The 72089-nt window shown below is 40.5% G+C and overlaps 3 protein-coding genes and 1 pseudogene across 4 annotated transcripts; all 4 read right to left on the bottom strand.

The window, feature by feature from the left end:
* Nucleotides 30148-34217, bottom strand: LOC109224443 (premnaspirodiene oxygenase-like). Its single transcript, XM_019389023.1, has 4 exons — nucleotides 33722-34217; nucleotides 33003-33050; nucleotides 30914-32869; nucleotides 30148-30762 (listed from the first exon to the last, which is right to left on the bottom strand). The coding sequence occupies exons 3-4, from the start codon at nucleotides 31868-31870 to the stop codon at nucleotides 30148-30150; spliced, it is 1572 nt and encodes a 523-aa protein (XP_019244568.1). The 5' UTR covers nucleotides 31871-32869; nucleotides 33003-33050; nucleotides 33722-34217.
* On the bottom strand, nucleotides 32748-34103 carry LOC109224442 (non-specific lipid-transfer protein-like protein At2g13820). Its single transcript, XM_019389022.1, has 3 exons — nucleotides 33722-34103; nucleotides 33003-33050; nucleotides 32748-32869 (listed from the first exon to the last, which is right to left on the bottom strand). Exons 1-3 carry the CDS (start codon nucleotides 34101-34103, stop codon nucleotides 32748-32750), a joined length of 552 nt encoding a protein of 183 aa, XP_019244567.1.
* Nucleotides 35776-41247, bottom strand: LOC109223949 (annotated as a pseudogene). Its single transcript, XR_002067674.1, has 10 exons — nucleotides 41007-41247; nucleotides 40217-40271; nucleotides 39171-39321; nucleotides 38854-38970; nucleotides 38527-38593; nucleotides 38192-38340; nucleotides 37301-37434; nucleotides 37122-37220; nucleotides 36928-37003; nucleotides 35776-36276 (listed from the first exon to the last, which is right to left on the bottom strand). The product of XR_002067674.1 is annotated as a geranylgeranyl transferase type-2 subunit beta 1-like (transcript).
* On the bottom strand, nucleotides 47422-52579 carry LOC109223948 (TPR repeat-containing thioredoxin TDX). The gene is made up of 11 exons (XM_019388455.1): nucleotides 52371-52579; nucleotides 52234-52267; nucleotides 50867-50977; nucleotides 50688-50775; nucleotides 50510-50590; nucleotides 50361-50425; nucleotides 50101-50241; nucleotides 49894-50010; nucleotides 49762-49815; nucleotides 48967-48997; nucleotides 47422-47934 (listed from the first exon to the last, which is right to left on the bottom strand). Exons 1-11 carry the CDS (start codon nucleotides 52478-52480, stop codon nucleotides 47606-47608), a joined length of 1161 nt encoding a protein of 386 aa, XP_019244000.1. The 5' UTR covers nucleotides 52481-52579; the 3' UTR covers nucleotides 47422-47605.

Here is a 72089-nt window from a genome sequence, read left to right as displayed (position 1 = left end):
AAGAGTAAATTGCTACAAGTTGTATCAAATAGTATAAGAGGCACTAGGGTAGTGACCTTCACCTAGGTGGTTAATTGACGGGTAATTGTATCTAAGGCACGATTGACATGATTGGGGAAATATGTTATAACCGTTGCTCAATACTACCCACTCTACACCTCTCGGTAGAAAGAATGGTTTTGCCCAATTGACTCTCTCGAGACCAATTGGGTATGCATAATTGCCCAAGCAACTAGGGTTCAAGTCGGGTAATTACTCTCTCGAGGTTTAACCCTTTAATTGGGACTATCAAATCTCTTGAGTCCATCCCAATTCCTTGTTGAGTCAATTTTGGAGACTTAGGCTCTCTTTCTCAAGAAGAGCCAAGTCAACTTAGCACAAACTAGTGTTTGCAACCACTAATTTATAAATTAAACCATAAAATTGACCCAAATAACAAACACCCATAATCAATCTAACCTTAAATTACAACACCCATCAATTACCCACACTAGGGTTGAGCCACAACCCTAGCTAATGGGTTTAGCTACTCATGCTTGAAGATAAAATCAAAGAAATAGATGAAGAGAAAGACATAATATTAAATTACTGAAGTAAATATAATGATTCAATTGTTAAAACTACGTTAAAGTGCCCAAAATGGTTAAAAAATAGCTTCTCACGAGCGCAGCTAATGTCTGATAATAGTTGTTTACCTAAAAATGGAAAAATGTTCTATTTATACTAAGCTGGAAAAACTGGACAAAAATCCCTGCGGGGTCAGTGCAGGCCGCACAAAATGGACTTCGGCCGCACTAGGCTCTTGGACTTGAAATCTTGGCTCTCTGAACTCAGGCTCTGCGGACCGCGCAGAATGGATCGCGGCCGCGGAGGTTTCTAATGCGGTCCGCACAAACATAACCGCGGACCGCGCTGGCTTGAACCTTGGCAAATTACATCTCTCTGATCTTCTCTTCCGCGGATCGCATAAAATGGTGATGCGGCCGCGGTGTCTCCAGTGTGGGCCGCACAATATCTACTGCGGCCGCACTGCTTTGATGCCTTAAAAGTCCAGTCTCTGAATCTCCCTAGTGCGGACTGCACAGAATGGACTGCGGCCGCACTAGGCTAGTTTGTCCTGAGTTCTCTTTGTCTTTGATACTTGTGCAGGTTTCACTCCTTTTGAGCCGATATTTGACATCTCGTCGCTTTGTTGATCAAACCTGCAATCAAGCACAACTTATGAGCCTTTTGGGTCTATTTTGTAAGAATTTACACTTAAAGCGTAAGCAAGAAGGAGCATGAAGCACGCCAAAATCCTTAGTTATCATGCGCTCGGACTGTCCGTCCGTCTGAGGGTGAAATGTTGTACTCAATTCAACCTGAGTGCCCAACTCTCGCTGCACGGCTCTCCAAAACTACGATGTGAACTACGTGCCCCTATCATAAATGATGGAAACTGGCACACCATGAAGGCGAACAATCTCTCGGATGTAAATCTCAGCCAGCCGCACTGAAGAATAAGTAGTACCAGCTAGAATGAAGTAGGCAGACTTGGTTAGCCGATCCACAATCACCCAAATAGCATCGAACTTCCTCGAAGTCCGTGGGAGCCCAACTACGAAATCCATGGTGATTCGCTCCCACTTCCACTCTGGGATCTCTAACCTCTGAAGCAAGCCACCTGGTCTCTGATGTTCATACTTAACTTGCTGACAGTTGAGACACCAAGCTACAAACCCAACTATATCTTTCTTCATCATCCTCCACCAATAGTGTTGTCTCAAATCGTGATACATCATCGCGGCACCCGGATAAATGGAATACCGCGAGCTGTGGGCCTCCTCAAGAATCAATTCCCGTAACCCATCTACATTGGGCACACACATCCGGCCCTGCATCCTAAACACCCCATCATCACCAATAGTCACATCTCTTGTATCACCTCACTGAACCCTGTCCTTGAGGACAAGCAAATGAGGATCATCATACTGGCACTCTCTAATGCAATCAAATAAGGAATACCGAGAAACCACACAAGCTAACCCGACAAGGTTCCGAAATATCCAATCTCACGAACCAGTTGGCCAAGGCCTGAACATCAACTGCAAGGTGGGTCTCTCACCAAAGGAAGGAATTCAAGACTACCCATACTCACTGCCTTCCTATTCAAGGCATCGGCCACTATATTGGCCTTTCCCAGATGGTACAAAATAGTAATATCATAGTCCTTTAGCAGCTCCAACCATCTCCGCTACCTCAAATTTAGATCCTTCTATTTGAACAAGTGTTGGAGGCTATGATGATCGGTAAATACCTCACAAGACACACCATAGAGATAGTGCCTCTAAATCTTCAACGCGTGGACAATGGCAGCCAACTCCAAATCATAAACATGGTAGTTCTTCTCATGGGGCTTCAACTACCGCGAAGCATAAGCAATAACTCTACCCTCCTGCATCAAAACACACCCAATATTGATCAGAGAAGCATCGCAATATACTGTATAAGAACAAAAAGCTGATGGTAGAACTAGAACTGGAGCTGTGGTCAAGGCAGTCTTTAGCTTCTGAAAGCTCTCCTCACACTCGTCCGACCACCTGAAAGGAATACCCTTTTGGGTCAATTTGGTCAAGGGCGATGCAATTGACGAGAAACCCTGCACTAACCGACGGTAATAATCAACCAAACCAAGAAAGCTCCGAATCTTTGTAGTTGAGGACGGTCTGGGCCAACTAACCGCTTCTATCTTCTTCGGATCTACCTGAATACCCTTACTGGAATCCACGTGCCCCAAGAACGCCACTGAACTAAGCCAAAACTCACACTTGGTAAGCTTGGCATAAAGCTTCTCCTCCCTAAACCGCTATAATACAACCCTCAAATGTTGGGCGTGCTCCTCTTGGCTACGAGAGTACACCAGGATATCATCAATGAACACAATAACAAAAGAGTTGAGATAAGGCCGAAACATGTTGTTCATCAAATGCATGAACGTTGCTGGGGCGTTGGTCAGCCCAAAAGACATCACGAGGAACTCATAATGACCATAACGGATCCTGAAAGCTGTCTTAAGAATGTCCGAGTCCCGAATCTTCAGCTGGTGATACCCAGACCCCAGATCGATCTTGGAGAACACCTTCGCTCTCAGAAGCTAGTCAAATAGATCATCAATACGCAACAAAGGATACTTGTTCTTGATTGTGACTTTGTTCAACCACCTATAATCAATGCACACTCTCATAGTACCATCCTTCTTCTTCACAAATAGAACTGGTGCACCCCAAGGCGTCACACTAGGCCTAATAAACCCCTTATCAAGGAGTTCCTGAAGCTACTCCTTCAATTCCTTCAACTCAGCCAGCGCATACGGTACGGAGGAATAGAAATGGGTTGAGTGCCCAGCACCAATTCAATACCAAAGTCAATGTCTCTGTCGGGCGGCATGCCTAGAAGGTCTGCAGGAAACACATCCGTAAAATCTCGCTCCACCGGAACAGAATCAATAGTAGGGGTCTCTACATTGACATCCCTCACAAAGGCCAAATAAGAAAGACAACCCTTCTCAACCATCCGATGGGCCTTCAAGTATGAAATCACTCTACTGGGAACATAGTCTAAAGAACCTCGCCACTCAATCCGTGGCAACCCCGGCATCGCCAGCATCACAGTCTTAGCGTGACAGTCCAGAATAGCATGATTATGGTAGGCTATAATTACGTATTTTAGTCGCTTATTACACTCTAATTTACTACACTTTAATTGAGTTTGAGCTTTAATCGCTAGTGTTTTGCACTAATTGCGTGTTTTATGCCTTGTAGGAGTGATTCCGAGCTATGTAAATGTTATGAAGCTAATTCGAGCTATTTGGAGCTTTGAAGTCTGGGTAAAAGCCCAAAGGATTAAACCGGGATCGAATTCGGGGATCGAGGACCGAGTAACATAGGAAAAATGAGATAAATTGTCAAGGAAATATAACAAGGATGCCACATCACAATTGGCATGAAAATGTTTGGCAGCAAAGAATTCACATTCTATATTCATAATTGATGTTTGCCTATATGGGGGACAAAGTATTGCATATGTTGTTCATCCGAGATCAAAAAGTGAACACTTCTAAATTCCTTCATTAACGCGGCGCACTGTGCGACGCCCTCCGCGGCGCGCTAGTGCAATTTTTACAGAGTATTTGTCCTATTTCGCACGAGAGAAGGTGTTTTCGTCTGGGCCTGACCTTACTTGGTATAAATACATGTAAAAATATTATTTTTGTGACTTTTGACAAACTTTTGAACTAGGGAGAGCACAGAGCCGCCGTGGAGGCCGGGTGTCATCTTTTCTTCCACCAAACTTAGCAATTTTTATGTTTCTTTGTATGATTTATTGTTTTGCCACCATGTCTATGTGGAGTTAAACTTCAGGTTCTAGGATTGTGGTTCTTTCAAGACTATTGTTATTCGGATATTGATTTTGATTTCTTAGTTTATTATATTAGTTTATTTATTCAATCATGCACTTAATTATTTGATTTCTTGATCACAAATTGAATACTATCTACGAATCTTGAATTGAACTCGAAAGTGGGAATTCTAGATTGCATATAGGATTGAGTAGAGCAAGTTCCTGAACCTGGGCATCGGGGAATGGATTCGCGGTTAGGATAGACATATACCTAATTGCCTTGCTTGGTTGATTTACAGGAATTATAAATGCGTTTTTGTTAGTTCTAACTCCATAGACATATAGGCGTTAGGTTAGCTTGAATAGGCGAGTAAGAACTCGACAGATTCTTATGAGAAATATTAACCCTGTTAATCAATAAACTAGATAAATTAGTTAGTCAATTCAATTGAAGAATACAATAGGAATGTTCGATAGCCCATAACCCTAGATCGGTTCCATCACATTGATAATATAAAAATCTGCTCTTCCTCTATTTATAGTTCATTAGTTATTTTCTTTTTAGTTTAATTACTTTAGCATCATTACTTTTGGGTTTAAACCTTGTTTAGATAATTATGATAGTCTAATTTAGTTAATAGTTAATCACAAGTCCTCGCGGGTTCGACATCGGACTTTTAGTCACTTTATTACTTGACGACCGCGTATACTTGCGTGTGCGTTTGGCCGCAACACATGACATGGAGACAAGCAATCCATATGCAATATCACATCAAAATCAACCATACTAAGCAATAACAGATCAACTCTAGTCTCTAATCCCCCAATAGTCACTACACACGATCGATATACGCGGTCCACCATAATAGTATCGCCCACCGGCGTAGATACACGATCAGATGAAGTTAGAGACTCACGGGGCATGTCCAGATAATGAGCAAAATATGATGATACATATGAATAGGTGAAACCAGGGTCAAATAATACAGAAGCATCTCGATGTTATACTGAGATAATACCTATGATCACTGTGTCTGAAGCAATAACATCCGATTTGGCAGGGAGTGCATAGAAATGGGCATGACCGCCACCTGAACGGCCTCTCCCTCTAGGGCGACCCCTAGCTGACTGAGCTCCACCCCGAGCTGGTTGGTCGGGTGGTGAAGTAACTGGTGCTGAAGTCGCAGGCTGACTCCTCTGTTGAGCTGGACCTCCCACTAGGCGGGGACACTGCCTCCTGATATGACCAAACTCTCCACACTCGTAGCAACTCCCTGGTGCTAGTGGTGGGGACTGAAGGGCGCCCCGAGCACTAAGATAACTGGTAGAAGGACCTGGCATAGATGAGCCCTAACCCGATGGAGCACGGGACGAACTCTAAGCTGGAAGGGCACTGAGAGATGAGTGACCCTGATGAGAACTGTGTGAATCATGGCCAGATGATGCTCCACGGTGAACTGGACGAGCCGTCTGAGCATGCCTGTAGGGACGACCTCTGCCGTGGTGGAACTGGCCTCCAGAAGGAACACCACCAAAACTACTCGATCCACGAGACCTCTTTGCCTCCCTATCAACCCGCTCCTGACTACGGGCCAACTCTATTTGTCTAGCAATATCAACAACCTCCTCGAACGTAGCACCAGATACCCTCTCTCTGGTCATAAGCACCCGCAACTGAAATGTGAGGCCATCAATGAACCTCCTGATCCTCTCCCTGTCTGTGGGAACTAACCAGACTACATGACGGGCTAACTCAAAAAATCTTAACTCGTACAACTGTAGCACAAATCTGCCACAAATAAATTGCAGCTGACTTGTTCTTAGTTAACATTTTGTCTACAACTTTACTATAAACCAGCTACAACTAAACACTTTAACTACAATACTTCTACTGAAAAGGGCAACTACTTCTTCTTTTTCCAGACTTGTGTTCTCTCGTTCACAGCTGGTGCACCTTTTCTTCTTGTTAATCTTCTAGTCACCTCACTTTCACTAATTGCACCAAGCTCTTACTTTTTCCTAGCATAATCCCAAAGTAGCACTCCATAGCGTCTATGGTGTTGATCAATATCGGAAAGGTTTTCCTTTGAAATCGCTAGCTCTCCAATGCTGACTTATTCTGCAAATGCCGCCACATATACACCGCAGTCACAGCAAAAAGTAATAGGGGAAAATATTTAGCATTCACTGTAAAATTCAATCTGTTAAATAGATAGAAGGAATAATAGGGAAGCTTTTTCATATAGTGATCCCTCTTTTTGCTAGGGTATCTCACCGACCAACCATTGAATATCAAGAGGGCCAGTAACACCTTTTTAATATATGCCTTTGTGTTCTCATAGTTGATGTTTGGACGCTTGCCGTAGAAGCCAGTGCATGACAAATAGAGTGGGATCCTAACAACAAACTTGGTGACAACAGATTCAACAAGGTTGTGATTTAGTGAAGAGACCATAGAATCATAAACATATAGAACCCTATCGGTAATGTCAAACATAGCCAACAACCAATGAAATTTCTCCATAATGTTTATGGGCATAATCACAAAATCAACTTGATCTCATGCAACATTTGCAAGTAACTTGTACCACAATATGTATTCTGTTACGACGACCTGGGGTTTGACAATAGTAAGCTTCTTATCAGCTGGAGCGTTAATGTACCTTTGAAAAATTTATTCAATTCTAGTCTTGAAAATACAATCAGTTGTTGTAAATCGTGTTTTGTTTTGAGGACCATACTTTCCTCTCTTCCTCAAATAGTATAAAAATAACATCAATGTGATGCAAAAAAAACAAATTTCATTATTTCTCAATGCTTCATACAATTTAACTACAATTTTAAAACAAAGAAAAAACTACTGAATTTTAAAATAACAGAATACTACAGCTAATCATTAAATTTTGTCAGGGTATGTGTGTACCGTGTCGTTGAGGACTTGACCGGGATGTGCCAAAGTATAAAACTACTCCTTTTTATCAACTTTCTCCACTCCAAGATCATACCACGGCTTGAGCTAGTTATCTTTTAAAGAATAAGGCGTCTTCATCCTATTTTAAACACATAGCAAGTACAATTATTCTGTAGTTTCAACTGGAAATCCAAAAATTGTATGCACTCGATAATACAAAAAATTGTGTAATTTAAACTCTTTGAAACTGTGTCGGTACCAGAGTATAACCACTTATTGAATTCTTCCAACAAGTCAGGATCAACATCGTCGCCGATCACCCCAGTAAATGGATGCTTGATGAGGAAAATTGGTGGTCCAACAGAAGTGTTTCCCCCAAAACTGTAATAAGGAAGAAAGGGGGATTTGGCATGCCTTCCAGACTGCCTTGTTCTTCCTTGATGCACGGGTGTTGTTTCATCTTCAATAAGCTCGCCGAACTTAACAATCTGGGAGAAGTTCTCTGGCAGCTCAAATCATCAAGTGTTACTTCCCTTTTTCCAGACCTGGAGTCATTGTCTGAATCACCTACATTGATGTAGCCGGCTGGTTCACCTTCAAATTTTCAAACAAAAGAACGGCATTGTATGTTGGTTGCATTAGTTCTTTTAGGAAAATTGAAACTTATATAAAACATGTTATTCTTTTCCTACAATTATATTGTAACATATCACTTAAATCTTGACAGCGATCGTCTCCTTGTTGTATAACGTTTGCTTGTTGAATTGGAGATTGCAAATACGTAGTCTCCTTCTCCTTATTTAAATGTTCTCCTTGTATGCCAACTTTAGCATCCTGTTTTGGAGAGTCCACATGCATAGTTTTCTTCTCTGTTACAATAAATGTGTATAGCTTAATAAAATTGTAGATAATTTGTAGCAAACAAAAACAACTCTGTAGAAAAATTATAGTAAATTTGTTGAAATATTGTCCTGTAGCTGAGATGCAATATGTATTATGAAATGTGTTGATAAAATGTACTAAATCATATCTGCAGTTTCTTCATCCAATGCCCCTTGAAATTGGGAAGATAAGTCAACACCTACAGGAACATTCTCCTTATTTTGAATGTCATTCATGTGTCCTGTAGCTAACAAAATAATTGGAAATAAAATGTAGATTATGTGTTGATAATTTAGGCTATATATAGATATTATGTTAATATAAGGTAGAATATAATTTTAACAATTGTGTTAAAATTGATAAGATAGTTGTTTTACTACTGCTGCAACACTGGTTTAGCACTATTGCTCAGATTGTGTTGATTGTTCTTTTCTTTGTAATGCTCATCATTTTTCGTAGAACTACCAGTAAACTGCAAGCATAATTTGTTAGGCTATATACTTTATGAATGATAATAGAAACATAGACTTGGTAAAAATTATTGTCCAAAATGAATATATTTAGAATGAAACCTTAGCATCAATGTTAGTATCCTTTGGACCGTTTATTGCCTGTAAAACAAACTTGATGGAATCATTGAGTAGTTGTCGAATGCTACCTAGTTCTTCAAAAACCTAAAGAACAAAAAAAATGTTATAATGTATCTTAAAATTAGAGGCTTACATATATATAAAAAGAAGACTAAAAATCAAGAATTAGGTATACCTCTTTCTTGAAGGTTCCAAGGTCTGAACTCACCTACGTATTAAAAAAGAAAGAGTTAACAAAATAATTTGCATAACATAAATTAAATAAACCAGCTAGGATTATGTATAGATGTTACCTTATCAACATCTTTTCTTAATTTTTTTTTTGTTTCACAATTTCTTTCTTGTCATCTATTCCCATTGCCTACTTATGTCCAAATGGAGATGGATCATCTGTCGGATGCTCGGTCTCTGTTTCATCTTCTTGAAGTATGTATTCAACTTTGTTTAGCAAAGTCATCCTTGAAAGTTCTTCTGGGGCTTCAAGTATGTTGGTGAACTGAGTGAAAAAATGTGAGGGACCTAGTCACAATATGTATATAATGTGTAGATAATTTGTATTAAATTATCTGTCCAGAAGTTAAAAACATTTACCTTGATCCATGATAGATTGATCATTCTATCTTCCAATGCAGAAACCATATCTTGTCCTTACTAGCTGTCCAGTTAAGTATGTGGGGGATCGAATTACCAACTCTTGTAACTATATGATATTTGCATAGCGAGTGCAAAACCTCGAATGAGATAAAAATGTACAGAAGGGTTGAGCTTGTGCCTAACAGACAGAAGCAATTGAGTATAAGCATCGATACCCCATGTGTAATTCGCATACTGCCTTGAGTCACCAAGTAGAACCTAAAATGGTCTATCAAACCTAAATTATCTTTGTTTGAAGGACAGATGAAGAATTCTATCAGATAGAGAATTGTCACGACCCAATTCCTAACCTGTCGTGATGGCGCCTATCAATGGTACTAGGCAAGCCGACCTTTTCAGAACATTCCCAATATTGTGCAAAAGATAATCAAAAGTTCATAAATAAATGCCAACTTTCGAAAATAGGGTTTAACCTAAAATACAAGTGTAGAAAGATAGCCCCAAACATCAGGGTGTCACCAAGTCATAAGCGTTTAAACAACAGTCTAGAAACAGTGTCTACAAGAGTCTGTGTCAAACTACTAATACAGAAAAGAGAAGATAACAAGGAAGGAAAGACAAGACTGCGAACGCCGGCAACTACCTCGTACATCTCCTATACTCAACCACGCACGACATCAACATCCTCCATGATCAGAAACACCTGGATCTGCACATGAAATGCAGGATATAGTGTGAGTACAACCAACTCAGTAAGTAACAATAATAAATACGGAACTGAAGATAGTGACGAGCTTCACATCCAGTAATTTCAGCAAGGAGTAGACATGCTTTCAAATCCGAAAATTTAAGTCAAATCAGTTTTATACAGTTTCACGTTCAAGTAGAGAAAACCGGATACAGAATATTCCAGAAAGATTACAGAAACAAATGATAGATAGCAACTAAGTGCAACAATAGATGAAAGCAGGTACAGCCTCTTAGGGCAACAGTCACTCAACTTCCCTCAACAGCTCAATCACTCGGCTCTCAGCTCTCAGTACTCACACTTAATAGGTACTTGTGCTCACTAGGAGTGTATAGACTCCGGAGGGGCTCCTTCAGCCCAAACGCTATATCGTTGCGGCGTGCAGCCCGATCCAATGTATAAATAGCCATGTTGCAACGTGCAACCCGATCCATAATATACAAATAGCCATAAGGCTCGTTGCGGCGTGCAACGCGATCCATATACACTCACATAGCTCACAGCTTGACACTCAGGCCCTAACTCAGTCACCAACCTCTCCAGTCCCTCGGGCTCTCAGAAATCATATAAATCAACCCAAACAAAGATAATAACATGTATCAACAAGAAACAAGAAGGGACTGAGGTATGATACGCAAGAAAAATCATGACTAAGTACAAGACAGCAAATAGCAGCTAATTCAACAAGCACACGACCTTAGCGGGTCCCAACAGTGCCAACACATAGCCTAATTATGGTTTCTAACATGATTTGTAGTCAAAATTCTATAACGCATAAAGAGCATATAGCTAACAACAAGTTATTCAACTTTATAGCTTCTCGGGATGGACCAAGTCACCATCCTTTTGGTGCACGCCCACACGCCCGTCACCTAGCATGCGCGTCGCCTCTAAAATAATCACATGACACAACATTCAGTGTTTCATACCCTCAGGACCAGATTCATAACTGTTACTTACCTCAATCCGAGCAAAACGCTACTCCAAAATGCCCTTGCCTCGCGAGTCGGCCTCTGAATGTCCCTAATCTAGCCACAAGTAGTACAATACAATTAATATAGTCTAAAGAGTCAATTCCACAAGAAAACTACTAAATTAGAGCCAAAATACGAAATCGGCTTAAACCCGGCCCCCGGGACCACGTCTCGGAATCCGACAAAAGTCACAAAACCCGAAAGCCCATTCACCTCATGAGTCTAACCATATAAAATTTATCAAAATCCGACACCATTTGTTCATCCAAATCCCCAAAATTCACTCTCCAATTCTCTAGCCCTAAACCCCCAAATTTCACCTCAAAAACTCATCAATTAGGTCTAAAATCATTGGAGAAATATCATTATTGAAGAAAGATGAGCACAAGAAGCTTACCTCGGTAATCCCTTCGAAAACCCTCTAAAAAATCTCCAAAGTCCGAGCTCAAAGTGGTGAAAATCTCGAAGTCCCGTATTTATATGTTCTGCCCAAGATTTCCGCATCTGCGGACCCCCTTTCGCATCTGCGATGCCGCACCTGCGGAACATCCATCGCAGGTGCGGATTCCACTTAAAATCACGATTCCTGCTTCTGCGAGCAGGAGGTCGCACCTACGAACCGTTGTCAGCTTTTGCGATCCCTTACGCTTCTGCGCTCCAGCTTCCGCATTTGCGGATGCGCAGATGCGGCTCCTCTTCTCGCACTTGTGCTCGCAGACCAAGTTGACCAAACCACACCTGTGCCTCCCCTTCCGCACGTGCGAGTCCGCACCTGCGGTCTCCCCACCGCAGGTGCAAAACACTAGAACACCAGAAAACTCAGCAATTGCCTAAGTCCCAATTTCAATCCGTTAAGCATCCGAAACTCACCCGAGGCCCCCAGGACCTCAACCAAACATACCAACAAGTCTTATAACCCAATACGAACTTAGTCGAACCCTAAAATCGCCCAAAAAACATCCAAACACGGATTACACCCGGGTTCAAGCCTAATGAACTTCTAAACTTTCAAATTCAACAAATGACGCCGAAATCTATCAAACCACGTACGATTGACCTCAAATTTTGCACACAAGTCATAAATGAGACCACGAACCTACTCCAATTTCCGGAAATCCAATCTGACCCCGATATCAAAGAGTCCACTCCCGGTCAAACTTTCCAAAATTTCAATTTTCACCAATTCAAGCCTAATTCTACCACGGACCACCAAATCACAATCTAGACGCGCTCCTAAGTCCAAAATCACCTAACGGAGCTAACGGGACTATCAAATTCAAATCCAAGGTCGTTTACACATATCGATATCCGGTCAGGTTTTCCAACTTAAGCTTTCAATTAAGAGACTAAGTGTCTCAATTCACTCCGAAATCACTCCGGACCCGAACCAACTAACCCGGTAAGTCATAATACAGCTGTAGATCACAAAAGAAGCAGAAAATGGGGGAACAGGGCTACAACTCTCGAAACTACCGACCGGGTCGTTACAAGAATACACAGCTTGACTGCATCCTCATCATTCACCCAACTACGGCTGGTTACAACTTCTTTCAATGATGACTTCTCAACTTTTTCCTTGTTCGAAAAATAACTCCTCATTATTTTACTGTCATACTTAGTTGTGTAACCAAAGTCCGTCACTTCTGTAAAACATCTAAGGCCAGTGATAAGGGCAAACTCCCTCAACCAAAAGTTTAGCCTCTCCCCCTTTATCTCCGCTGAAAAAAAGTCAGAACCAGATGCGTTCAATTCATACTTCATGAGCAGGTGAATTAACCCATTTTCAGACAATAACACCTTGATTTGGCTAGGAACAACATGGTCGGATAATGTCTGGAACCTAGTGATGCCATAATCAACATGATGTGGTGCAAAAAATCTTCGATTCTGCACCAAAAGAAACAGTAAGTTAATAAAACTTGTTTCAATAACAGAAAACAAAATAAAGACATTTCTACTACAATTTAGCTACAATCAGAGAGACATTAGTACATTGCATACAAGTAAGTTACAAAATTAGTAAACACATATAACAACTTACTACATTGAAGCTACAAATGCACTGATAAAATTATGTTTAGAGCAAGAAATTATAAAGTAACAACTACACATAATATATACAATTTCTTTACAGAAAATGAAACTAACATCTACAAAATAAAGCAAATAATAACCAATAAAATCAACTAAATCATGCAGTACATTCCCTAACAAAATGATTTAAAATAATATACAAGAAATCTACAATTTATAGGAAAATTTAGAAAAGTTGATAACCTACAACAAATATACACAATGTAGACAAAATTTCTATAAATACAAAAATCAAAAAATATGTATATTCATGGGAATGAGAACAGGTTTTTTAACTTTAAAAAAAAATTGTAATTACTAAAATTTTACCTTTTCCATTGACTGATTGGGTATAGTTTTTGGAGATTTTTGAACCTTCTTCTTTTTTGAAGGTTTGATAGTAGGAGAAACTCTGATTTTTTTTGCAGCTTTCAGGATAACTTCTTCTTCGACGAAATCATCATCGCGAGCAATTTCTTTGCCCTTCCACTTTACTGATTTAACAGATGTCGAAGCTTCACCAGCATCCTTATCATGCTTAAGTTTTGTTCGAGTTTCTGCCCTAGCTTCACGAGGGGAAAGCTTGGCCTTTGTCCCTGCTTTTGCATGTGCAGATTTTACTGCTTTTTTGGGTGAATCCTGTGAGAAAACACCCAAATCAAAAGTTGGAATATCACCAACATTAGATTTTTAGGGCTAATCTTCGGAACTGCTTTCTTCTTTATTGAAAGGGAAGGAAAATTAGTAGCAGCTACTATTTTGATAGGATTTAGAGCTAGAATTACGAAAAATTGAGAGAGAATTTTGAAAAAAAAGAAGGGAAAGACGGCCATTAATGGAGTGAGAAAATGCAGAAACGCGGTGGTATGGAGAGAGAAACGTGGGGAGAGTGGATATGTACGTTAGAGAGATAATAGGAGTTCATTGATTCTCATTAAGTTCCTAAAATATACATAATTGGTAAATTGAGTAGGGAGGGTAATAAAGTTTCAAATAGTGTAGAAATTTAAAAATAAACCTTTATTTATCCACCACATGGGTCACGTCAGTATCCTTTCAGGCTATAAACAATTAACGTTAGTCCAAATTCCAACAAAAATTTGATGTAAGCGAGTGATATTACGACAGGAGGCAAGAGAGGGACAATTTTGAATTATGGAGTAGATATTATCAAAATTTGTGTGCCATGAGTTTTCTGCTAAAATAGTTGTCTTTGTTATCTAGTACACGTACGTAGTACTATATTTTAACTGATTCATACATAGTTTCAAGATTGGTATGCAGCGAGTTGACCTTCATCATTGACTTTTATTTGGTGTGCTTTATTTTTCAGTTGGTATTGTTTGCGTTTTAGCTTGTGAGAATGAGAATCATACATTCATATTATCCCAATATCACTGGATATGCTTTAATATTGTCAATTGCGCGAATTGATCAGTTAAACTCAGACGGGTTAAAAAGAAGTTTATTTAGCAAACATGTCTCATCTAACTCGTTCATAATTTGTTTATCAGAATTGGGTCAAATAAAAACAAAACAAAATACAGTCAAACATCATATACACGACATTAGAAATTGGAATTCTTTTAGGTGATGTAAATTAGAACAGCGAAATGATCCACGACCCACATCCTCGAGGCATTGTCCTTTGGGGTATTATCACTTTTAACCCACACCAGAAATTATTTACATTCGGTAGTCAAAAAAATGTATAAAATTTGTATATAAAATACAGAATAAATATATATATATATATATATATATATATATATATATATATATATATATTTGAAAGCGGCTATACAATGTCATTTTTCATGTCTTTCACTACAATCTATTTGCGGAGGTTTAATTGCGGGGTTACCGTTAAGTGTTAACATCCCCTAATTGTAGGCTGAATACATACAAGATACCTAAAGTTATCGCGATTTCTCATTTAGACATTTTAAGTATGTCTTATTTCAACTGAACACTTATAGTAAATCCAAAGTGTACCGATCAGACACATTTTATTGATATGGCTGATAGGCTAAATTGTACCATATTTGAGCGCGTGAAAATACAAATGAAGAAGTTGATGTGGCTTAATCGAAGAGATTCTCATTTTCTCGTTTCTTTGTTTAATTGGTTTTTTTTTTTGGAAATATGGATAATTAAATGAGATGGCATGATGTAATTGGCTAGTTCCACGTAAGGGCCGCTCACAAGCACGCGTTCGAGTTATTTTTAAGCCAGTGAAAAATGTATCTAATTACTCCCTCTGGTTCACAATAAGTGACCAATTTGCTTTGGGCACACCCATTAAGAAAATACTAAATTCTAGACAAAAATAGTAAGTGTGACTAAACTACCCTTAATTAAATGTTGCAGCATAGTTAATGTGGAGAGTAAAAGACTTTTTAGGGATACATACGTAAGGGTAATTTTGAAAAACCAAATTGAATATTTTCTTGATTATATAAATGGACACTTATTTTGGACCAAAACAAAAAAGCAAATTGATCACTTATTGTGGACCGGATGAAGTAATATACTTTGTGTTTGATGTGTCTAAATGAAAAAAATAGTACTAGCATTTTTAGGTGTTTCCTCATGTATTCAGTATCAAATTGAACATGCAATTTTTAGCTGGGCTTGAAACCTCAGCTGCCTTTAAAAAAATAGAAAAGGGCCAAAATTGTCCTTGAACTATTTGAAATATCTCAAAAATACCCTCCGTTTATTTTTGGTACCAAAAATATCCCTGCCGTCTATGTTTTGGACCACAAATGCCCCTTAAACCGTTAGTCTTGCCATTGAAGCTGACATGGAAGTCCTACTGGGTTAGATTTGCATATATGGCCATCCACCTAAGCAATCCAACATGACGAAAAGTTTATTCTTTGTTCTTGAATCCTAATCAGAAAAAAAAGAAATCAGAAAATTAAAGAATACCAAAATAGTTCTTGATTGGGGTTTATGATTTGATTAAAAAATTCCATTGTGTGAAATTTATTTGAAGTTTTACATGTGTGTCGAAGGATCGAGCTCATTGATTGGGTTGTAGGGTCAACAGATCTGAGGCTCAAATTTAATTCAAATGGTTGATTGTTGTTGGAAAACTTGTGTAGCCATTCTTTGTTTGTCAAACTTTGAAAATAGCTGCTGATTTGAAACCTTCTTGGTGAAATATTTTGTTGTTGTTGTTGGGTTATTGAAAATAATTAGTGTCAAATTTTAACAGTTTTAATTGGATGTTACTGTAAATTGCTTCGATATTGCGATTGAAGATAAAAATTAAATTTCAACAACTGATTTCTTGGTTTAAACATCTGAGCTAAACCCCCCCTCCCCCAAAAAAAAACCTTTCATGGAAGAGTTCTTAAGAGCATGATAATATGAAAAAGCATTTTATAAATTTATGATTAGTTTGATCTGAATCTTATTACGGATTGTTGGGTTGATGTTGTGAATCTATAACAGATAAGCATCTAAAAATTTAGATCTAACTAATCATAAATTCACAAAAGAGAACAATGGAGTTTTCTAATCAAATCATAAACCCTAATCAAGAACTATTTTGGCATTTTTTTAATTTTCTGATTTCTTTTTTGTGTGATTAGGATTCAAGAACAAAGAATAAACTTTTCGCCATGCTGGATTGCTTAGGTGGATGGCCATTGTAACGATCTGACTGGTCGTTTTGAGCTCCAACACGTCGTTCGGCAGTTTAAGGCCATGAACAGCTTCAAATCACGTAATATGACTTGTACGCATGGTCGGAATTGAATTCCGGGAAGTTCGGAATTGATCTAGAAAAAAAATTTCTCATTTCGGAAGCTTTAAGTTGGAGGAATTGACAAGGATTGGTTTTTAAGTAAACGACCTCGAAATCCGGATTTGAAGGCTCCAGCAGGTTCGTATGATGATTTTGGACTTTGGCGTATGTCCGGATCGGGTTTTGGATGACCCGAGAGCGTTTCGGCGCCTATTGTAGAAGTTAACATTTTGGAAGAATTTCATAAGTTTGGGTTGAAGTGCATTTCAATGTTATCGATGTTCGCTTGGGATTCCGAGTCTAGGAATAGCTCTGTATGGTGATTCTGGTGTTGGGAGCACGATCGGAAGTAAATTCAGAGATTCGTGGGTCATTTTGGAGTCATTTAGTTAAAATTGTAAATTTGAAGGTTTTTGAGAAGTTTGACCGGAAGTGGACTTTTTGATATCGGGGTCGGATTCAAATTCCGGAAGTTGGAGTAGGTCCATAATGTCGAATATGACTTATGTGCAAAATTTGAGGTCAATCAGACGTGATTTGATAGGTTTAAGCATCGAAAGTAGAAGTTTGAAATTTTTAAGTTCATCAAGTTTGATTTGGGGTGTGATTCGTGATTCTAGCGTTGTTTGATGCGATTTGAAGCCTTGAGCAAGTCCGTATTATGTTTTTAGACTTGTACGGGTGTTTAGTTTGGAGCCTCGGGGGCTCGGGTGAGTTTCGGAGTAGCTTCGGAGAATTTTGTTGAGAAGTGGGATTGTTGGTGTTGGTGTGACCGCATTTGCGGTGTTTTGGTCGCAAATGCGACCATTGCATTTGCGAAGGTAGGCTCGCATTTGTGAACCTAGGGCTGCTAAGGGAAGATCGCATTTGCGAGGGAGTTATTGCATTTGCGATGCTGTCCTCTTCGCATTTGCGAGGCTTTTTGTCGCAAATGTGACCATGGCAGGGGGGAGCTGGCTTCGCATTTGCGATGCCTTTCTCGCAAATGTGACCATCGCAATTGCAATCCAGAGGTCGCAAATGCAACTTCTGCGTTTGGTGCAATGGCTTTTTATTTCAAGACTTAGCTCATTTCCCTCATTCCCACTTGGTCTTAGGCGATTTTTGATAGCATTTGAGAAGGGGTTCCACCATCATTAAGAGGTAAGTGATTTCTTCTAGTTATGGGCTAAATACAAGGATTATATATGGATTTAAACATGTAAAATTGTAGAAAATTAGGCAATTTGAAGAAAAACCTAGAAATTGGTATTTTTGGATATTGACCACGATCTTGGGCATGGAGTTGAGAATAAATTATATATTTGACTTCGTGAGGTCATGGGTAAAGTTTATCATCAAAAATTTTGGAATCCGAGCACGTGGGCCCGAGGGCAATTTAGTCAACTTTTCGATCGAGGTTAGGAATTGTTATAAATTATGAGTAATTGAATATGTATTAATGGGTTTACATAATTATTGGCTAGTTTTGGAACGTCGTGCATCAATTTGAGTCTTCCGAAGGGCGCGGAATGCCGGTTATTGAACTTCGGAGCGAGGTGAGTCTCTTTTCTAACCTTGTAAGAGGGAATTGTCCCCATAGGTGAAATAATTAATATGTGCCTCTATTTGTGGGGGCTACGTACGCACGAGGTGACGAGAGTCCGTACGTAGCTACTAGCTATGCCTATGTCCGGGTAGTTTTAGGTTTACACTATGCTTGTTGATATTTTTGTTGACTCTTGTTTATTGTTTGCCTTGAGAAGAAGCGATATTGAGTTTGCCTAGTGAATCTCTTGAAAAGAGTTGAAATTGAGGAATTTGAGATCTTTATTTGAATTTCGTATTTTTGAAAAAAATTGAAGGAATATTATAATAGCTTAAGAAATCTATGTGTAACCGCATCGCATGTATGTTTCGCGAGCGGGGTAATTTCCTTAAAAAGCTACAAGCTGAATTTCCTTTATTTTGAAAAGAATCAAGAAAGAGATATGATTTTAATGTTAAACTTATATTTTACTGCGTCGTAAGTCTGATCCACGAGCGGGGTGATTCCTTAAATTTATATTTTACCACGTTGCATGTATGATTCGTGAGCGGGGTATTTCCTTCTACTACTCTTATGGGATCGGGCCGTTCGCCTCGACATGATTTATGTATCACACTCTCATGGGAGTGAGCCTTTCGCCTCGGCAGGTTAATAGATGCGTCTATGGTTCGCGCCGCTCGACCCTCGGTAGTGCACAATAGTATATATATATATATACTATTCTCATGGAATCGTACGTGATATTTGGCTAGAAGCCAGTGAACCTGGAGGATTCTTTTTCCTGTTTTGAATTATGACAACTTCTTTAAGGAAATCCACCATATCTATATATGTGCTCCAGTTACGGAGGGAAATTGCTAGATGAAAACTTGAGTAAAATAAAGAAGAAGGGGATGTTACTATGTGTTTTATACATGCTTATTTCATATAATTGCCCTGTTTCATACTTATTCACTTCTTTATTGTAATGATATTACTGGACCATTAGTAAGTGTCGAAGTCGACCCCTCGTCACTACTTCTTTGAGGTTAGGCGGGATACTTACTGAGTACATGTTGTTTTTTGTACTCATGCTACACATGTTGTGCATTTTTGTTGCATAGGAACATGTACTTCTAGTGGCCTAATGGACGTAGTAGCATGGATGATACGGAGACTTAGGTGAGCTGCACCTCTCGAGACGACCCGCAACCAGTAGATCCTCTTTCAGTGTATTGTATTTACTTTATGTCCAAGTTTGTATTCCGGACAGCTATTGTGCTTTATTAGATTTCCTAGTAATTGCTCATGCACTTATGATACTGGGTTCTGGGATGATTTCGGGATTAGTCAGTAATTTTGTAAAGACATCATTATTTATTCAGTGAAGTTTATTATTCATTGTTTAAGTTTAGCGGAAATGATTTTGAAAATATTAAAACAAGAATTTACTAGTTAAGTGGTGTTGGCTTTTCTGACAGTGGTGTCCGGCGCCATCACGACCCTTAGTGGATTTTGGGTCGTGACAACATGGTATCAGAGCACTAGGTTCCCTTAGGTCTCACGAGTCATGAGCGAGTCTAGTAGAGTTTTGCGGATCGGTACAGAGACGTCTGTACTTATCTTTGAGAGGCTACAGGGCTGTTAGGAGCACTTCCCTTCTTGATTCCTCATCGTGTGGTTTGATTCCTTTGAGGCTTATGCCTTTACTTCGTTCCTACTCAATCTATGCGACGCGAAGCGCTTATTATAAATCGAGAAGTGGGGAATTTTAATGGTACTACAGATGTGGTGCGGGATGTTCCCTCCTGCATAGTTGATTGGACTATTGTCGTCGCCTTGCGGAAGGATATTCTGTCGTTTCAGCTTAGTAGTCTACTTCTGAGGTCTTTGAGGCTATGCACATGTTACTATGATGCTCATGGGTTGTTACCGCACAGTATTGATGTAATGGTAGGATGCTTGTCTATGTGTCAGAGCAGTGGTTGACTTAGAAGGAGGTTTACTCAATGCATGATTCAGAGATCCAGTGTTTTATTTTTGGCGGAGGAAAGACAACCGAACCATGAATGTTCAGGTTTGGGTTGACGTAGTAACGATCTATTGGTTCAAGTGCTACAGAGATATATTTTGATTTAAGGCAATGGCTGGGCAGCGAAGGATGGGGATGGACATGCAGGAAGTGTCTTGTGGTGATTAAACTCCTGGAAGGCCAAGTGTGGGAGACAGGAATTGAGTAGTTGCTTAAAGGAGTGAATTTGACCAAAGTGAGAGAGTGGCAGAGTAGCACATGGGTTCTGTGGTAGGATGACTACACGCCTTGGGAGGACTTTATAGTGAATTGGGATTCACGTTGGTCAGTGACTGGATCTACGGGCTTGATTTGAAATATTGGATGTCATACAGTGGGAAATTGGGTGCAACAGAAAGGAGTTACTTGATATGAAAAAGGGTACAACATGACTTTGGATGGGTTATTGATTTTGCAGTAAGTGTACCCAATATAGCAACGTTGGAGGATGTCGGCATGTAATTTTCCCAGGCGGGTTATCTCCTGTGAGCAGGTCAGCGGCCGCATGGTTGACGAAGCTTCTATGAAGAATTCTACTGGCTATTCGGTGAGAGGTAGAATATGTAAACGCGGCTAGTGATTCAGAGTGTTCATGGAACGGTTAACAGGAAGGTTTCGAGGAATTTGGCGGGTTGGTTGTGCAAGATCATGCTAATGATGAAGAGAGAATCTTGATGGGTCCCGAAGTTGTGTAATGGTGGTTTCAAGCTAAGTGAGAGAGTCCCACCGCCTACGATTGGGTTGTACGGTTATTTTCTTGTGAGGTTTGGGTTATCGGCGTATTGGTAAGTTATTTCTGCTAAGGGGAAAAGAACATAAGTGGCAATTTGAGAAAAATAATTGGTAAAGGTGTCCTATAGTTTGCCTTATTGTCTCATGTTCAGGCTTTGGGAAGACTCGGGATTTGTGTGTCGTACGGAGGTGATTTACAAAGAAGTGATTCAATTGGGTGCTCTATGGGGATGGTTGTTCGTGTGCCGGTAGAGCCTTGGAGTTGATTACAATCGGGACCAAGCCAGAGTGGGTGACTCTCAACAACAGTCCTAGTGAATTCAAAGGTTAAAAATGCGGTGCCTAAGGATTCAAGCCCGCAGTATGGTTTAGAATCAAGCTTTTGTATCAGATTATGATAAGAGGCTCGGGATGTTCTATGATATTTTCGACTCACGGTGTAGCATTTGGAAGAATGAGAGGAAATGACTTCAGATTCGTAGTAAAGTTATCAGAATGGGTGTATCAGTTGAAGATATGAATGTGCGTGCAAGAAGGGTATGAAACGGTTCGTGAGTTTGGAGACAATGTGGTCTTATGGAATGGAGTTACTCAAGATGAGTGCGGATTTAGGTTGGTGATGTAAGGAACGGATCTAATATTATCTCTAAGGCAAGTTAAGGATGAATCAGAAGAAGTTAGATTGGTTAACCATGGTTGAATTGGTATAATGGTGGCGGTAATCAGTTCCTTCAGCATGATTAAGTTCTGCATGTGATTTGTGGCAGTCGTGCGAGGCTCGATGGCCGCCTTAATTGATTTTATTTGGAAGTATTCAAGTATTATGGCCTTTATGTGTAAGCGGGTCACGGAGGGGTTATGGTGGTTTAGACCACTACCTGAGGATTTGAATGTTTTACGTTATGAGAAGTTACTCGCGGGTTGCTATGGTTCTCTTGGAATGAGCTAAGTAAAAGATTTCTGCATGATGAAGTGTAAACTCTATTAGTGGTGTAGGAGTTATGATGGAATTCTTATACTGTCGCATATTGGCATGTTAGGTGCAGTGAGCGGTATAAAAAATTGAGAGTGAGGAAGCGAGGTTGCGGTTCGGCGTTGGCAAAGATGTCACGAGCTCGGATGAGCAGGAAAGGGATTTGGATGTTTAGAGTAAGCTAGTATTGTCTTCAGCGTCACCTGAGATCGTTGTTTTTGTAGGAGGCTTTGCATCCTGGTTACGGATTCTTGATTTGTTTTACAGCATTTGTGTGGCCGGTGGTGTGGAAGTGCAGACTTGTTACCTGGTGCATGAGATTGTGGAAGTGTATCTCACGGGAAGATTGTATAAGTGTGACATGCAGTCACTTGATTGATTAAAAATTTAAACCAAGTATGAAGATGGTGGTAATATCACTAATTTGAGAATTTATGCCTGGAAGGCACTCGGTTTATTAGGCTATGGACGGTGGAGTTTTGCTCCGGTTATGATGGTTATTCTTGTGTGTTATGAGGAAAAGGGGTTATTATGGACCCTTGAAAGGCTATTAGCCTAGTACGGTGCGGTCAGAATTGACTCGAAGTCAGTGGGTGGATTTAAATATGAATATGGGCTCAATTTCAGGCATGATGTGTTCATTTCAGCATAGCACTCCTTATGGAGGAGTATTCGAACGTTGGATGTTATTTCGTCATCAGCTATGTCATGTAATACTATATTGAGCCATGTGAGTTGTGAAACGGCTTGATAATTCTCTTATGTGTTGAGGTTCCGCGTAGCAATGGTGTCATATGAGCAGGATGGCTCTTGAAATTGAGATCATATATCGCATCTCAGTTGTGCTTGAGTTTTGTAGCGTATGGCGCTATCTGTCTCCCAGGGATGTTATTATGCACTTAGCGTGCTTGTGGCCGATATTCGGTATTTTTGTAGTAATGAGCACTCTAGCTCGGTATGTATCTCCTTATATAGATTTTAAGTGTGGATCGGGTGGCACGCCGCCACGAGTATGTAGTTTGGATCGGGTTGCGCGCCGCAACAGTGTGATGTTGAGTACAGTCCCATATACTCTATGTTGCGTGTCTTGTTTCGCATTTTCCCGAGGAAGGTTGACACCTTTCGGTTGTCTAATTAGTTACGTGGGTTGAGTAGCCTTTGCAGAGTTCATTTTCCTTATGTATCACGTTCGAGCTTGTAGCCTATTGGCACGTTCTAGCATCATATGAGACTTTTGGTCATGACTTGGGTGGCTTATTGCCTGAAGCAGTTCGTACTGGGTGGGACGAGATTATTGGACCTTGGATCAGTGTGATCGGATTATATGAAGTATATCAAAGAGCAAATACGATTAATTGATTCAAATGAGGTGATGGTTCTTGGTAGGAGTATGGACTCAATGATATGTTGACGCAGCAGTCGGTAATGAATTTCTACACATCTCTTCCGTCGCGGCGGTATTGCAAAAGTTGGGGCAAGAATTATATAAGACATGAGGTGCATTGGGAGCATCAGATTCGTGGAATCTCGGCTATCATTATCAGAGGATGATATTATGGTTATGTGAGTTATGCAGTGCGTAGTGTGAATTCAACAAAGGTATGCAGCCATGTTCTGGTACATCATGTAGTGATCGTTATGGTATTCGTAGGTCGGAAGCATGCCTGGCAGAGAATTTCGTGTGTTGGAACTGGGTTTTAAGCTTATTTGTTTGAATAAAAGAGAATATCTTCAGATTTGATCAAGTTAATATGCTCAACTAAGCTGTGGTAGCACGGGTAGGTGCTCAAGGTGTTAAACAGTGATTTCGAACAGCTCCAGTGCAGTTCTCAGCACGTTCGAGGACGAACGTATATTTAAGTGGGAGAGAATGTAACGACCCGACCGGTCGTTTTGAGCTCTAGCACGTCGTTCGGCAGTTTGAGGCCATGAGCAGCTTCACATAAGGTATTATGACTTGTACGCATGGTCGGAATTGAATTCCGGGAAATTCGGAATTGATCTGGAAAGAAAATTTCTCAATTCGAAAGCTTTAAGTTGGAGGAATTGACAAGGACTGGATTTTTGAGCAAACGACCTCAGAATCGGGATTTGAAGGTTCCAGCAGGTTTGTATGGTAATTTTGGACTCGGGCGTATGTTCGAATCGGGTTTTGGATGACCCGGGAGCGTTTCAGCGCCTATTGTGGAAGTTAACATTTTGGAAGAATTTCATAAGTTTGGGTTGAAGTGCATTTCAATGTTATCGATGTCCGCTTGGAATTTTGAGTCTGGGAATAGCTCCGTATAGTGATTCTGGTGTTGGGAGCGCGATCGGAAGTGAATTCAGAGGTCCGTGGGTCATTTTGGAGTCATTTGGCTAAAGTTGGAAATTTGAAGGTTTTTGAGAAGTTTGACCGCAAGTGGACTTTTTGATATCGGGGTCGGATTCAAATTCCGGAAGTTAGAGTAGGTCCGTAATGTCGAATATGACTTGTGTGCAAAATTTGAGGTCAATCGGACGTGATTTGATAGGTTTAAGCATCGAAAGTAGAAGTTTGAAATTTTAAAGTTCATCAAGTTTGATTTGGGGTATGATTCGTGATTCTAGCATTGTTTGATGAGATTTGAAGCCTTGAGCAAGTCCGTATTATATTTTTAGACTTGTGCGGGTGTTTGGTTTGGAGCCCCAGGGGCTCGGGTGAGTTTCGGAGTAGCTTCGGAGCATTTTGTTGAGAAGTGGGATTGCTGGTGCTGGTGTGACCGCATTTGCGGTGTTTTGGTCGCAAATGCGACCATCGCATTTGCGAAGGTAGGCTCGCATTTGCGAACCTGGGGCTGCTGAGGGAAGATTGCATTTGCGAGGGAGTTATCGCATTTGCGATGCTGTCCTCTTCGCATTTGGGAGGCTTTTTATCGCAAATGCGACCATGGCAGGGGGGAGCTGGCTTCGCATTTGCGATGCCTTTGTCGCAATTGCGATCCAGAGGTCGCAAATGCGACTTCTGCGTTTGGTGCAATGGCTTTTTATTCCGAGACTTAGCCCATTTTCCTTATTCCCCACTTGGTCTTAGGCGATTTTTTAGAGCATTTGAGAAGGGGTTCCACCATCATCAAGAGGTAAGTGATTTCTTCTAGTTATGGGTTAAATACAAGGATTATATATGGATTTAAACACGTAAAATTGTAGAAATTTAGGCATTTTGAAGAAAAACCTAGAAATTGGTATTTTTGGATTTTGACCACGATCTTAGGCATGGAATTGAGAATAAATTATATATTTGAGTTTGTGAGGTCATGGGTAAACTTTATCTTCAAAAAATTTCGGAATCCGGGCACGTGGGCCCGAGGGGAATTTAGTCAAATTTTTTATCGGGGTTACGAATTGTTATAAATTGGATTATTACGAGTAATTGAACATGTATTAATGGGTTTACATAATTATTGGCTAGTTTGGAACGTCGTGCATCAATTTGAGTCTTCGGAAGGGCGCGGAATGCCGGTTATGGAACTTTGGAGCGATGTGAGTCTCTTTTCTAACCTTGTAAGAGGGAATTGTCCCCATAGGTGAAATAATTAATATGTGCCTCTATTTGTGGGGCTACGTACGCACGAGGTGACGAGAGTCCGTACGTAGCTACTGGCTATGCCGATGTCCGGGTAGTTTTAGGTTTACACTATGCCTTGTTGATATTGTTGTTGACTCTTGTTTATTGTTTGACTTAAGAAGAAGCGATATTGAATTTGCTTAGTGAATCTCTTGAAAAGAGTTGAAATTGAGGAATTCAAGATCTTTATTTGAATTTCATATTTTGGAAAAGAATTGAAGGAATGTTATAATAGCTTAAGAAATCTATGTGTAACTGCATCGCATGTATGTTTCGCGAGTGGGGTAATTTCCATAAAAAGCTACAAGCTGAATTTCCCTTATTTTGAAAAGAATCAAGAAAGAGATATGATTTTAATGTTAAACTTATATTTTACCGTGTCGCAAGTATGATCCGCGAGCGGGGTGATTCCTTAAATATATATTTTATCGTGTCGTAAGTATGATCCGCGAGCAGGGTGATCCCTTAAATTTATATTTTACCACGTCGCACGTATGATTCGTGAGTGGGGTATTTCCTTCTACTAATCTTATGGGATCGGGCCGTTCGCTTCGGTAGGATTTATGTATCACACTCTCATGGGAGCGGGCCGTTCGCCTCGACGGGTTAATAGATGGATCTATGGTTCGCGCCATTCACACACACATACACACACACACACACACACACATATATATATATATATATATATATATATATATATATATATATANCACATGTACCTCTAGTGGCCTAATGGACGTAGCAGCATGGATGATATAGAGACTTGGGTGAGCTGCATCTCTCGAGACGACCCGCAGCCAGCAAAGTCTCTTTCAGTGTATTGTATTTACTTTCTGTCCAAGTTTGTATTCCGGACAACTATTGTATTTTATTAGATTTCCTAGTAATTGCTCATGCACTTGTGACACCGGGTTCTGGGTGATTTCGGGATTCTTCAGTAATTTTGTAAAGACATCATTTTTTATTGAGTGAAGTTTATTATTCATTGTTTAAAGTTTAGCAGAAATGATTTTGAAAATATTAAAAAGAGAATTTACTAGTTAAGTGGTGTTGGCTTGGCTGATAGTGGTGTCCGGCGCCATCACGACCCTTAGTGGATTTTGGGTCGTGACAGCCATATATGCAAATCTAACATAGTTGGACTGGCATGTCAACTTCAATGGCAAGACTAATGGTTTAAGGGGCATTTGTGGTCTAAAACATAGACGGCAGGTATATTTTTGGTGCCAAAAATAAAGGGTAGATATTTTTAAGCTATTTCAAATAGTTCAAGGACAATTTTGGCCATTTTCCGTTAAAAAAAGGGCGCTAACAATTAGAGGTGGGCATTCGGGCAGTTCGGATTAAATATAGAATTTCGGTTTGGATTTTCGATTTTCGGATTGAAGAAATGACAATCCAAATCCAATCCAAATAAGCTCGGATTGGATCGGATTTTTTAAGTTCGGTTTCGGATTAATCGGGTTGGATATTTTGGATTTTCGATTTTGAGCTTATAAGTTGACATGTTTCTTCTTTTTACAAAAATGAATATCCAAATGAAGTACTCATATTAAATTGCCTGAAAAGTTACTCATTCTCACCGCAATCATCCAAATAAAGTATTCAAGTAATGAAATTACTATCAAGAAAATGCAACAGAGACATTAATACGGCTGATAAGAAGCAGTAATAGTAAAACCATGTCCAAATATAAAGTATTCTGACAGTATCTTAGTAATTAATATTGCATATATGAAATAATATCTAATGGATAGGGTATTTAACTTATTATTATTGACATATAGATAATGTACGAAATATAAAGTATAAAATTTTTGGATTTTCGGATATCCAAAAATCCCAAGTACCAAATCCAACATCCAATCCGAAATCTAAAAAATTTAAAAATTAAATCCAAAATCCAATCCGTAATCCGAAAATCCAAACCAATAATCTAAAAAATTCGGATTTCGGTTTGGATTTCGGGTTTGGCCAAACTATGTCCACCACTACCAACAATCAGAACATATTCATTTATCTTCGTCTTTCCCTCTCTATTTTTTTCTTTTCTTACAAAACTCTTCTTTCTCACGCTCTTTCCTCCATTTTGGGGATTTAGGGTTCACACAGGATAACTTTCTCTCTCCTGATAAATGGCAAGTTCTCTCACTCCTTCTAATCTACCATTGTCTTTTGTACTAGTACGAACATATATGAGTACTTCACTAGAATTTTCGTTGTTTTAAAGTAATTTATCGGTGCAATTTTGCGAGATTCACCTTGGTAAAGTACTTTGTAGCTCTCTGCTCTCTCTCCTTCCTAATCCGTTGAAAGATCAAATTTTGTTTTGGATTATGTTTTCCTGATCTCTGGATTTCAGTAGTTTTTGCATGTTGTTTTGATTTGGGTTTTCTCTGCTCAACGTTGGTTATAGAAGAAGAAGGTTTTTTGCCCACTTCAAAACTTTAGTAATTATAAATAGTACTGGGTGGTTATCTTCTTGTTTCTGGTGGATGAACTTTTCTTAATTGTTTTTAATATAGAATTCAGAGTTTAATTAAGATAAATGGGAACTCAAAAAGTGAATAGTTTGGTGTGTCCATGAGTAGATTTAATTCATGTGCAGAGGCGAATCCAAGATTTTGAGCTTATGGGTTCCTATAATAATTTCAAGTTAATATACAATAATAACTAGGTTCATGGCCCTCAGAAATTATTTGCACCTCGTGGGTTTCGAACTTGAGACCTTGAAAGGGAGCAAACCCCAAGGCTCAAGTCTATTGCCACCAGGCTAACCCCCGAGGGTTAATATTTAATGAATTTCTTAATATAGATATTGGGTCTGAGAAAAAGCTACTTGGTTCACGTGAAACCGTAAGTTCCCCTTAGATCCGCCCCTATTCATGTGTACGAGCCTATTTGGCTTAGCTGATTTAGAGTAGCTGATAAGCATTAGGTGCTGATAAGCACTTCTAAGTGCTGATACTGATTTAAAAAATAAGCAGTTACGTGTTTGGATAAAAGTGCTGAAATTAATAATATGCAACTGAAGAACTGGGTATACGAAGAGTTTTGTTTTAAAAAGAAGTATTTTAGGTATAGAATAGTAAATATTTTGGTCAAAACTTAAAGTGCTTATAAGCTGAAATTTGATAAGTTGGGGGACTTATTTTTGGCTTATAAGCACTTAACTTATAAGCACTTTTAATTTTACCAAACGCGTAATAAGCCAAAAAGTGCTTGTAAGCCAGTTTGACCGGCTTATAAGCTTAGCCAAACACCCTCTACATGTATTTTTCTATTAGCAGTTTTGGTTGCTCAGGAAAATGATAAGATTCTTTCGTTTCTTTGGGCCACAGGCCATCCACATTTGATTTTTCAATAGAAGAAAGGTAGTAACCCTAGATCCTTGCCCCGAGAAATAAATTAAACCAATTTGAAAGATGATCTAATGTAGTTGAAAGAACCTACAGGAAGGGCTGATTTGCGGATAATAATTATAGCAAAACAATTTGAAAAAAGAATGAGAAGAATCCGAAATCTACTAAAATGCCTAACATTCTGGTCCACAAATAATAAATATGTCAACGTAGTTTTGTGGTTTCTAGATCTCATAGATGCAATGAGAAAAGAAAAACCTGAAAGAGGTATTATTGCTAAAAATTTAAATTTTGACATATTTGCTAATTTTTTGCCGCTCACATGTAACATAATGTGGATATACCATTAAAAGATGTATAAACAAGTTACTTTACAGCTTGTTTGGAACCCAAAATAATGTTTGTTTTGATTGTTTATTTAAAATTGATTGTATCGTATTGCTAAATCCATTCTTCCGGAACAACCAAAAGCCCCATTTTATGAAACAACCGATTTGGTGTGGTGGGATTGTTTCCTATTTTCTTTTCCATTTATGCCTTTACTTATTACTCCATAATTCTATTTATCCTTAACATCTTTTTTATTTCAACTCCAAATTTCCAACCTATTGACCTACTTTGTCTTCTTCCATCTTTTCTAGAGTTGGTTCGCCCCGTTCTTTTTATCCAAGTCTCTATTTGATTCTTTGTCTCTTTCCATCGTTTTAATTTTTTTTTGTTGCTAATTATTAGTTAACCTTCTTTCAGGTTTTTGCTATTGTTTCTAAGCTACGCAATTAATGATAAATTAGTAGAAAGAGGTTTTCTTAAATTGTTTTTATGTGTAATTTTTGATAAATTTTATTTAAAACAATTACGGGCATTTTAGTAAACTTATCAGTTACAATACAGTACGATACAGAACAAGCAACAAAAATGTTATTTAACAACAACAAACAATACAATTTATTGTTGAAATTTGCATTTTTTTTTCTCTAACAGAGTTCTTATGTCTATATCTATTGTTAAGAGAGACCAAAAGGAGTAGCAATTAAACAAAGATCATCCTTTCTTCCGCTAGCTACCCCAATTGTTTCGGTCATATCTAAATTGTGTGGAGCAATTCCATGAGGAGTCTTCCAGTCGAAGTGATAAAGCAGTTGAGCTAAAGGATGTCCTACATTAACTAAACCAAATAACAGTCCTGGACACATTCTTCTTCCTGCGCCAAATGGAGTAAATTCAAAGTGGTTTCCTCTGAAATCAATAGAATTATTCTCAAATCTCTCAGGTATAAAACTCTCTGGATTATGCCAATATTTAGACTCTCTTCCAATTGCCCATACATTCACCATAACTCTAGTTTTGATAGGTATTATATATTTGTCAATTTTTGTTTCTTCTCTGCATTCCCTGGGGATTAATAGAGGAACAGGAGGGTGCAACCTTAATGTTTCTTTAATCACTAGGTTTAGATACTTCAACTCTTCTAGATCAATATCCTCAAATGTTCTCTTTCCTTTTAGGACTTTTCTAACTTCAAGTTGTGCTTTAGCCATAACACTTGGATTTCTTATCATTTCAGCCATAGCCCAAATAATTGTTGTAGCTGAGGTTTCAGCTCCTGCTAAGAACATGTCCTGCATGTAAAGAAAACTATTAAGATATATACAATTTCTAACGTTTCAATATTGTACTCTAACATAAATGTTAACTTCAATGTTTAAATACTATAAATAATAAAATGAAAAAAGAAACAAAATGAAATATCTCATATGGCATTAGACTTACAAAAATAACACCTTTGATATTCTTATTTGTGATTGGAGTTCCCAATTCGCCACTCTCCATGACTCGAAATAGAACATCGATCAAATCTTCACCTCCAGTCTCACCATTGCCCTTCTTACCGTTAGCTCGACTTTCCTGATGCTCATTAAGGATATTCTCCAAAATTGCATCTACCTTTTTGTGAACCTTCAACATTTTGGACTTCAATCCAGTAATCTTGTGAAGCCACTTTCGGGAAGGGAACATATCAGCCAAGTCAAATCTTGCAGCTAATGATGATATGTCCTTCACCAACATTATCAACTTATCTTGATCATGAATCACTTTTCCGAAAGCTGACCTACAAGTTACAGAACTTGTAAACCAAAACATTTTGTCTGATAAGTTGATCAATGAGTCATCAGGCATGGAGTTAACGGATGAAATGAGACTTGACATCTCTGCTTGTCGAATTGAATTAAATGACTTGACCATCTTTGCGCTAAGAAGTTCCACGATGCACAATTTGCGCATATTTCTCCAGTGATCACCATATGGACAAGTTATAATGTCTGTGTAGTTGTAGAAAATAATATCTCCGGCCATATTTTCAGGCCTAGTAGCAAAGCGAAGGTCTTGAGTTTTCATAATTTCTTTTGCCATCTCAGGTGAAGATACAACAATGATCGATATTTCTCCAAGACGTAAGTGAAAGATTGGCCCATATCTTCGCGATAGACTTCTGAGAGTATGATGTACTGGAAGGGGGCCATTCATTAATAGGTGCAAGTTCCCAATCAAAGGTAGACTCCATGGCCCTGGAGGCAATATTTTGTTAAAGGTTTTTGATGCCTTCCATATCTGAACTAAACGAAAGATGAAGGATACGAATATCAAGACTGAAATGAAGATGAAAGATAAGTGTTTTGCCTCCATTTCAGATAGGAAAGGATCATATATTATATTATGGAGATACATGCTTCATGTTTATATAACTAGGGAATGTTTGATGAGGAAAGCTAGTATACCTTTTCTCTTTCTTTTTTTTTTTTGGGAAACCTCCAATATTATGTTGAACTGATAAGAAAATAGGCACTCATTAATTTCCACAGAACCTGGTCAATCTTATGCTAGGGGTTCTATTGGTGACAAAATTGATGTAAGCGAGCCACGTGAAAGGTGGCAAGAGAGGGACTGACTGTTATGATTTATAGACATTGTCAACTGTCAAGATTGGTTTGCCAGGAATTTTATGCCATCATAGTCATCAACTTTGTTACTTAGTAGTACTAAGTTTTGTTTTTAATTGGTCTTGTTCTATTTTTAGCAGGTTGGAGGGGCTGTAGATTGATATTCAATAGTACTATGTTTTGATTTTAGTTGGTCTTGTTCCCTTTTGAGCAGGTTGGAGGGGCTGTAGATTGATATTCAGACTACTATGTTTTGATTTTAGTTGGTCTTGTTCTATTTTTAGCAGGTTAGAAGGTCTGTAGATTTGACTGATGAATATAGTAGTTTCAAGAATGGTGTGCAATGAATTTACCGCCGCAATTTTGACTTTTATTTGGTGTTATTTGAGAATCACATTATTCCACTTTCAAGACAAATTTAACGTTAGCTCAAAGAGAATGTTATGCCTAAACTTAAATATAATAGATCTGATTGAATGTACTGTTATCAATCATAACAAAAACAAATCAAAACACAACTACTAAACATCACACAAATCAGTCATTAGAAATTGGAAAAAAGTTTAGGTTATGTAAACTAGATCAGTGTAATGATTTTGAGGCACTGGCTTTCCCAATAAGCAAATTAGCCTTTCAATTCAAGAACAGTGTGTTCTGCTCCATCCTTAAAATGCTGACATTACTAAACTCATAAACGATGCAACAGCAACAAAGCCTCCAAATTTGGAAGTCACAGTAGCTGCATTTGCTGTTGGTGGACTTGCAGTCTTGTTACTTGAAGACGAATCTGAAAATACATTTTCAGACTTATTAGAGGCCGTATAACTTATCTGATTGAAAGTAGCTGATAAGAATCAAGTGCGTGCTGAAGTAATAAACAGTCGGTGTATTTGGTAAAGGAAAGCGTTGAGAATACTTACTGTTAGAGGCTGAAGGAACAGATGGGGCTGAACCAGGTGAAGCAGTGGCTATAATGGAGATAAAACTCATGTTAACTAGTTGCCAGAAAAATTAATGGAAAAAAAATAGTGCAAAACAATGTTACTCATGATCAATGAACTTAGTGTCTACTATGCAATGAATAATTGTTTTAAGGATCAAATATCTCAAAGAAAAAGAATTACTTAAATAAAAATGAGATAGAATAATGACTAGCGGAAAGAGTACTGATACCCTCATATATTACTGGACATCGAATTAACAAGATCAGGCTGCAAAATCTATTTGAATAACAATGCATCATTCATCCATAGTGTTTTACAACATTATTAAAAACCACTCTCTCCATTATGTTCAAATTATATATATATTCTACAAAAGCATTCATCCAGTGCACAAAACATCCCGTATTCATGCAGTGTCTAGGGAAGGGCCGTACCCAAATGAGTGTGATGTAGACGGTCTACCATAATACAAGCATTAGTGGATGTTTCCACGGCTCGAAACCGTGACCTATAGGTACATAAAGACAATTTTATCGTCGCTCCAAGATTTCTTCCACGGCTCGAAAAAAGTCACATGGAGACAACTTTATCGTCGCTCCGAGATTCCGTCAACTATGACAGCATTCACTAAGGAAGAAAGAAGAAGAAAACATGCATCCATACAAAACTTGATTCAGAAAAAAGATGTTACGTACCATTTTTGCAAAGGGAAAGATCAGGTTTAGCACCACAAGCGTTTGCAAAACTCAAAGCTTCATCTTTTGTAACATTAAAACTCTTCATTAAATCAGCATTACCAAATACAGTACAAAGACACTGCGCATCACTCGTAATAATTTCCTTCAATGGCACACAACAAGTTGCTGGTGGATTTTTAGAATGTGATGTCAAAGCAGATTGACATGGCATCAATTTTTGAACACATGGCATATCAAAAATACCACCATTTTCACCATTATCAGCAAATAATGCTCCTAATAGATTTTTATCAAGTTCAATACCATGGGATAAACCCACAAAAACCCATGAAAAAATTACAATAAAAGAGGAAGGAATAATTGATTTGGAATAAGCCATGGGTTCTTTGATGATCTCAAATTCAGAAGGAAAATGCCTAATAATTGTTTTCTGTTATGAATTTGTGATGATGAAAAAGGAAGTGCATATATATAGGGGAAGGAATGTAACTGCTATTTTATTTAGGAACCGTATTTTCAGGCAGTTACAAAATCTTAATCATTCAATTCAAAAGTACTTTATTTGTATAATTACTTGTTAATTTTGAACCTATTCTTCGTTTAACCAAGTGTCTGGAATATTCCTTAATTTTCGTTATTAGTAGTGACCAAGTCATTATATTACTAAACTTATGTACCCAAAATTTAGCTAATTCTCGATTTGGACTAGCTATTTTTTGACTTCAATTTATTGGCTACGAAGGGTTTAGAACTTCCATTGCTCGCCGCATAATAAGGCGCGACCGGAATTTTTTTTTTTTTTTTTTTTTGTTAACTCAAATGAACCAGATTTATTACAATAATTATACCTTATTTTCAAACTAGTTAGAGTCGGCTATATGAATACTCGCTGCTTCATTAAAGCTCAATTCATGTCGGAACGAACCACATTTATTGATTATGGCAAAAGAATCATATAATTTTGGAGGATGGGAGACCCTGCCTTTTCATGCTGTAATCGAGTCTGGCATATTAAAATCTATAAATTTAAACTATTATTTCTTCCTATATTTAATGTGAAAAAATTATTCAAAGCATAAGAGACAAGTAAATAGAAAGTGTCGTTAGGGTTCATAGACGAAGGTGTTAGGCTTCTTATGTTGATTCTAAAGACTGGTAGTTGCCATCTATTCATGTTCATTGGTCATTTGACTTCTCTAGACAAGGTGTCCCACTAGGTGTGGCCGAACTAATTCAGATTCGCGTCGCGTAATGCTTATTAAAGAGGAAGACTTTCTTCCAAAAAAATAAATTCATTCCCAAGCTTAAATACAAAACCTCTGATCCATATTCCCACCACAACCTAGATGGTATGATGTTACCATCATCCGTCACAAAAGATGCAAGGAGCATCGAATCCGTTTCCCCAATGACAATTCCTTTATGGAATCTGTTTCCCCTTTAAGTAGTATCTCAACCCCTTTTTAAGTAACACAAATGCAATATCATGCATTTATTGATTTTGGTCTGTAAACCCAAGTATGGAAACTTTCTTTACTTGAAACACTCACCCAAAAAGGATGTTTCCCTACTACCTTGCAGCATTTGCTGATTTTTATACGCGTCCTTCCTCTCAATGGCAGTAAAAATACATTTAATAATTAAGGTTACATTGTCATTGTTCGAAAATAGCACAAAATATATCAATTTAAAATAGAAAGTAAAGCCTCAAAAAAGCCAAACCTACTTACGAGCAACATAGTAACAATAATCTAATTATGCATAGTTATGGCTTCAAGTTGGTAATGACATTGAAGCATGTTTCACGCGTCTTTCGCTTTTTTCTTCTCCTTATTAGAATGACTTAGCTTGGTCAAAAGGAAGATTAATATGAGGTTCAAATTACACTCTCATGTTGAAGATTCTTATCTCATTGTTGAAACAGAACATGGTTATTGAGGAAAATATCAGATAACCTTTCATACTCGCAAGGTATGATATACCAGGATCCAGAAAAGCACTATAAGCATGAGAAATGCTTACTAAAAGCATATAACAGAAGTTACCAAACAGAAAATAAACATGTAGTCATTGTATTTATTGCCAAAAGCAAACAATAGAGGTGCATGTTCTTTCATCTAACATTATTAAATTTGCACGTAAAAGACTGCCATCACCAAAAGAGTACACGTCAAGAGCTCCCATTAATCTGATGACATATATCTGTACAAGTCAGTACAACTACTACATGGTCGCTACTCCCGGAAAGATTAGATCAGCCATCGTTTTGCACAAGGATGAGGATAATAGATTAATCTACTCAGCTTATGGATATAAACCAGAGCTAGCAATTGTGACGAAAATCTGCAGCATTTATAACACAAACCACTTTTTCAAGAGAAATTGTTGTTGATAATCTCATATCAAGAAACTGTGTGGAAAAGGCAGTTATAAGCTAGAACGGAGCAAAACCAGATATTATCTGCCAAGGATAACTCGGTTTACAACATCAACAGGCAACGCATAAGCAGGATCTATAGGTTTCATTCCTGGATATTCAAGAAGTGAAAGCCCTGCATTACAGAAAAACCAAAGAATAAGTAGCACAATTGGGTCAGCAAAAGTCAATCTAGTCTCATGGACATCCCTAACTTTGCTTCTAGTTTTCATTACTTGACATAGTTTTATCACTTCAATAAACAGCATATTAGAAAGGCCAAGAGTTGAGCAAGGCCACTGGTGTAGGAATGTCTCTACAGTATGAAAAAGTTGTTCAAGGACAAAATTGGGAATGCAACAACTTACACCGGTGGACACAACACAGTTCAGATGATAGATCCTCCCAACAGTCCTGTGTGCCACTAGTTTTTTTTAAACATAAATCTGGACCTTCTAGAATCACCTTTGATGCAAAGGACGCATTGCAATCTCTTTCACAGAAAACACAACTTAAAACTAGATATCAGATACCAAACCTCTACCAGCTGGTTATGATTTATGAACATCCTTATTAGCTTGGATCTCATCTAGGTTTAGCATGCAGATGTAATCAGTAAAAAAGATCTATGACTCTATGTTATTGTGGATCAGCTTCAGGTCTTCTAAACAAAGACTTCTGAGATTACATCCCAAAACATGATGTGAACTTACTATACATTGAACGATGAACCATGGTATCATCAGAGAAAAATACACATTAAACATTTCACAATACGGCCCCTTACCAGCAACTCCAAAGTACGTATGGAAGACATCAACTGCATCATCTGGCCTATCTGAAATTCCACCATTCTCCTTATCCTACATCCGTGAAAGGAATAAAACTCATGCTTAACAAAAATGTCGGACAACTAAAACAAAAAATATAGTATCTAATCCCAAGCTTCAGTGGAAGGGAGTTGTTATATTGAGATGTAACCTGACAGTCCAGAATAAACTTTACAAGCTTCCCCTTGTCAATCCAATGGACCCTATCAATCATAATTAAGCTGGAAAGAACCCACCAAGAGTAGCAGACCTGAGAGGAAACAACATGAATAATAATATAATTCAAAAGTGATTTGTCAATTGAAATTTCAACGAGCAAGAGTGACAAACATCAGGAAGCTTCTCTGGGCGCCCATTTAGACCCCCAGATTTGACTTGTCTTTCACATAGCCACCAACCAAGGAGGTCCTAATCAACATGATGTAGAGACCCTGTAATTGCGAGAGCTGCCACGCAACAGAAAACTGCAATGGTAACATAGTCAAAATTGCGTTACAGTAATGCAGCAATAGGCAACTCAAAATGTTAAGAAGACTGCTGGAAATATGGAACTAAGTGGAATATAGAGGTTGAAAACCAATGAAGAGATGCTGCTTTTCGCTAATAGATATGCCATTACTGTCATAGCAAAGGAACATATTAATTCTGCAAAACCTGTTCCTTTCATGTGAGAGAAAGAAGAAATCAAAGAAAGGAAGGATTTTTCTCAGATTATGTCCATTAGCTGTTCATCAAACTAGGCCCCACAAACTGATCCATCCCCTCGTGACTATGTCAAAGCTGCTGACAACTTGGAGTACTACTCAACATCAGTACGGCATTATCTTTTAACTTATCATTTATCTTTTTGGTTCTTGCCAGGTAATCCCGGTTGCTGATGAGGGTGCTTCTTGTATTGGTTGGTGATAAAATGATGTCCAGATCATGAACTCAGGTTAAATTGATAGTCGGGCACTGATATTTTTTCTGATAGCACAGAAATCTTCGAGGACCAGTGGATAATAGGAAGTCCGGCTTTGATATCTTAGGAATTAATTAGAACAAACAGGGAATGGATCCCTTTAGTAGCAGTAAATTCAAATAAAAAGTCTGTTGCGGATGTTTTCCAACTCCGAAATCAATAGAGTTAGACTTTACAGTAGAATAGACGATCTCACTAGCTTTTCAGTTTAGAAGCCAATGTAAGTATGATATATTGCATGATTTCTACATGTGACATACTTTGCCCAGCATGAGATTCTGCTCCTGGTGTGCATCCAAATCCACCATCCACATTCTTGCAACTTAAAATATATTTCACTGCTTTTCCAACATCAACCTTATCTAACTGATGCATCAATGCGAGTGAAAGGATCGCAATGTAAGAGAACCTACACAAAGTATATTCAGGTCATTATATTTTCATTTCTCAAAAGAAGGATCATACATTCCCAAAAAAAAAAACACAAGTATCTAAAGAAATATGGCTTAAACCTTGGCCTTATAAGTAACTTTAAAAACTAGAAATCAAATAACGGATCCTAAATTTAAAACAGCAAAGAAAGTGAAGCTGCTACCGTGCATCGACTTCACCCCATATGTCACCAGAAAAGGATCCATCTTCATTTTGCAGGGCTGCAATATCTGGCTGAAAAGTTAAGCTCACCACAGCGACACCCAAATTTCTTAATAGTACACACTGCCAATGTCGAGAATGCCACCTTTTGTGATGAGTACTCTTTATGCTAGTTTGACCATGTTTTTTGTTTTGTGATGTTAAAATGGGAAAATGAGTAAATGCTAGCATTGCAGCAGAGTTCATAGATGTTATACATAGATCGAAAAGAAATGTACATGGAACCTCCAAATCAGTCGTAAATGTCAGAACACATGAAGTAGGATACAACTCGACACCTTATCAATGTCAAGAACATGTATTTTATCAAATAACGCCAAGACTTAAATAGCACTAAGTGTATAGAGTACGTGCGGATCATGTCCAATATTACCACCAAATCCACCTGCATATTATACAAATATAGAAGTGAACCTATACATACAGATCAAGTAGATCAGAACATGAAGTAACTCCCTCTCAAGGGAAAAGAAAAGACAAAAACAACATCCATTAAAAAAAGCAGTAGGCATAGTATAGCTGCAACATTGAAACACTGACAAAAATTCAATGCGAGAAAGAAAGAAAGAAGTGCAAGATACAAACCAGATTCGTGTTGGCACTGCATGACCCATGAAATAACTTCATCTTGCTCCACAGCAGCAAGCTTGCCCATGATATCCAGAGTTGTCAATCCCCAGTATGCCCCATTTAATCTTAGATGCTCCATCACCACAGATTCAAAATCATCTTTCCTCTGAAGGTATATAGGCACGTGTTAGAGAAAGCAAATGATAGAGTGACAAAAAAAGTGCTTTGGTGGGTTGGAAAAGAAAGGAACTCCAATCAGGTACTTAAATTCCATAAAGGATATGTACGAAGGAGTCATCTCACAGGCGTGAAAATAGTGGGAGGAGATATAAGGAGCATTTGCACAAAGTGAGATTCTTCCGTCTGATCAAAGATGAAACCAAAACAGTAGAAGTGCAATTCCAAATAATCTCATTCAAATAATTATAAATCATTGCATATCCCACATTTTCAGGTATCGAGGATGTCACTAACAGTAAGGAATAAATCTCAAGGATCAATCCCGCAGTCAATCATATCTGAAAGACTACAAAACCATCCCATCTACCAGAGCAAAACGAAAATTCCAGAGCCATTCCTTATGTTCAAACAACACCATGTATCACTTCTTTAAGGCTGGCTATGATACCCTTCCAAATATGAAAACCATAATTATGGAAGTTCAAAAAATACTTGTCTGAAGTACTCTAAACTGAATGATATTAGGATGCTCAAGAAGGATATATCGCACTTTAGCAAGTAGAGCAGAATTGGTATCATGAGAAGTACTAATGCCTGTGCCCCATTCTGTTTCTCCTTCACAACTCTGTTCCAACCATCCGGTGTGCTTTCCTGGCTTCAAGAGTATCTCCCTACAAGATACTATTCAACTTGTTGAAAGTATCAAACACATTTTAGGAGCCTAGTTATTTGCTTTGAGTACACAGGTATCTGAGTGACAGGTTGGATTAGGGTGGCGCAAGCTCAGATTTCTAGATATCAAACCAGCGAGTCTATTGGACGAAAAGTAACATTGGACGAAAGGCAGAGGAAAATCAGTAGATATGAAACAAGATGAGTACCTTCTCAACTGCTAAAATGTACTTTACATGTTTTTCTACCATCAGCTCCCCCATCCTGCAGTAATCATGGCTCAGAATTCAGATAATCAAAATAGGCCAAAGTGGAGGATAAAAAATGTGATTCTATTAATACAAGGTCCTGCTTTTGTTTTATATCCTATTTTCAAACTTGTAACACAGCCCTGCAAGAGGGCCATAGCCAGGATCAATTAAAACTAGCCTGCTCAGCGAGAAATAGCGTGAATCAATATGTTTAAGCTGTTTAATGAAACAATTTATTTCATCTTTAAGCAACAGAACAAAAATTTTTGTGACGACAGTGTCCATCGATCCATTAGATACCTAGTTTCTCAATTTATCACACGTTTAAGCTGAAAAGAGTTCACTAACATTTCTCGTTTTTGTGTTCGGTCTTTCTTTTTCACTAATAAACTACTGGAGCTTGTGAATTAGTGAAAGGAAGTTATTAATTTTCTGAGTCAATGTCAGTTGCATGAGCTAATTGTAGTTTCAGAAATTTCAATATACAGTTCAACGAATTCATGGCTGAGGGGAATCCATGCAAACAATTATATTCCAAGCACATCCAACAACCAAAAAAAAAAATGCACGCTTCTTAAAAACAATAGCCAAAGAAGAACAGGGGAAAACAGAGCCGAAACCATACACACACACACACACTGCATCAAAAATGTTGAAAAGGGTAGGAGAGAATAGATAATACACAATCCCTTGCTATATAAAGTGCTAATAACTCAAAACAATAAATAACATCAACAATATTGGTTACCCAAAATCAGAAATTTCTTGGGAAGTGCGATTCAATGTTAAGGCTTTTTCCTCTGACAAAATGCGCACGAATCATGGGAAGGAATTTGATGATAAATTCAGTCAAAATCAGCGGACATTGGATCTTTTCTGATCGGGGAAAGGGCCCTTCTATATGATGTGTACGGTTCAGTGTATGAGATAAGTCGCATAGTTTTATATGCGATGTCTTTGCGATGTCTTTGTTTTCGTTAAATCTCAAAATTCAATAGTTGGTAGTAATGATAATGTTTACATGTATAGATGTATTAAATATCATATTTTGACAATCTTATAATTCAATGTGAACGGCACTGGCACATGGGTTAGTACATCGTAAGGGTCGGGGGAGCCCCGATAAATAGAGCTTTTCGTGCGTACTTCGAAAGGGAGTCGGGTTAAAATTCCTGAACTGGGACGTGGTGGTTGATGGCAATAGGAAGTCCGGAGATGTCGGCGGGGGCCACGGGAAGAGTTATCTTTTCTGTTTGACAGCTTGCCCACCCTAGAAACGACTTAGTCGGAGGTAGGGTCCAGCGGCTGGAAGAGCACCACACGTCGCGTGGTGTCCGGTGAGCTCCCGGCGGCCCTTTGACGAACGCAAAACACAACACAAAAATTATTGCTAACTAATCAAAGATAGTATAGTTTCGTCTCCACATGGATTGGATTTAAACAATACTCTAGTTATTCCTAGTTTAACTGCTATTCAGGAGGATCAAAACTTGATTTGGGATGACTATGAACTACGATTAACTACTAAAGTAAAGCAATTGATGATTGAATGCAACAAACTAGAGATTAGCAAGGTCGGTTTCTTATAATGTGAGAAATAAGGGTCTTGACAGGATAGGTGCAAAATAGCTATTTGGGATCCAACTCTAGTTTAATTCACTCTAATGTTCTAATGATTCTCAAAAATTCACTCGATGATTAGTTCAAATGTGTAGTCAAGACTCCTCTCTCGATTAAATCTTAACTCTATGAGGTGAACTAAAATAAGTACTGTGAAAATATGCAAGCATGCGTTAATGGATTATTCTTCAGGAAAACGTCTCTCGAATATTCTCCTAACTTGATTTAGTCAACAATTCAACAAGCTCTTTCGATTAGTTAGGAGAATCACTGAATTAAATCAAACAAAATAATGCAAAGATAATCACCAACGTATTCCTCTTTTAATTAAATAAATCGGTGAATAAAGGTTCAACAATTCAAAGCTCCATAAACAAATTCAAGCAAAGAACTAGAGTTAAAATCCACAATATTTATCAAAACACCATATCCGTCAAACCCTAAAGGAAACTACTCCATAATCATGGAGAAAGTCATCACAAATATAATTAAAGAGTAAGAAAACATCAATATAACGTTACAATCCAAACTCCCATATTGAATTATTGGAGAAATGATGAAATCTTATGTCTTGTAGCTCCAATACTCTCCCCAATGCTTCCAAGGTCAAAAGTCCCTTCAAAAATATCTTTTTGGTGTGTTTATACCATTTAGGAGTAGGCCCAGGCGAAACTACTCTTTCCAAGCCGAACGGGAAAATACTCTGAGGAATTTGTACAGGCGCGCCGCGCCATGCGGGGCATTAGTGGGAAAATTCATAGAGCGAGTTTCTGACAAGCAGCAGAATTTTTCACTGTCACGCCCCCATGCTCCGGCCCATGCGGCCCGTCAGTGTGTTTTTTACAGAGCATTTTGTTTTCTTCAATTTTTGACATCCAGACTTGGCTCCCGATCCCCGAACGCGATACCGGTTTAATTCTTTGGGCTTTTACTCAAACTTAAAGCTCAACATTGTTCGATTTAGTCCCAAGTTATCTTTTTAACTCGGAATCACTTCCTGCAAGGCATTAACACACAATAAGTGCAATTCACTATCATTTAAGCTCAAACACAAGTAAAATGCAGTAATTAGAGTGCAAACTATGACAAAAATACGGAATTCTAGCCTACCATCACCCTTGAAAATCCGGAGGACCGAGTGTCATCCACGCCCGGTCGCACTCATAACCGCATCAAGTCTCCAAGGTGAACAACCTCTGCTCGATGGAACAATGTAGGCAAGAGAAGTCGGTAAAATGGATTCGTAACTTCGGGAAAAAGATTGGCTCTGAGGGGGGTCCCAATCCCGAACCCGTTGGTTGTCGGTGGACTGCTCGAGATGCTCCCGCGGCGAGAGCCGGTCACTGCGTGCCGTCCGGTGGATGGACTAGGAACGGTTCCTTCGGGGGCCTGCCCTGGGCGTCGAACTGTCAACTCAAAACTGGTACGGACAGGGAAAATTCGACTGTTTAATTAAAACAAAGCATTGCGATGGTCCCTGCGGATGTTACGCAATATGATTTTTGCCCAGTGCTCTGAATGTCAAAGTGAAGAAATTCAGCCAAGCGCGGGTAAACGGCGGGAGTAACTTTTACTCGCTTAAGGTAGCCAAATGCCTCGCCATCTAATTAGTGATGCGCATGAATGGATTAATGAGATTCTCATGGTCCTTGTCTGCTATCCAGCGAAACCACAGCCAAGGGAACGGGCTTGGCAGAATCAGAGGGGAAAGAAGACCCTATTGAGCTTGACTATAGTCCGACTTTGTGAAATGACTTGAGAGGTGTAGTATAAGTGGGAGCCGAAAGGCGAAAGTAAAATACCACTATTTTTAACGTTATTTTACTTATTCCGTGAATAGGAAGCGATACACTGCCCCTCTTTTTCGACCCAAGGCTTGCTTGCAGGCCAATCCGAACGAAAGACATTGTTAGGTGGGTAGTTTGGCTGGGGCGGCACATCTGTTAAAAAGATAGCTTTTGTGATGACCCAAAAGGTCATCACTTGCTCTTAAATTAAATCCTGTATTTTTGAGGCCTTGAAAACCTCATTTAGAGTCACCTCGATCTGCGTACACAGTCCGGGCGCGTAGCCGGAAAGCTTAAATATGAAAATCTGTGAAAATGATAAAAATTTGGCTAATAAATGAATTAATTTGACTTCGGTCAACGTTTTGGGTAAACGGACCCGACCCGTGATTTGACGGTCTCGGAGGGTCCGTAGGAAAATACGGGACTTGTGCGTATGCCCGGAATCGAATTCCGAGGTCCCAAGCCCGAGAAATGAATTTTTAAAGGAAATTGTTTTCTGAAATTGTTTAAGGAAATTTGAAATGAAATTTGTTTAGAACATGGTGGTATCGGGCCCGTATTTTGGTTCCGGCGTCTGGTACAGGTCTTATATATGATTTAAGTCATTTCTGTAAAATTTGGTGAAAAACGGATGTCGTTTGACATGATTCGGACCTAAATTGCTAAAGTTGATGTTTTATGAAGTTTGAGAAAAATCCATTGATTTTGAGGTTTAATTCGTGGTTATTGAGGTTATTTTAGCGATTTGATCGCACGGATAAGTTCGTATGATGTTGTTGAGTTAGTACGTGTGTTTGGTTAGGAGCCCTGAGGGCTCGGGTGTGTTTCGGGAAGTTTTGGACTTAAGAAAAATTGCAGAAACAGCTGATCTGGTATACTGATGCTTTCTTCTTCGCGTTCATGGGAGAACCCACGCGAACGCGATGCATTAATTTTTATTGAAGGAAAATCCTTCTACGCGAACGCGTAACTCAGGTCGCGAACACGAGGCAGTGGGGGGGGGGGGGGGGGGGGGTTATCCCTTCGCGAACGCGGTCCTGGCCACGCAAACGCGAAGGCCAAGTGGGCCTGGGCAGGGGGTGGGACAATTACCCTACGCGAACGCGACATCTTGAACGCGAACGCGAGGCTCGAGGAGTTTCTACTCCGCGAACGCGAGCCGTTGTCCGCGTACGCGAAGGCTTATCCAGCCTAACCCATCGCGAACGCGAAGGGTGTGTCGTGAACGCGAAGAACGTTTTTGCCCAGTGATTTTTAAAAGACCAAAACAAAACACTTACGGGATTTTTATAAAATTTCACAAACCTCTTCTTCTCCAAAGCTCTTAGGCGATTTTTAAAGCATTTCCTCACCCTAATCTCTTGGGTAAGTAATTTTTAACTTGTTATCTTCCATTTTTATCAACACCCACTAGATTTCTAGGCCTAAAACATGTGATTAAGGGTAGAAAATTAGGGATTTGGGTAGAATTATGGCTTTTTGAATAATTGCGATTTAGACCTCGTTTTGGGATCAAATTCTGGAACTAATTATATATTTTGGCTCGTGGGTGAATGGGGGATCGAATTTAGGTTCGAACTTCGTGTTTTGACCAAGCGGGCCCGGGGTCGATTTTTGGGTTTTTGGGAAGAATGATTAAAAAGTTATAATTGAGCATTGAAATTGGATTGTTTAGCATTTATTGATGTTATCAAGTCGATTATGTATAGATACGAATGTGTTGGAGCCAAATTCGAAAGGAAAGGCGGTATTTGAGGATTGAGTTGGCCGTGGAAGTTTGAGGTAAGTGTCCGGTCTAACCTTAGCTTGAGGGATTAGGAGTTGTGTCCTATTTGCTAATTGCTTCTTGTTGAGTACGACGTATAGGCATGGTGACGAGTATCTATACGTTGGTGTCGAGCATGACCGTGAGTCTTATATTGTGATTTCCATGATATCGTTGTGTAATTCATGCCTTGGTGAAAATTTCTATTTATTGTGTAAAGTTGTGAAAAGAATGGTGACCTATGAACATTGAGGAGCGTTGGCTCCAGTTGTATAACGAATTGTGGTAGTATAAGTGATAATTGAACCTCTAGAGCAGTGGCTCGAGTTGTGAAGGGAATTGTGAAGTAAAAGTGAGAAAGAGAAGAGATCATTATGTTGCCCCCTTGCCGGGCTGTTGTTGAGTTGTGGGTCACTTGCATTGTGTTCTTGATTGATATTACGGATACTTAGGTTGATGATTCTTTGTGTTAGGTAAGGATTATGGTTATAGCTGAGAAAGTTAGACGTTGGAACAAGTCGGGGTGTGGCCGAGGTAGTTAGGTGTTGTAACAATTCTAGTTATAGCTGAGGTAGTTAGGTGTTGTAACAAGTTTAGTCATAGCCGAGGTAGTTAGATGTTGGAACAAGTATGGATATAGCTGAGTAGGAGTTGAGTTAGGATTGGTTATAGCTGATTCTCCCTTGCCGGGATGTTTGTCTTGATATTGTTGTTCCCTTATCGGGGAGTTATTATGTTGCTTTCGTTCCCTTGCCGGGATCCTTGTGATTTTGTGCTGGCTTGTAAATGGGAGCGGGTGGTACGCCTACCACGAGATATAATGAAATGGGATAGGGTGGTACGCCTACCACGAGATATAATGAAATGGGATTGGGTGGTACGCCTACCACGAGATATAATGAGATGGGAGCGGGTGGTATGCCTACCACGAGATATGATGAAATGGGATCGGGTGGTACGCCTACCACGAGATATTGTGAAATGGGATCGGGTGGTACGCCTACCACGAGATATAATGAAATAGGAGTGGGTGGTACGCCTACCACGAGATATAATGAAATGGGATCGGGTTGCACGCCTGCAACGAGATGTGGACCGAGAGTGAAATCTGCCTTTGTTTTTCCTTATTCTTGTTAGAAGTTAAATTTTGTTTTCTTGATAATTCTCTTGAGATTCTGTTTTATCTGTTATTCCCCGAAGCATGTTTCCCCTTCCTAGTTTTAGTTGTTTGTTCTAGTTTATTTTTCCGCTGTATATATATATATATATATATAACTGCACAGGTTTATTTTTTATCTGGACCTAGCCTCGTCACTACCTCGCCGGGGTTAGGCCAGGCACTTACCAGCACATGGGGCGGTTGTGCTGATACTACACTTTGCACTCTTTTGTGCAGACCCCAGTGTTGTAGACTTTGGACCGCAGTGGGATTTGCTTATTCTTGCTCATCAGGCGACCCGAGGTAGTCCTACAGGCGTCCGTAGGCCTTGGCGTCTCCTTCCATCTACTATCCCTGTTTCTTTCATGTATTTCCAGAGACAGTATTGTATTTATTTCTTTCAGACCTTTATTTGTAGTATTCTTAGACCGTCTGTGATACTGTGACACCAGTTCTGGGTAGTGGATGTTCAAACAATTGTATTAGATATTCGTGTTCAGATAGCTCATGGCTTCTTTCTTCCGTTTATGTTAAAGTCTGCTGTTTAAATGCTATTATTGTTATTAAAATTACTAATGAATATAAAATGAGTAAAAAGGGTAAATTGTGGAATTAATTGGCTTGCCTAGCTCGTACTAGTAGGCGCCATCACGACCCTCGAGGGTGGGAATCCGGGTCGTGACAGCTTTCTTTGTCACTTGCACTTACGTAGTTACGTTTGTTAGAAGTTTGTACAATCCGTTTGTAACTTGCTATCCTTATACTAATGCTCTTACTGCTAAACAGAGATTATATGTGATTTTGATTCAGAACTATAACCATATAGACATGAAAAATATAGAGCTTTTGAAAATTTCACGAACCAAGAAACTACGGAAGTTCTTCACTGAAAGAAACTTAAGGAACTGTGCCTTTATTTCAACAAACAAAGACATTTTTATCGCCAAATCACAAACTATTACTACAGGATTCTGAAACAGAGAAAGTAATGCACAAATTCAATCCATATGAAGTTAGCCTGCATATTGAACGATCTTTTTCTCCAGCAAATTCTTGTCAGCACCTACTACTCTGTCAACCTCCTTGCCATTTTTTATGAAAAAGAAAGCTGGAACACTACTGACGTTCCATCTTGAAGCCGCATCTCTTGCCTCATCTATATCAGCCTTTAGAAATGCAGCTTTTGGATATTTCTCAGCCAAGCTTGTGAAAACTGGAGAAATGAAACGACAAGGCCCACACCATGTTGCGGTAAAGTAAAGGATAGCTAGGCGTGATGCTCTTGAAGCAGCATTTAACTTTGTCTCCAGTTCGCTCACAGAATGGATACCAATAATTTTTCCTGTATATAACAAACAAGTAAACGATTGCATAAATACGTATGCTATTCTAAACCTCCCAAATGAAAATTGCAGTACTTAGCAGCAAGAAACACACTTTTATTCATCACCTAACAAGTGATTGTTAATGGAAACCCAAATGACGAATAACACATGAAAAATGAGAGTGAAACAAATTCTCTAAAAGAGATTAGCATTACAATGTTCGGGAAAGCAAATTTTGAAAGGCAGAGAGATGCTAAAAGACTTAACTTCATCAGCCAACAAGCAATTTAAGTTACAAATATTACATGCCCTTTAGCTTCAACATATAACCAACTGCTCAACAGCTTCTCCAAAACATCATCTAGCTGCTACCAGCAGCCTTCTTTATAATTTTCCTTCTCCCTTGAACCAACTATTCATAACCCAAAACCCAACCCCCCCTCCCCCGGCTTCCCAGCAGTCAGCAGAGCTCCCCACCACCACCACCACCACCACCACCCCCCTCCCCCCACCCCCAAAAAAAAATGATGATGAGAATTGCCAACCTCTTGGCTGGGCATGGAATGCTCTTAACACTCGAGCATCTCCTTGGGATGATCTAATATCAGCACAATTCCCGAAAGGTACCTAAGAAAGCCTAGAGAACCAGGGGCACATCTCACCATGCAATTGTGTGCATATAGAACAAATATCTACATGATATCTGCACATCATCCATAATTCCATATCCGCGTTTACCAATTTCCAACATACCTAAAGGTGGTCATTTACCAGTTTACATTGTAAAATCTGATAGTTCTTACAAATTACAGCTGATTATAGATGGAAGCTGACTAGCTCAATCAAGAAGGCTTAAATATGGTGATAGGTATTTTTCATTGGTTGGTGATCGTGCATACCAGTCTTGATGTTCTTATCACTTCATTCTAAACCGTGTTTAATATATATGAAAACTCGGTCACAACAGACAAAAAAGAAATACTTTAGATAAACTAAATTGCAACCATCAACTATCAAATGAGTAGTCAGCTCGAATGACGAAATCTTACCACCATTTAAATCAGAAGCAGAGTAAGGATCCTGCATAGTTTTATTGTTTGGAAGAAAGAGTAACTCATTAGAAGAAGAAATTGAAACTATAAACAAAGGAAATAAAGGGGCTGCAGAAGGGAAACAGTAAAAAATCAGAAAATACCAGGCCTACTCAACAATCCAGATATAGGTCCTAGTCATTTTTTGCCACTTGACTTGCACCATGGATAAAAATGCCATTAAAATCAACCAAATCTCTTGAAAAAACAGCGAGAGAAATATAGAAATCTCATTGTAACGGTGTGTAACAAGGTAAACTAATGTCGTATTTTTGTCAGCAATTTCAGTCCCCCATTCACCAATGCCCTACCCCCAGGAAAAGAGACATAAAGTAAAGGGTCAATTAGGAGTATGGATACAACTGGATGCTAGCTGAGATTAGCTATGAGGAGATAACAAAGCTGCCCAAGACAATGAGAAAGCTTAACGTTGATAATCATAGAAAGAAGTTAGCAGTGCTTTTTAATTGTCACGGCTACCCTTTAGAGTGGGGGCTAAGCAGGACAGATGGAGCTCAAAAATGAGTTATTGTCACCAACCAATCGAAGGATGTATATATAACAAGGATATCAGCTTCAGGTGCAAACTAGATTGAGGAGTATTAACAGATGCGAAGACTGAAGCCCTCGGAAGAGCACAAACAGTGAACATAATTCTTACTCCGAAAGTCACCTTATCAAAAGAAAAAAATCAACTTCAAAAATCACATTGCATGACAGGGGGAACACAAAAATAGACCAAAGAAAACTTACAGAAGCTTTATGTTGAGATTGTTGTTCTTTCTTTTCATCCTTTTCATAAGCTGCCTGCAGCGCAATACAATGTCAAGATTAAATAAAAAAGCAGTTTGCTAACCACTCAATACATTCAATACAATTAAAAACCTTTGCTTCTGCTTGACGGCGCTGCCTGTCACGCTCAATTTTCCTCTGCTTCTTCTCTTGTCGCAGACGCTCATATTTTCGGCAGTGCTCTTCAATTTTGCGAGCATTAGGTTCAACCTGCCATATACCAGAGAACTTGTTAGATTTAAAGTTTAAGGGTACGTCGGGGAGAAGTAATGTGCACAAAAAGAAGTTTGAAGATATGACCTTTTTAAGTAGCTCGGCAATCTCCTCATCAAAATCTATCGTCGATGCCACATGAAGGTCACTAGCTGCCTCTTTCCATAAGCCCAACATTGCCCTAGCCATACCCCTTACTTTGTATGCTTTTGCTGAGTCAGAGTTGATCTTTAAATGAAATGATTTAAGTGTCAGTAAGAGTCAAGATGCAATCACAGGCGTATGAATGAACCTAAAATTTCATTTCTAGTTAATGAAACCATGTTCTGAAATATCTTCCGAGAAACCTTTAATGCAGCATCAGCATCACGGATCGCGGCGTTGGGTTTTTTCAGCTTATTGAAGACACTACCTGTGTAGACATATTACTGTTTGTCAAAAGACCACTTGAATGACATGATACAGAGTCCAAAACTTTAAGATGTCAGGAAATAACCTCTTGTTGCGTATAATATTGCAGAATTTGGATTCAACAAAATAGCTTCTGTTAAATGATTTATGGCTTCATTAACCTTGCCTGCCAGGAATATACAGTTCCAGTAAGGTGTAACTTTCCCAAATTAAGATTGTATAAGAAGGATCTATATTACTCATTTAGGTAAAGATTAACGTGCCTTCAGATATTGCATCAAGAGCTTTAGCTTTTGATGCTTGAGCAGCATCTCGATTTTCTTCAGTAACTTCACCTGAATAATCTCCCATCTGCAGTTAGACGACAAAAAAAGAACTCATTAAATACTTACGAGTTAAGACCATGCTGAAGTTGAATCCACCTTAACCCTTCATCACAGACCTTTTGTGGAGGATCATTGTCAGGTTCCACAGTATCAGTGTTATCCAACTCAACATCAGACTCGATAATGTCCTCATCCAATTCATCAGAATGTTCACCTCCACCTTTTTCCTGTGAGGTCATTGCTCGGCATTAATACATGAAAATAAACTACATTTCCCCATTTCACATCGAATGTCATGGTTTCTAAATCATTAATTTGGACCATGCAAAAAGGATGACCACTTTTTCAAAATATCTTACCTATACCAAATATCATAGAGTATAACAGATTCTACTAATCTACTTCTTCAAAATTAAAACTAATCTGTACTCCACATCGTTAAACCAATCATAAAAACTTTTGCACACATTAGACTAAATCTTTGGTATAAAACAGAGAGCTGCAAACAATCAGATGTATTAAACTAGGTTATGTAGTGGGCAAACCCAAGCTAGAGGACTACAATGAGTAACAATAGTCTCCCTTATCAAACATATTAAAGTAATGGGCAAGGATGCTGTTCAAAAACTGTACCATTTTTCACTCATCCCACAAATAACTGTACTCGTCCAGCCATCCAAGGACAAGCATACATTTATATGTACTGATGCACATGAACCAATGTATCTTTTCATGATTCCAGAGGTATCTTTTTCTCTTTTTGATATGGGAAGTCCTACCCCAAAATCCCATCTGCTCGGGGACTAAAAGTGACCCTTTTCCCACTTTGCTCCCATGGCGACTCAAGCTGCCGACCATGTTTGGAGGAGAGTACCTTACCACTAGAGCAACCTCATTTGTCCCTAATTAATCTAAACTGAAAGATGCTGGTAGTTGAACTTGCAATTCTATGGATGAAAAATGGCATTCATGCATCATTGAATTGTGACGTTTACACCAAACGTCAGCTGGAACTGCCTGAATTCGTACATGAAAGAGACACTGCTTAACTAGATCTCCTATAGTGTGACTATTTTAATGGAAACTGATAATCAACACATGGGGGTGCTTTCAAGCGACAAAAATTGAAAGACAAGTAGCTTCAGCCAAGTAGGGCCAGGATAATCCATCAAGCTAGCTTCAGCCTGCTCGACGAAAAAGTTAAGAAAGAACTCTATACCTCCAGCTATAACTAAATAAGGAGATTTAACATTTGAGTAAGCAAGTCTTAAATCCTAGTAAAGTGGGGATTATAAACAGAATGGTTACAGTTATGTTAGTCAATTGAAATTTATTATATGGATGAAATATCAAATAAGTTGACGCAAGCTAATTTTGAAAAAAAGATTATATCTTCTTTAGACTGATACAGTAGTATTTTACACAAAAACAAGGGCGTGAAAATAAAGAATTGCTGAAGCGAGTAAAAGGGCGAATTGCTTACAGATTTAACGGATGGAGGAACTCGAGCACCCAAACTGAAATCAATTCATTCAACAAAAAAGAAAAACACAATTTGTCAACAGTTGGTTCGTTCAAGCAAACCCAAGAATTTAGAAAAACGGGATTAGTGGTTGGTACCTTTCGAGAAAGTTCTTGAAAAAAGAAAGCGAAGGATTTTGTAAAATTGAAGGGTTCGTTTTGCATAGCTCCACGAATTGCTTCAGGTCTTGAATTTTATCATTATCCATGATCGTCTTCGTCCCCCGAGTTCACTCTCTTTCTCTGTCTTATTAGTAGTCCAACATATGTCAACTTCCAGAACTTTGTCCGCAGGATAGCCGCTGGTTTTTCCTCTAATGCACCAAAATAGTCCCTTACGCTTATAGTTACATTTATATTGGTCCTTAATGTATAATTCGGTACATAAATGGTCCTTCAACTTTGCTAAAAGGGTCATTTACGAACGGAAATATAGTGTTCATATTCCCTTCTCCTTTTTTGGTTATAAACTTCTTACTGTGTCTAATCAAGAGTCCATTAGGATATCCGGTTACAACAACAATAATAACAACGATAACAAAAAAAAGACCCAGTATAATCCCACAAGTGAGGTATGGGAAGGTAAATGTACGCACGTCTTACCTCTACCTTCAGGAAGGCAAAGAGGTTGTTTCCGGAAGACCCTCGGCCTAGAAAAAATAAAAGAAGGACAGCAACAAGCACACCAATTAGAAAAGCAAAGCCAAAATATAAAGAAACAAAACTAAAACTGATAATTGCAATCAGAAGACCAGAATGAAAGCGACGACAAGCACACACACAGAAGTCAAAGAATACGAATGTTTATAAATAATGCTAACTCATGTACTAAAGCTACTGTCACATACAAGGACAATGCTAGGCTACCCATCCTAACCCTTTACCTTTATCCTCAACCTCCACACCTTCCTATTTATGGCTTTGTCTTCAGTGAGCTGGAGCAACGCCATTTCTTATCTTATTACCTCTCCTCAATACTTCTTCGGCCTACCTCTACCTCTCCTTGTGCCCTCTAGGACCAACCTCTCACATCTCCTCACTCGTGCATCTGTGCCTCTCCTCTTCACATGCCCGAACCACCTAAATCTCGTCTCCCGCATCTTGTCTTCCACATGGGCCACGTCCACCTTGTCCCGAATAACTTTATTTCTAAATTTATCTAGTCCGGTATGCCCCACACATACATCTCAACATCCGCATCTCATCCACCTTCATCTTTTGGACATGGAAGTTCTTGACTGGCCAACACTCCGCCTCATATAACATAGTCAATCTAACCACCGCTCTATAAAACTTGCATTTAAGTTTAGGTGGCACATTCTTATCACACAAAACACCAGAAGCAAGCCTCCACTTCATCCATCCCGTCATAATACGATGTGTAACATCCTCGTCGATATCTCCATTCCCTTGTATAATTGACCCGAGGTATTTAAAACTCTAAACTTGAGAGTCAAGCTTTCACTTCTTCGTCTACCACCTAAGTCGTCCCACTAAACTTGCACTTCAAGTATTCTGTTTTGGTCCTGCTGAACTTGAAACCTTTAGACTTCAGGGCGTGCCTCCAATTCTCTGACCTCTCGCTAATACCGTCTCGCGTCTCGTCAACCAGAACAATATCATTTGCAAATAACATGCTCCATGTCACCTCTCCTTGTATGTGGCACGTCAGCGCGTCGATTGCCAAAGCAAATAGAAATGGACTGTGGGTAGGATATGAGGTTCTTTATTGAAATTGGATTTACTAACTCACCTTGAGTCACTTACAATTTGCTTGGATGGTTTTTATGTATCGATTCATAATGTTATTTTTTATTTTTATATTATTTTTTATCAATTCATAATGTATTGTATAGTATTTGTATTGTATCGTTTTGATGTATACAATGTTTGAATAGATTGTATTGTTTACTGTCGTTTTATGATGTCATGCGCCAAGAATACGAAGAATAAACTTGTAATATTATAAAGAAAAAGTAAGGTATGATGTAATATTATTATATAAAAAGGGTATAGTAAGAAACAAAATAAGATTATTTAATAATAAAAAAACGGCAATATGAGAGGAAAAACAAGATAACGACGCAACCACACAAAATTGATCATTTCATAAAGTGACACTTTTCTTCGTTACGTAACGACGAATATAACGATACTATACAATAAAATTTAAGTAACAATCAAAACAAATATTGTATTTAAATAACAATACGATACAATATAATAGGTAACAATTATCCAAACAAGCTATTAAGGTGATTTGTAACAGTCAATCAGAATCTGATTTCCATGTGTTTCAACTTCCACAAAAAAAGAGTAATTTTTTTTTGTCGATCTAAAAAAAAAATACATAACGTTTGCTTAAAAAAATTCTGAACCGTAAATCACTAGTCCTAAATACAATTTTACCATGTCCATTTTATGCAAAAAAAAAATTACCTAAATTTTTGTTGTGCTTGTGCCTTTGGAATTCTTTCCTTTGTTGTACAAAATGGAGTGAAATTTAGATTAACCGAGCTTTGCCAGCTTCCACACTTATGCTAAGCACTATTGTTTACCCTAAAAAATGGATAACAATTGAATTTATACGCGGTTTTAAGGATACGTGATATAACTTGGCACAAATTAAGAAGACAGATTAATAATGAAATTAACGATAAAAGAATAAATGCAAACCACACGAATTGAATATCCTTGGCCCTCGAGTTCGGTCATCCTTGAACCAAAAGATGTTCCAAACTAACGTATGAACAGAGTAACAAGATAATGAAAGCTAGAAAATGGCAATATATTCCTTGTATTGCGTAAATATGATGATTATATAGTAGGGGTGTACTACTCTTGGTACAATTCTATACAGGGTAAAAAATCTTATGATTTGCTAATTACTCGGCCTCTCCTTGATATGTGCAGAGATTTCCGGTGTGATCCTCGACCGACCGCGGATATTTCGGCTGTCCGTTATTTCGCTCGGTAAGTTTCCCTCGATCTTGCTCGGTCTCGATCTTGATCGGTCTTTGAGTCACGAGCTCGACAATCTAATTTTGCATCATAGTTTGATATAATACGAGGTCGAACCTTAACCTATCATATTCTAGTCTCGATTAGTCACACAAGGGGCGAGATCAGTTTTGACCGTATATAAATAGTCCCCTCGTTTCTCAGAGAGAAGATGACGAGAAACGATATAAATTTCAAATGTCGTCTCAATGGGCCATGACGTAAGCGACGAACGTCACCGATACACCCGAATATGACATATGCAACAAATGGATATCGAAACATCCCGCCGGTCCAGTTACCAAGGTATTAAATGCCTTTCAGTTGTTGATCGGCCACTATGGGTTCTGAACCGTCACCAGCAAGCTATAAGTACTCGAACCTTCCTCTATTCAAACTTTACGTTCAAAGCTCCTCCAACTCTTGTTTCTTTTCAAAAATCCCTTTGCTTTACAACTCTTGCATCCAAATTTCTAGAACTTTTAGCAAACCGCATACCATCCTAATTCCCTTTTCTTCTATTCTACAATGGCGAAATCTTCTAAGACTGTACCGCAAAAGGAGGCAGCCTCTTCATCACGACCCGCCGGCGACAGGGCTATGATAGAACCTCATCCTAAGGAATTTGTTCTGGCAGGGTGTCCTACTGTTGCCGATTTTAAGATTGAAAAGACCTCCTCGGTATTGGGTTGATGTTAGCCGGTCTTGAGGTACATATGCACAATTAGCGATGATCTCCTCACCAAGGTTAAAGAGGATTGCAACTGGGTCGATAAGCATGTGGTGGTACCTTGGCCCGAGGAATCGATCACTGCCCACGTGGAGGGTTTTCTAAGTGTTTACACTTACCCCTTCACGTTGGGTCCCTTAAACCCTGTCATCATAGCTTTCTGCAAGAGGTACGACGTGACTCTTGGCCAGATCCACCCTTCCTTCTGGAGAATAATGATTCATCTTCGATTCCTCGTAAGCAAAATCGAGGGATGTCCCTTTACACTCGATCACCTTATGCGCCTCTACAGTCCCTGACTCTATCGAGGAGGGCTGATCAAGCTTGCTCGCCGGGCAAGCAAGGCCCCGTTCTCGAGTATAGACAAGGCTCGGGACCGAGGTTGGATGGGCCGATTTGTTCGAATAAAGACTTTGGACCTGATCCCTGCCGAAGACATGCCATTTCCTGAGAAATGGAACACGAATCGTAAGTAGTACTTCGCCTTGAATGTTCAATCTTGTTGTTTTACCTCTTATCTCCTTCCTTATCGATGTTTTTGGTTTTGCAGTTGTGGCCCAGGTGCCGAACGTAATTCCTGAACTCAACGAATGGGTCGAGGGCCTTGTGTCACATAGACCATATTCCAAGGGTGCTTGGATGGAATTATTGAAGGGTCGATGGGAGGCCCGTAATCATGGTAAGTTTTCTCTTTTGATGTAATAATGTTTAATTCCCTCCTCGTGTAGTTGAATTATTATCGTTCTGTTTTCTTTTGTAGGTCTCCCCAAAGATGTTGCCATGAGGCCTCCATCCTGTGAGGGGGATCTGCCTCTCAACTCCCCTGCTCCGAACTAGGGTGATGAAAAGAAGAGGAAAAGGGGCCCCGAGTTCCCCGAACTCGGAAAAGAAGAAATCGAAGAAGAGGTCGCGCAAGCCCAAGGGAAGCACCGGCGCTCTATCTTCGGACTCAATCCACCGATTAAGGGACGAGTAAAACGAAGAATAAGAAGAAGAATAGAAATCCCAGTGGTAGCCCATGTGCGTGCAGGTGTTGTGATGCAAGGGTCCTGTGAACCGGTGGATGCCGAAATCGGACCGTCCCGACATGAGCAGGTCGATGAGGGAGTCTTAGCCGAAGCTCTGATGTCGCCCAAACTCACACCACAAATATAGGTAGTGAGGCGGTCGATGCAATAATAAAATCCAACACAAGTGGTCGAATCCACAGGGAGTTAGAATTGGGATTAGGTATATATATAGTATAATTGTATGATGTGCCTCAAATTACACTTCTACATTCTTGTTTGTTATTTCTACTTCTACTTTAAGATATTGATTGCAATTATAAAACTAGAAGAAAATATTTTTGGTTTTGGTTGTTTTTCAAATGATAAAAGATCTAGGGTCGTGACTTCCACCTAGGTGGTTACCTAATGGGCTGTAAACTCTAGGACAAGTTTGATTGGTCGGGGTTGTAATATAGCAATCACACGTAATTAGCCACTCTATACCTCTCGGTAGTTTGAGTGATTTTGCCCAATTTGGCTTTCTCAAGTCCAAATGGGTGTTGCACAAAAAAAGTGATATATGCTCAAGTCGGGTCTTACTATCTCAAGATTTGACACTTTAATTGGGGCTATCAATTTCTTGAGTTCAGCCCAATTTCTTGTTAACCAAGTTTTCCTAGACTTAGTCTCTCTTTCTCAAGTAGAGACTAAGTCAATTACACATGAATCAATATTTGCAACCATTAATTCTTGAATTCAAGCAAGAACTAGGATAAATATCACTAACACAATCACAAATAAGCCCTAAATCAAACACCCATTAAGTACCCACACTAGGGTTGGGGCACAACCCTAGCTGGAAATTTAGCTACTCATGAGAAACGAAGAAATTAAGATAGAATGCATAATAATTGATTAGGGAAAGAAAATCTAATGTTTAGAAGCTAATCTAGTACAATATTACTCAAAACGGTAAAGTAAAACGGCTCAGGTGCTCTACACTGATACAACTTAACCTAAAAATGACAAAAAGTTCTATTTTTACTAAGCTGAAAATATCTGACAAAATTGCCCTTGCGGAGGTTGTGCGGCCGCACAATTATGTGTGTGGTCCGCACTTTGAGCTTGACTGGTCAACTGGTCCTCTTGTGGTCGCATAAAAGTGGGATGCGACCGCTTCATTTGATTGTGCGGACCGCACATTTCTGAGTACGGACGCACACTTGAACTTGGACTGGAATATGGCTCTCTGATTCTTCTCTTCTGCGGGCCGCATAATTCTCAGTGTGGCCGTACTTGTCATCCTGCGGCCGCACAATTATGGTGTGGTCCGCATATCTTCATCCTGCCCAAAAACCAACTCTTCGAATCTCCTCTTCTGCGGCCGCACAATAATTGTGCGGTCCGCATGCTCTGAAGGAAATCTGACAGTGCTCTTTCATTGTTTGCACAATATTGTGTGGTTCGCACTGTAGGCCTTTTTGCCTTGTTTTGGTCCTTGTCTAATTTCGACTCCTTTATGAGTTGATTTTGACTTCTTTGGATCGTTTCCCAACATTCCTGCACATAATCACATTTTATTAGTTCTCAGGAATACCTTTAAGCACTTTTGATCTAAAACACAAGTAAAAGAAAACAAATAAGCGGTCAAAATCCCTACTTATCAAGCTTCCAAACCAGAAGGGATTGAGGCCACTCTGCCCTAAGCTAAGGGGGTCGAGAGAGAGACTGGGGGTGACGCTTCTCAAGCAGAGGAAGGTATCTCGAGAGACGAGCTTGGGGCGATCAACATTACCGGGTCCCCTCAGATTTCAGACGCCATGATTCGCGAGGTCGGTATGTCAGAAAGCCGTGCTTACGAGGGGCTTCAGGGGGCGACTGATATCCACCACTTCTTGGACGAATTTGAGTCCACTGACTTCGAGGATGTCACTGGGCTCGGAGACTTGCCGGTGCCAAAGAAGGAACCATCGCCTGGAACTAGAGGGTCTTCCTCGAGCCCAAATTTGGTGAACCGATTCCCGCCCCCGAGCGTCGATCCAGACCGAAGATAGTCAATAGCTTTCTCTATCCCGGAGGATGCCCGGATTTTCTCTGCCCCGTGGGGTCGCTAGCTACCTTGGGTGCTTGGTGACAGAAGAAGATCAGGTAGTGATGGACAAGGTGGAAACCCCCTGCCTATTCAATGAAGCCCAACAAACATTAAATTTGGTAACTTTATGTATCTTTCTTCTCATATATTCTAAATTTAAAGTTATAAATAACCATAACACCTTTCGTTATGCTTGCAGGCTTCAGTGCTGCATCATGAGACTTTCCTCCGAAACTGTAACGACCCGGCCGGTTATTTTTGGATTTACATCCCGATTCCCTATTAACTGCTTCCCCCAAGTTTATTTCTGCTATTTTTATTTGCCGGGACGTTCGGTTTTGAGTTTCGAAGAGTTTTTGGACACTTAGTCCCTAAATGAGAGCTTAAGTGTTGAAAAGTTGACCGTAGTCGGAACAGTGTGAAGGCAGCCTCGGAATGGAAATCCGAGGGTTCCGTTAGCTCCGTTAGGTGATTTCGGGTTTAGGGGCGTGTTCGGACTGTGTTTTGGAGGTCCGTAGCGAATTTAGGCTTGAAATGCCGAAAGGTCGAATTTTGAAGTTTCCGGTTCGATAGTGAGATTTTGATTCGAGGGTCGGAATGGAATTCCGAGAGTTGCTGTAGTTCCGCTATGTCATTTGGGACGTGTGTGCAAAATTTCAGGTTATTCGGACGAGGTTTGATAGACTTTTTGATTGAAAGCGTATTTTGAGAAAAATTGGAGTTCTTAGGCTTGAATCCATGGTTAATTTGAGGTTTCGATGGTGTTTTAGGTGTTTTAAGGATTGGTACAAGTTTGGGGAGTGGTATTAGACTTGTTGGTGCCTTTGGTTGAGGTCCCGGCGGCCTCGGGATGATTTCGGATGGTTGGCGTGAAAGTTAGAAGATGTTGCAGCTGCTGTATTTTTGCTGCTTCTGGTATTTCCCAAACCGCAGATGCGGCGCCGCAGGAGCGGCTAAGAAGACCGCAGAAGCGGATTTTGGGTTTTCCTTTAGGTTCCGCAGATGCGGAAAGGATTACCGCAGAAGCGGTGGCACATCTGCGGAAGGCCAACCGCAGATGCGATTTCTGGTCATTTAATGAATGTCGCAGATGCGACGTAGGTTTCGTAGAAGCGGGACCGTAGATGCGGTCCCAGGGCCGCAAATGCGGGAATCGCTGGGCAGAACACATAAATAGTTGCATTTGCGAAATTGAGCCATTCTTTCACCATTTTCATCCGGGTTTGAAGCTTTTGAGAGAGATTTTTGAGAAAACACAGGGGAATCGCTTGGAGGTAACGTCCTTGACTTCATAACTCGTTTTTATGTGATTAAAGACCTAATTAGTGATGAGAAATTTGGGAAAATGGGTAATTAGGGCTTGAGTTTAAGAGGCCTTAAAATGAGGATTTGAGGGGTCATTTGGACTCCGATTTCAGTGTGCTTGTTATGTTTAGACTCGTGAGAGTACGAGGTTTCTGAAAATGTAAATTTTATTCGATTCCGAGATGTGGGCCTGAGGGGAATTTTGGTCATTTTACCTAATTTTGTGTATTAGCTTAGAATTTAATTATAGAATCAGTTACTTGAGGTGTTATTTACAATATGCAATTGAATTGAATAGATTTGGGCCTTTTGAAGTCGGATACTCGTGGCAAAGTCGTGGTTTCGGGTTGACTTGCACTTGTTCGAGGTAAGTGGCTTGTCTAACCCTGTGCGGGGGACCTTTTCCTCTTAGGATTGATATTGTGATAATTGAAATGCCTCGTACGTGAGGTGATGAGCGCGTACTTGTGCAAATTGTTGTAAATCCGGTTTTTCATTAAAAATAGCCTTGAATTGTGTTCTTCCTTTTCTTGCTTACACTGTTTGGAAACTAAACCTGCTGTAGCCTAGAGAAGCATGTCTACTTGACTAAATTGCTCTATTTTTCTTAACTTCCTTAATTGTATTACGTGAACCATGCTAGGTTAGGATTACCTACTTCACATTTGATATGAAATTGATTGAATTGAATTCCTGTTGTTGTCTGCGTATTTACTTTGGGACTACGGGACGGTATCCCGGGAGATCCCCCTGCACTTTTACTTTGGGACTACGGAACGGTATTCCGGGAGATCCCCTGCACTTTTACTTTGGGACTGGGAGCTCCCTCTGTATGTTTACTTTGGGACTACGGAATTGCATTCTGGGAGATCCCCCTGCACATTATGAGTTGGACTACGGGACTGCACCTGGGAGATCCACTGTATATGATATTTATATTTGGGGACTACAGGACGGTATCCTGGGAGATCCCCAGTTGTTATCTTGGAGCTGAGCTGTATCTCTTACTATGTTTTACCTGCCTCTGTGATAGTTGTTGCTGCCCTTTATATCTTGTGTTACTTATTTACACTGTTTATTTACCCTGTTAAACCTTATATCTTATTTAATCTCAGTAGGGCCCTGACCTTCCTCGTCACTACCCAACCGAGGTTAGGCTTGGCACTTACTGAGTACCGCTGTAGTGTACTCATGCCCTTCCTGCACATGTTTTTCATGTGCAGATCCAGGTACCTCTACTCAGGCTTACCATTCTTGAGGCGAGGCGATTCTACGGGACTTCGAGGTATATCTGTCGCGTCCGCAGACCGAGGAGTCTCTTTCTAGTCCTGCATTTAGTATTTAGCCCTTCTGTACTTTTTGTTCTTGTTAGACATTCTGGAGATTAGAGCTATGTAGTGTTTTTCTCAGCTTGTGGATCCGTGAGTTTCCGGGTTTTGGGATAGTGTATCTGATTTTTAAAAGTTGTGTGTATATGCCAAGCAGCATTTAAATACTATTTCTTTCGGTTATTCGACTTTTGATTATTTATTCCGCAAGATTAGTTTCTTTCCGCATTTGTTAGGCTTACCTAGTCGCAGAGACTAGGTGCCGTCACGATAGTTCACGGAGGGCGAACTGGGGTCGTGACAAGTTGGTATCAGAGCTCTAGGTTCATAGGAGTCATGGATCACAAGCCGGTTTATTAGAGTCTCGCTGATCGGTACGGAGACGTCTATACTTATCTACGAAAGGCTATGTAACTGTTAGGAAAAATTTCACTTCATTTGAGTTCCTTGTCGTGCGAGATTTTTGATATCCCAATTCTAAACTTTTGTCTTTCTATTCTCTCACAGATGGTGAGGACACGTGCTACTCGAGATGACCAGGCACCCGTGCCCCCTACTAGAGTCGTCAGAGGCCGGGGCCGGGGTAGAGGCCGGGGACGCGCTCGTGGTGCAGCTAGAGCACCCGCGTGAGCTGCCGCCGAGGTACCACCACCAATACCAGCCGGAGTCCTGACACCTGATACGTCTGCCACTACTACTCCAGCACTCCAGGAGACCTTGGCACCCAGTTTATGAGCATGTACACCACTTTTGCTCAGGTAGGGTTGCTTCCCCTTGCTGCAGCCACATCCCAGGCCGGGGGAGGAGCGCAGACTCCCGCCGCCCGCACTCCTGAGCAGCGAGTGCATGTTGATCAGGTCCCAAGAGTTATTCCTGCACCGCCTGCAGTGCCAGTTCAGCCCGAGGACAGGGCAGCAGCTTCAGAGGATGAGCAGCGGAGACTTGAGAGGTTCAAGAAATATGATCCTCCTGTATTCAGTGAGTTAGCATCAGAGGATGCCTTGGGATTTCTGGAGGAGTGCTACCGTATTCTCCTACTATGGGCATATCAGGATCGAGCGGGGTTTCCTTCACTACTTTCCAGCTTTGAGGAGCTGCCTATCAGTGGTGGCGTGCTTATGAGTTAGACAGTCCGGATGAGGCAGCTTCCCTGACTTGGGCTCAATTTTCAGATATGTTCACGAAGGAGTATGTCCCCCAGAGTCTTAGGGACGCCTGGCGCGTGGAGTTTGAGCATTTGCGCCAGGGTACTATGACTGTCTCGGAGTATGCTGTCTGTTACATCGACTTGGCTAGACATGCACCAGCTTTGGTTTCTACGGTTCGCGAGAAGGTTCGCCGGTTTATTGAGGGGCTTATTCCCTGCACCAGATCTAGCATGGCTCGTGAGTTAGAGATGGATATATATTATCAGCAGGTGGTGAGCATTGCTAGGAGGATTGAGGGTATGCATGCTAGGGACAGAGAGGAGAGGGAGGCCAAGAGGTCTCGAGAGTCGGGCCATTATTCTGGTGCCCGTGCCCCAGCTGCAGGTCGTCATGGTAGGGGTCATATGGGTCGCCCCGTTCATTCAGCTCTTCCAGCAGCCAGTGGTATTCCAGCCCCACCTAGGCCTCAGGAGCCTTATTATGCACCTCTAGTCTCTAGTGCGCCTCCTGCACGGGGTGCTTCCAGTGGTCAGTCCAGCAGACCTGGCCCGAGCCAGTCACAGCCGCCACGTCCTCCCAGAGCTTGTTTTGAGTGTGGTGACACACGCCATGTGGTGAGGGATTGCCCCAGACTCAGGAGGGGTGCACCTTCGCAGACTCCACAGCCACAGCAGGCCCCACAGAGCTCTCAGGCTATAGTCCCAGCACCACTTTCCACTCCACCGGCCCAGCCAGCCAGAGGCGGATGTCGGGGAGGTAGAGGTCTCCCTCGAGGGGGAGGCCAGGCCAGATATTATGCTCTTCCATCCCGTACTGAGGTTGTCGCCTCCGATTCCGTCATCACAGGTACTGTCTTGGTCTGTCACAGAGATGCATGAGTTCTATTCGATCCAGGCTCCACTTATTCTTATGTGTCTTCTTATTTTGCCCCACATTTGGGTGTACCTCAGGATTCTTTGAGTTCCCCAGTTTATGTTTCTACTCCTGTGGGAGATTCTCTTGTTGTGGACCGCATTTACCGGTCATGTTTGGTAATTCTTGGTGGTTTTGAGACCAGAGCCGACTTATTATTGCTCAGCATGGTTGATTTTGATATTATCTTGGGCATGGACTGGTTGTCGCCCCATTTTTCTATTCTTGATTGTCACGCCAAAACTGTGACACTGGCCATGCCAGGTGTACCGCGTATTGAGTGGAGGGGTGCTTTAGGTCACACTCCCAGTAGAGTTATTTCTTTCCTTAAGGCTCAGCGTATGGTTGAGAAAGGTTGTGATGCTTACTTAGCTTATGTGAGAGATGCCAGTATGGATACTCCTTCTGTTGATTCAGTCCCAGTAGTACGGGATTTCCCTGATGTGTTTCCAGCTGATCTTCCGAGCATGCCACCCGATAGAGACATTGATTTTGGCATTGATCTGTTGCCGGGCACTCAGCCCATCTATATCCCTCCGTACCGTATGGCTCCTCCTGAGTTGAAGGAGAAATTGCAGGAACTACTTAATAAGGGTTTCATTCGGCCCAATGTATCGCCTTGGGGTGCTCTGTGTTATTTGTGAAGAAGAAGGATGGTTCTATGCGCATGTGTATTGATTACCGCCAGTTGAATAAGGTGACAGTGAAGAATCGCTATCCTTTGCCTCGTATTGATGACCTGTTCGACCAGTTACAGGGTGCTTGTGTGTTTTCTAAGATTGACTTGCGTTCGGGCTATCATCAGTTGAAGATTCGGGAGCCAGATATCCCGAAGACTGCCTTCAGGACTCGGTATGGTCATTACGAGTTCCTTGTTATGTCATTTGGGCTGACTAATGTCCCAACAGCCTTCATGCATCTGATGCACAGTGTTTTCCGGCCATATCTTGATTCGTTCGTGATTGTTTTTATTGATGACATCTTGGTATATTTCCGGAGTCGGGGAGATCATGAGCAGCACCTGAGGACAGTGCTCCAGACCTTGAGAGAGAAGAAGTTGTATGTTAAGTTCTCAAAATGTGTGTTTTGGCTGGATTCCGTGACGTTTTTGGGTCATGTGGTCTCGAGAGAGGGTATTCAGGTGGATCCGAAGAAAGTGGAAGCCATGCAGAGTTGGACCAGACCATACTCGGCTACAGAGATCCGTAATTTTCTTGGCTTGGCGGGTTATTACCATCGATTTATTCAGGGGTTTTCATCTATTGCAGCACCTATGACCAGACTGACCCAGAAGGGTGCTCCGTTCCAGTGGACGAAAGAGTGCGAGGAGAGCTTTCAGAAGCTCAAGACAGCTTTGACTACAGCCCCAGTTTTGATATTTCCTACCGGTTCAGGAACTTATACTGTCTATTGTGATGCCTCGAGAGTTGGCCTTGGAGCGGTATTGATGCAGGACGGTAGGGTGATTGCCTACGCGTCCAGACAGTTGAAGATACATGAGAAGAATTATCCTGTCCATGATCTTGAGTTAGTTGCCATTGTTCATGCCTTGAAGATCTGGCATCATTACTTGTACGGCGTGCCTTGTGAGATATATACTGATCACCGGAGTTTGCAGCATCTGTTCAAGCAGAAGGACCTTAATTTGCGTCAGAGGAGATGGCTAGTGCTGCTGAAGGATTATGACATCACTATCTTGTATCACCCGAGCAAGGCCAATGTGGTGGCCGATGCTTTGAGCCGCCGGGCAGGGAGTTTGGGGCGTTTGGCTTACTTACCGGCAGTAGAGAGGCCTATGGCGATGGATGTTCAGGCCTTAGCCAACCAGTTTGTGAGATTGGATCTTTCGGAGTCCAGTCGGGTTCTAGCTTGTGTGGTCTCTCGGTCTTCCTTGTTTGACCGCATTCGGGAGCGTCAGTTTTATGACCCTAATTTGCTTGTCTTGAAGGACAAAGTGTTACATGGCGATGCTCGAGATGTGACTTTAGGTGCTGACGGGGTATTGAGGATGCAGGGTCGAGTATGTGTACCCAATGTTGATGGGCTTCGGGAGTTGATTCTAGAGGAGGCCCACAATTTGCGGTATTCCATTCATCCGGGTGCCGCGAAGATATATCAGGATTTGAGGAAACACTACTGGTGGAGGCGGATGAAGAAGGATATAGTTGGGTTTGTAGCTCGGTGCCTTAATTGTCAGCAGGTGAAGTATGAGCACCAGAGGCCGGGTGGATTGCTTCAACAGATAGAGATTTCGGAGTGGAAGTGGGAGCGGATCACCATGGACTTCGTATCTGGGCTCCCACGGACTTTGAAGAAGTTCGATGCCATTTGGGTTATTGCTGATCGGCTGACCAAGTCGCGCATTTCATCCCTGTGTGTACTACCTATTCCTCGGAGCGGTTGGCGGAGATTTATATCCGGGAGATTGTCCGTCTGCATGGCATTCCAGTTTTCATCATTTCAGACAGAGGTACTCAGTTCACATTGCGGTTCTAGAGAGCCGTACAACAGGAGTTGGGTACTCGGGTGGAGTTGAGCACAACATTTCACCCTCAGACGGACGGACACTCCGAGCGCACTATTCAGATTCTTGAGGATATGCTCCGTGCGTGTGTGATTGAGTTTGGAGGTTCTTGGGATCAGTTCTTGCCATTGGCGGAGTGTGCCTACAACAACAGCTATCAGTCCAGCATTCAGATGGCACCGTACGAGGCCTTATATGGTAGGCGATGTAGATCTCTGGTGGGTTGGTTCGAGCCAGGTGAGGCTAGATTATTGGGCACAGACTTGGTTCAGGATGCTCTGGAGAGAGTCAAGGTGATTCAGGATAGACTCCGTACAGCCCAGTCCAGACAGAAGAGTTACGCAGACCGGAAGGTTCGTGATGTTTCCTATATGGTTGGAGAGCGGGTTCTGCTTCGGGTTTCGCCTATGAAGGGCGTTATGAGATTTGGGAAGAAGGGGAAGTTTGATCCAAGATTTATTGGTCCTTTTGAGATATTGAGGCGTGTTGGGGAGGTTGCTTACGAGCTTGCCTTACCTCCCAACTTGGCATGAGTTCATCCGGTATTTCATGTTTCGATGCTCCGGAGGTATCACGATGATCCGTCGTACGTGTTGGATTTCAGCTCAGTCAAGTTGGAGAAGGATCTATCTTATGTTGAGGAGCCAGTGGTAATACTGGACAGGCAGGTCAGGAAGCTGAGGTCAAAGAACATTGCATCGGTGAAGGTTCAGTGGCGGGGTCAGCCGGTTGAGGAGGCGACCTGGGAGACCGAGCAAGATATGCGCAGCCAGTACCTTCATCTTTTCACTACTTCAGGTTTGTCTTTGTGCTCGTTTAAGGACAAACGAATGTTTAAGTGTGGGAGGATGTAACGACCCGGCCGGTCGTTTTTGGAATTTACGCCCCGATCCCCTACAACTGCTTCGCCCAAGTTTATTTCTGCTATTTTGATTTGCTGGGACGTTCGGTTTTGAGTTTCAGCGAGTTTTGGGACACTTAGTCCCTAAATGAGAGCTTAAGTGCCAGGCTCGTATCATGGCCACGTCATTTGATTCCTTTGTTGCATACCGGAATCTGATACTCGGCTCCCCGACTTCGACCGGTATTAGAGCTTCGGCGCCATAAACCAATGAGAACGGGGTATCCCCGGTACTGGACTTCAAAGTTGTGCGATATGCCCGAAGAACTTCGGGCAAGATCTCTTTCCATTTTCCCTTAGCGTCAGTTAACCTTTTCTTAAGGTTTTGGATTATGGTTTTGTTGGTCGATTCGGCTTATCCGTCCCCATTAGGGTGATAAGGTGTCGATAGTATCCTTTTGATCTTATGATCTTCGAGAAATTTGGTCACTTTACTGCCGATAAACTATTTTTCGTTGTCACATACAATTTTGGATGGTGTCCGAAACCGACATATGATGTGGTCCCAAATGAAGTCGATGACTTCCTTCTCCCTAACCTTCTTGTATGCTTGTGCTTCAACCCACTTAGAAAAATAGTAAGTCATAAATAAGATTAATTGAGCCTTACCTGGTGCCCATAGAAGAGGGTCGACAATGTCCATCCCCCACCTCATGAATGGCCATGGCGATAAGACCGAATGCAATAGCTCCCCGGGTTGGTGAATCATCTGAGAATACTTTGTCACATTTTCGTACGAATTATTTCGCATCCTTTTCCATGTCGATCCAGTAATAACCAGCTTTGATCACCTTTTGTACCAATGATTCGGCGCCTAAATGATTTCTGTAAGTGCCCTCGTGAACTTCCCCTAGAACGTATTCAATATCTCCCGATCCCAGACATATTGCTAGTGGGCCATCGAACATTCTCCTGAACAAGGTTCCATCATCGGACAAGCTGAATCGGGCTGCCATTGTGTGCAGGGCCGTTGAGTCATTAGGATCTGAGGGAAGTTTCCCGGTCTTCAAATACTCTACGTGTTTATTTCTCCAATCCTAGGTTAAGCTTGTGGAGTTTATTTCGGTGTTACCTTCCTCTACTACCGTCCTCATGAGTTGTACGACCGCCCCCAAGCTGAGCTCGTCGTCTTTGACAGACGACCCTAAGTTTGCAAGGGAATCGGCCTCACTATTTTAATCTTGGGGTACGTGCTGCAAATTCCACTTTGTGAACCGATGTAACGTTACTTGTAACTTGTCTAGGTACCTTTGCATTCGTTCTTCTCTGACTTCGAACGTTCCGTTACCTTGGTTTACTACAAGGAGGGAGTCACACTTAGTTTCGATCACCTCCACCCCCAAGCCTTTGGCTAGTTCGAGACCTGCAATCATGGCCTTATACTCGGCCTCGTTGTTAGTCAATTTTATAGTTCTAATAGATTTTCTAACTATATTGCATGTGGGTGGCTTCAGTACGATTCCAAGCCCAGACCCCTTTACGTTCGAGGCACCGTCTGTAAAGAGGGTCCAGATTCTCGAAGACGTTTCCGAGTTTACCAACAACTCTCTTTCTACTTCGGGTATTAAGGCCGGCGTAAATTCGGCCATGAAATCTGCCAAAATCTGAGATTTAATTGTTGTTCGGGGTTGATATTCTATATCGTACCTACTGATTTCTACGGCCCATTTGGCCAATCATCCCGAGAGTTCGGGTTTATGCATTATATTTCATAAAGGGTAGGTTGGCACAACTCATATAGGATGGCATTGAAGATATGGTTTTAGTTTTCTAGAGACACTTAGCAAAGCGAGTGCCAATTTTTCTAGGTGAGGATACCTAGTTTCGGCCTCACCTAAGGTCCTGCTAACATAATAAATCGGAAATTGGGTACCTTGTTCTTCCCGGACTAGGACTCACTTACCACTATTTCCGATACTACTAGATACAAGTATAGTCGTTCATCTGCCTTCGGCGTGTGAAGCAATGGCGGGCTCGATAAATATCACTTATGTTCTTCTAAAGCCCGCTGACTTTTTGGGGTCCACGTGAAGTTGTTTTTCTTCTTCAGCAATAAGAAAAATCGATGGCTTTTATTGGAAGACCTCGAGATGAATCGTCCTAGGGCTGCAATGCGCCCGATTAGCCTTTGTACGACCTTGACATTATCCACTACCGTGATATCCTCGATAGCTTTGGTCTTGTCGGGGTTGATCTGGATTCCTCGGTTAGACACCATGAACCCGAGGAATTTACCTGATCCGACTCCGAACGCGCACTTTTCTGGATTCAACATCATGTTGTACTTTTTCAATATAGTGAAGGTTTCCTACAAATGCTTTGAATGGTCCTCTACTCGCAAGGACTTAACTAACATATCATCAATGTAAACTTCAATGGATTTTCCTATTTGTTCTTCGATCATTCATTTTACTAGGCGTTGGTAAGTGGAATCGGTATTTTTTAATCCAAATGGCATTACGTTATAGCAGTATGTGCCATACTTGGTGATGAAAGAGGTATTTTCTTGATCATACGGGTTCATCCGTATTTGGTTGTACCTGGAGTAGGCATCGAGAAAATTGAGGATCTTGTGATCGGCCGTGGCATCGATTATACGATCGATGTTAGGCAAAGGGAAAGAGTCTTTGGGGAATGCCCTATTTGAATCTTTATAATCCACACACATTCTTAGTTTGTTCCCTTTTTTAGAAACTACTACTACGTTTGCTAACCATTCTGGGTATTTGACCTCCCGGATGGACCCTATTTTAAGGAGTTTAGTTACCTCGTCCTTGATGAAGGCATGCTTGATTTCGGACTGGGGTCTCTTTTTCTACTTTACCGGATGGAACTTCAGGTCCAAGCTTGGCTTGTGAGTAGTGATCTCCGGTGGGATCCCTGTCATATCGAGATGGGACCAAGAAAAACAATCCATATTAGCTATACAAAATTGAATGAGCTTTTTCCTGAGCTCGGAAGTTAACCCCGTGCCCAGGTATAACTTTTGATCGGGCAGATGTTCGATCAGCATGACCCGCTCCAGATCTTCGATCGTTGATTTGGTAGCGTCGGAATCATCGGGGGCTATAAAGGATCGAGGAACCCTGTAATCATCGTCTTCGTCAATCCCTTGCTTGTCCGATTCGGTCGAGGCTGGAATTGATGATTGCTATTTGGATTCCAATTTTGCTTTCGAACCTGAGTCCTTTGTCGATGAGAGTATTGATATCGGTATTACTTCATCGATGACAAACATCTCCTTTGCGGCGGGTTGCTCCCCGTAAATCGTCTTTATCCCTTATGGTGTTGGAAATTTTAATATCTGGTGAAGGTTTGAGGGCACAACCCTCATGTTGTGGATCCATGGCCTCCCGAATAGGGCATTATACCTCATGTCCCCTTCGATTACATAAAACTTGGTCTCATGGGTGGTACCGGCTACATTTACCGGCAACGTTATTTCTCCCTTAGTAGTTTCACAAGCCATGTTGAATCCGTTTAGCACTTGGGCCCGCAGGTACGATTTGGTCCTGTAGGCCAAGTTGCTCTACGACCCTCGATCGAATGATGTTGGCCGAGCTACCTGGATCAATTAGCACACGTTTAACTCGAGTTTTATTCCTGAGTACAGAAATTACCAGTGCATCATTATGGGGTTGCATGATTCCTTCTGCATTCTCATCGTTGAAAGATAAAGTTCCTTCTAGTATGTAATCTCGAGTCCATTTTTCCCTTGTGATTGATACTTTTGTGTGCTTTATCATCGGACCTTGAGGAGCATCGACCCCTCCAATGATCATATGAATGACGTGTTGGGGCTCGTCTTGTTCATTTTGTTTATTGGAATCCCTGTTTCTGAAATGGTTCTTAGCTCGGTTGCTCAGAAATTCTCGAAGGTGCCCGTTGTTGAATAACCGGGCTACTTCTTCTCTCAATTGTCGACAATCCTCCGTTCTATGGCCATGTGTGCCCTGATATTTGCATATTTGGTTGGGATCCCTTTGTGTTGGATCAGTTTGTAAAGGTCTGTGCCACTTGGTATATTTGATGCGTCCGATAGCCGATACGATGGCAGCCACATCAACATTAAAGTTGTACTCTGATAATCTTGGTGCCTCTTGGGGTCCGTTAGGTCTTCGAAGCCGTTCTTGATAATGATCCCTCGAGAGCTTTGACCTCGATCACTTCTCCTTTCATTTCGTGCAGAATTTCACCTAGACTCGTTGCTCCTACGATCTCCATTATACGGCTGATATTGATCCCTGTTCAACCTCAGTTCTTGGTAAATATCCCTCTTGGTTCTATCGACAGGTTTGATGGGATAACGGACCCGGAAGGAGCTCCAAGTTGATCTTCCTCGACCCTAATCTTTGATACTTATTATGCACATCGGCCCAAGTAACAGCTGGGTATTCTATCAAATTCTGTTTCAACTGCTGTGAAGCCACTGAGCTTCGAACATTGAGTCCTTGAGTGAAAGCTTCAACAAACCAATCATTAGCGACCGGTGGCAAGTCCATCTGTTCCATTTCGAATCGAGACATGAATTCTTTGAGCATTTCGTTGTCTTTTTGCCTTACCTTGAAAAGGTCTGACTTTCATGTTTCGACCTTGATGGCCCTGGCGTGTGCCTTTACGATAGAATCTACAAGCATAGCAAACGAGTCAATAGAATTATGTGGTAAATTATGGTACCATATCATATCTCCCTTTGACAGGGTCTCCCCGAATTTCATTAGCAAGACAGATTCGATCTCGTCATCTTCTAGATCACTCCCTTTGATAGCACACGTGTAAGAGGTGACGTGCTTGTTCGGATCAGTCGTTCCATTATACTTATGAATTTCGGGCATGCGGAACTTCTTGAGGATTGGCTTTGGAGCCGCGCTCGGGGGGAAAGGTTTTTG

The sequence above is a fragment of the Nicotiana attenuata genome, chromosome 3 (genome assembly GCF_001879085.1).
Source record: "Nicotiana attenuata strain UT chromosome 3, NIATTr2, whole genome shotgun sequence".
NCBI lineage: Eukaryota > Viridiplantae > Streptophyta > Magnoliopsida > Solanales > Solanaceae > Nicotiana > Nicotiana attenuata.
The sequence above is the reverse complement of the archived record's forward strand: the minus strand, read 5'-3'. Positions and strand labels throughout refer to the sequence as shown.

Excerpts from the sequence above, each read along its gene's own strand:
- LOC109224443 (XM_019389023.1), bottom strand. The coding sequence starts at position 31,870 with ATGTATCTCCATAATATAATATATGATCCTTTCCTATCTGAAATGGAG. Across the intron at positions 30,763-30,913 it reads ATATCAAAGGTGTTATTTTT|GACATGTTCTTAGCAGGAGC; the intron begins GTAAGTCTAATG and ends CTTTACATGCAG.
- LOC109224442 (XM_019389022.1), bottom strand. The coding sequence starts at position 34,103 with ATGGCTTATTCCAAATCAATTATTCCTTCCTCTTTTATTGTAATTTTT. Across the intron at positions 33,051-33,721 it reads TCTTTCCCTTTGCAAAAATG|CCACTGCTTCACCTGGTTCA; the intron begins GTACGTAACATC and ends TCTCCATTATAG. Across the intron at positions 32,870-33,002 it reads TGTTCCTTCAGCCTCTAACA|ATTCGTCTTCAAGTAACAAG; the intron begins GTAAGTATTCTC and ends ATGTATTTTCAG.
- LOC109223948 (XM_019388455.1), bottom strand. The coding sequence starts at position 52,480 with ATGGATAATGATAAAATTCAAGACCTGAAGCAATTCGTGGAGCTATGC. Across the intron at positions 52,268-52,370 it reads TTCAAGAACTTTCTCGAAAG|TTTGGGTGCTCGAGTTCCTC; the intron begins GTACCAACCACT and ends AATTGATTTCAG. Across the intron at positions 49,816-49,893 it reads GCCGTCAAGCAGAAGCAAAG|GCAGCTTATGAAAAGGATGA; the intron begins GTTTTTAATTGT and ends ATTGCGCTGCAG.